This window comes from Haliotis cracherodii, unplaced genomic scaffold (genome assembly GCF_022045235.1).
Source record: "Haliotis cracherodii isolate W230 unplaced genomic scaffold, xgHalCrac1.p SCAF_18, whole genome shotgun sequence".
Lineage (NCBI taxonomy): Eukaryota > Metazoa > Mollusca > Gastropoda > Lepetellida > Haliotidae > Haliotis > Haliotis cracherodii.
Window position 1 is genome coordinate 21,995,834 of NW_027266273.1, and position 60,948 is coordinate 22,056,781.

At 42.4% G+C, this 60,948-nt stretch overlaps 2 protein-coding genes across 4 annotated transcripts; one reads left to right on the forward strand and one right to left on the reverse strand.

Annotated features, from left to right (window-relative positions):
- Positions 1-30,468: 30,468 nt before the first annotated feature.
- Positions 30,469-43,344, forward strand: LOC139465891 (endoplasmic reticulum membrane sensor NFE2L1-like). 3 transcript variants are annotated; one of them, XM_071247871.1, is made up of 9 exons: positions 30,469-30,584; positions 37,262-37,393; positions 37,538-37,637; positions 37,992-38,083; positions 38,406-38,597; positions 39,198-39,618; positions 40,147-40,344; positions 41,219-41,295; positions 41,681-43,344. In XM_071247871.1, exons 1-9 carry the CDS (start codon positions 30,531-30,533, stop codon positions 42,485-42,487), a joined length of 2,073 nt encoding a protein of 690 aa, XP_071103972.1. In that variant the 5' UTR covers positions 30,469-30,530; the 3' UTR covers positions 42,488-43,344. The 3 variants fall into 3 exon arrangements, with proteins under 3 accessions (XP_071103972.1, XP_071103971.1, XP_071103970.1); XM_071247870.1 differs by lacking the exon at positions 30,469-30,584 and adding an exon at positions 30,939-31,905 and having other exon boundaries at positions 39,201-39,618; XM_071247869.1 differs by lacking the exon at positions 30,469-30,584 and adding an exon at positions 30,940-31,905.
- A 10,859-nt stretch (positions 43,345-54,203) lies between these two features.
- Positions 54,204-60,435, reverse strand: LOC139465892 (uncharacterized). The gene is made up of 3 exons (XM_071247873.1): positions 60,351-60,435; positions 58,535-58,876; positions 54,204-56,606 (listed from the first exon to the last, which is right to left on the reverse strand). Exons 2-3 carry the CDS (start codon positions 58,854-58,856, stop codon positions 56,446-56,448), a joined length of 483 nt encoding a protein of 160 aa, XP_071103974.1. The 5' UTR covers positions 58,857-58,876; positions 60,351-60,435; the 3' UTR covers positions 54,204-56,445.
- Between the last annotated feature and the right edge of the window lie 513 nt (positions 60,436-60,948).

The window sequence follows — 60,948 nt, forward strand, 5'->3', positions numbered from 1 at the left end:
CCTGTCAATCATTTCATCACTCCAACGTTCTACCACACATTTCATCACACTTCGGACCTGTCACACATTTCATCACTCCAAGGACCTGAGACATTTTTCATCACTATAAGGACCTATCACAAAATTTCATCACTCACAGGACCTATCACACATTTCATCACACTTAGGACCTGCCACATATTTCTTCACTCTTAGGACCGGCAACACATTTCATCACAATAAGGACCTGCCACACATTTCATCACTATACGGATCTGACACACATTTCATCACTCCAAGGACCTGCCACACATTTCATCACTCAAACGACCTGCCACACATTTCACCACTCCAAGGACCTGCAACATATTTCATCACACTTAGGACCTGCCACATATTTCACTACTCTTAAGACCAGCCACACATTTCATCACTCCAAGGACCTGCCACACATTTCATCACTCCAAGGACCTGTCACACATTTCATCACTCCAAGGACCTGCCACACATTTCATCACTGTAAGGGCCTGCCACACATTTCTTCACTCGATGGACCGGCAACACATTTCATCACTCTTAGGACCGGCAACACATTTCATCACTCTTAGGACCGGCAACACATTTCATCACCCTTAGTACCTGCCACACATTTAATCACTATAAGGTTCAGCCACACATTTGATCAGGACATTCCAATTTATTCGTTACTTAATTAGTCAGTGTGTGTGTGTGTGTGTGTTTGTGCGTGTTCGTGTGCGTCAGTGTTTGTCGGTGTGTGTCGGTGTGTATTCACTGTGCTTCGCAGGATCCGCAGATCCTGGTTTCGAATCCCAGATTTCTCTCGTCATGTTCAATGGTTTGACAGCACCATATACCCTGGTGAACGCCTATTACTTGCGTCAACCCCGGCTTTATTACCACATTTAGCCGGTACGCAACTCTATAACTGAAACACAGCTCAAAGCGCGGCGTTAAACCCAACTCACCCTCTCCACGCACCAGTCCCAAGACCGACCACTAACCATGTCTGAGGACCGGTCACCATATCTCTGAGAACCTATCGACCTTCGGATATCACGTGTTGATGAGTGGACTTAGAAGAATATAATTTGAAATATAAAACGGAATTCCCAATCCGTACCAAATATAGAAGTGGGTAATTTGCAGGAAAACGGTTTAAACACAGGAAATACATGTATGGTGCGACGGACGTCGGGTCTTCATGAAGACAAATACAAGCGTTCTCGGGCAATGAACAGGCCCCTATCGGCACGTGTTGGAAACTCTGCGTTCGGAGAAACCCCTTAACAGGAAGGTTTCAACAAACTGGAAGTGATATTGGTTGTTAACTAGAGCGACATTTTTATGTCACGTGATTCGAGATGTAGAGTCACGTTTTCCTTTTATTTGTGTTTATTTTTAGACATACCAATCTTGCGAGTGACGTCACGGATGGCCGAGCTGATGGTGTGTTGTCCGATACATGCCCAGCACTGCGGAAACAACGCACAAACTGTCCTTCTTCGCCCTCCAATGTACCACGACGCCTCGTGTCATATAGTAGCGTGTTCGTCATAAATCCCATTTTGGGATGATCTTTCCTTGCACTCTATTATCCGTGGCAAGAACTGGTTAGATATTCCCGGGCAATTGAAATGTATCTATATATGTGTAGCCTTGCCATATGACAAAGTGTGGTGATATTCGTGAATAGCTTAAGTGGTCTATATATATATATATAGCTGTGTCTTCCTCTGCTAGAAGCGGATCCTGGTATGGAAGCAATATGTTGGTCTATTTATTCTATCCTAGCTGTGACTTCCTCTGCTAGAAGCGGATCCTTGCATGGAGGAAGTATGTTGGTCTATTTATTCTGTCCTGGCTGTGTCTTCCTCTGATAGAGGCGGATCCTGGCATGGAAGCAATACGTTGGTCTATTTATTCTTTCCTAGCTGGCACTACTTTTGTTAGAAGCGGATCCTGATATTGAAGCAGCATGTTGGTCCATTTATTCTCTCCTAGCTGGGACTTCCTCTGCTAGAAGCGGATCCTGGCATGGAAGCAGCATGTTGGTCCATTTATTCTCTCCTAGCTGGGACTTCCTCTGCTAGAAGCGGATCCTGATATTGAAGCAATATGTTGGTCTATTTATTCTCTACTAGCTGTGTCTTCCTCTGCTAGAAGCGGATCCTGGCATGGAAGCAATATGTTGGTCTATTTATTCTATCCTAGCTGTGACTTCTTTTGTTAGAAGCGGATCCTGGTATGGGGGAAGTATGTTGGTCTATTCATTCTCTCCTGGCTGTGTCTTCCTCTGCTAGAAGCGGATCCTGGCATGGAAGCAATATGTTGGTCTATTTATTCTATCCTAGCTGTGACTTCTTTTGTTAGAAGCGGATCCTGGTATGGAGGAAGTATGTTGGTCTATTTATTCTCTCCTAGCTGGGACTTCCTCTGCTAGAAGCGGATCCTGGTATGGAAGCAATATATTGGTCTATTTATTCTATCCTAGCTGTGACTTTTTTGGTTAGAAGCGGATCCTGGTATGGAGGAAGTATGTTGGTCTATTTATTCTCTCCTAGCTGGGACTTCCTCTGCTAGAAGCGGATCCTGGTATGGAAGCAATAGGTCGGTCTATGTATTCTCTCCTAGATGTGTCTTCCTCTGCTAGAAGCGGATCCTGGTATGGAAGCAAGATGTCGGTCTATTTATTCTCTCCTAGCTGGGAATTCCCCTCCTAGAAGCGGATCCTGGTATGGAAGCAAGATGTCGGTCTATTTATTCTCTCCTAGCTGGGAATTCCTATGCCAGAAACGGATCCTGACAGGAGACAATCTGGTTCCATATAAACTCTCACTTCAGTGTCCTACATAAATATGTCAACGTGAATTATTTTTTCTTCCTTACGGAGAAAGTTTTCTGTCTATGAAACGAATAAAGAAGAACGATGATGCAAGATCACCCTTGCATATTGAATCTTTAAGGCGACCACTCTCTACTCTACCATATTTCACGTGTTCAATCTACAACCTCTCTTTTTTTTCGACCACTCCTCTTACTCAAAGATATATTCTATGAATGCAGTAACTATTGTCCTAAATGTATTGGTTAACATAATGTCCCGATAATCGATTGTCCGGAAAGAGAAAGACGCATTAAAGATAATATTCGACATAATGATGTCAGAGATCGATCATCAATTATGCCTCACATTTTGTACAAATAACCATTCTATTTTCATGGACATAATATATAATCGCTTGAGGCAAAATATAGTCTTCATATTTTCACCAAAACTGTGGGGCAGAGATTGCTCTCACGAATCTGCTTAATTCTGGCGGCAAAAGTTGTTTTTAATGAAGGAACATTTTTATTGTTTACTCATCCTAATGGTTTACTTGGAAAAAAAACGCCGGTCGAAGAAAATCGGGTTGACGTTGTCTGTGCAGGGTGGTATTGTGTCGTTAAAACACGAACCCGGTGCACCTCTTCGTCAAGCGACCCTACACAATACCGGCCCACAATCAACAACACTATAATAATGGAGTTTGTTGGTGTACTCATATTGATATTCAATGGTAGATTGCTCACGTACGTCTCGTCTGCAACTCCCCCGCTCCCTTCCCCAACAACATACCCCCCTATTTTCTTGTGTAGTGTGTATTATCTGTGTGAGATCGGCGTCTGTACCTGTTCTACTGGGGCAGCCATTCATTCGGGTCAGGGTTGCGTCGTATCAGGTGACAGATTCACCTGGTCTTGCGAGTACGATCATCAGACGCTGCGTTTCGGCGATCTGTTCTTACATTCTCCGTGCTCAAGAACCAAGTACATGTTTCAGTATACCGGTTAATACCTTTAGTGGATTGTTACGTTGTAGAAAACATTTCGTCGATATATCTAGCTATTAACATGAAATAAAATAATAACTTCGCTGTGTAGAATTGCGTCCCTTGGGCACGCTAGAACCTATGATTGTGGGTTCGTATCCCGGTTAGCCCCGATTATGTTTCTAGGTTTGTCAGCACCATACCCGTGCTCTTGGGTTTCACCGAAGTGGTAAACGCCTAAGACCCGCATCACTTCGGGCTTTCCTCCCACATCAAGCTGACACGCCGTGATATAACTGAAATACTGTTAAAACGGCGTTAAACCCAACTCACTCACTCTAAGCCAGGAATTCCCATTCTGAACCTGCATGTTAAACAAGTAAAGCTGACGCCACTATAAACTATAGGTCATTATGTAAAAATATGGATAAATTATATATCAACCTTGGTTTAAGTACCATTTTCCTTCACATAAAAATTGAGACATATACAAGAAATCTTTGAGGATGCAAGGAAGTATGAATATTGTGTTCAGAATTAAGGTATTGTTATCTTTATACCCGGTGGTCTACTTTTTATATGATTTGAATTGTATCTTGACCTTAAAGTTAACAGGGAGTGGTATATACATAACACAGTTAGGTCTGTTTACCAATCCCTTCCAACTTAAGTTGAATAAAATATGTTAAACTATACCCAGTGCGACACAATCTGTCATTGTATGGTTGTCACCCCAAAACGCACCCTTGTTCCGTGTAATTATTTTATTTAGCTGCCGAGAAATTAATGTTCTTGTCGAGACGGCCATTATGATCACATCCGTGTGGTGTTTCTGAATCACTGTAAATATGTTTAGGAGCGGAATTTCAATTTTATTACATACCCCCTCAAACTATGTGAATATAATATTTCAAAATATAAAAAAATACCTGAATCTCATTTATGTTAGTCAGGCGTAAGACTATATGTTTTCTTGGTATGGCACAACCCCCGAGACAATGTCAAAGTTGTCGTGTGGTGGAGTGAGTAAGTTGGGTTTAACGCCGCTTTTAACAGTATTCCAGTTATATCGCGGCGTGACAGCTGATGTGGGAGGAAAGCCCGAAGTGATGCGGGTCTCAGATGTTTACCGCTTCGGTGAAACCCACGAGCACGGGTATGGAGCTGACAAACCTAGAAACATAATCGGGGTGAACCGGGATTCGAACCCACAATCATAGGTTACTGGCGTGCCCAAGGTACGCAACTCTGAACAGCGAATTGCGGCGCCTTAGACGACTGGGCCACCCGTACCACCGCCGTCCGATGGAGGGTGTTGTCTGAACAAGTATTTTAACAAATTGGACGCTTTGGTTGAATTCCGTCTGTTTTCAAAGACGAATAGCTGACGTTGGTAAGAGGTGGACGTCTGACAGAGCAGTGACTAAGTGAGAGAGGAAAGGACAAGCACCCTCTATGGAATGTCGGACTCGGTATACAAACGTCGTCAGTTGACAAAGGTCAAGAGGTAATCGGCTACTTTCCGACTTGAGGTATACACTTTTCAACTTGCGGAAAACAAACACCACTTATAGGGCGTGACGACTAACTAAATATACACCACTGGGTCGTTTTGGTTTAAATGTAAAATATGAGAAAAATACACCCTCCTCTTTAACCAACCACCTGCAAATAATTAATTGGGAGTTGATGATGCAGGCAGTCATGATAAACTAAAGTAATATGAGGCAGCAGATGGACCTTAATTTCTTTTGAGTAGTATACTCTATGTTTTATATATACTCAGAAAACATCAGGACAGGTATTACATATTTACTTGATTTTTATGTTTTGTCTTTATCGTCATGTTGTACGTGACACATATATTTAATATTCGTTTATTCCGTCTTATCCAGTTATTACAAACAATAAAAGTAGTTTTTTTTCACAGCGAGCGAGAATCACGTGTTCGGTCGCGTGCGTCATGTCGCGATGAGACGAGCTAGATTGTGAGTCCACGTTGTCCCCGGCGAGTCGTTCACTTCATTGGCGTTCCACTGTCCCAATCAGTTGTGTAAATATATCATACAGTCCCAGTTCAGGTCAATGACGACGCGTGTTTGGGCACACCTGACCAGTGGCTGGCAGAGTAGGTTAACAATAACTGTGTTGTTGTTGTTGTTGTAGGGCGTCACAACCTGGGTACTGTGTGTTGTTGTAGGGCGTCACAACAAGGGTATTGTGTGTTGTTGTAGCGTGTCACAACCTGGGTACTGTGTGTTGTTGTAGCGTGTCACAACCTGGGTACTGTGTGTTGTTGTAACGTGTCACAACCTGGGTACTGTGTGTTGTTGTAGCGTGTCACAACATGGGTATTGTGTGTTGTTGTAGCGTGTTACAACCTGGGTACTGTGTGTTGTTGTAGCGTGTCACAACATGGGTATTGTGTTTTGTTGTAGCGTGTCACAATATGGGTATTGTGAGTTGTTGTAGCGTGTCACAACAAGGGTACTGTGTGTTGTTGTAGCGTGTCACAACATGGGTATTGTGTTTTGTTGTAGCGTGTCACAATATGGGTATTGTGTGTTGTTGTAGCGTGTCACAACAAGGGTACTGTGTGTTGTTGTAGCGTGTCACAACATGGGTACTGTGTGTTGTTGTAGCGTGTCACAACATGGGTATTATGTGTTGTTGTAGCGTGTCATAACATGGGTATTGTGTGTTGTTGTAGCGTGTCACAATATGGGTATTGTGTGTTGTTGTAGCGTGTCATAACATTGGTATTGTGTGTTGTTGTAGCGTGTCACAATATGGGTATTGTGTGTTGTTGTAGCGTGTCACAATATGGGTAATGTGTGTTGTTGTAGCGTGTCACAATATGGGTATTGTGTGTTGTTGTAGCGTGTCACAACCTGGGTACTGTGTGTTGTTGTAGCGTGTCATAACATGGGTATTGTGTGTTGTTGTAGCGCGTCACAATATGGGTATTGTGTGTTGTTGTAGCGTGTCACAACCTGGGTACTGTGTGTTGTTGTAGCGTGTCACAACAAGGGTATTGTGTGTTGTTGTAGCGTGTCATAACATGGGTATTGTGTGTTGTTGTAGCGTGTCACAACCTGGGTATTGTGTGTTGTTGTAGCGTGCCACAACAAGGGCTTGGTGTGTTGTTGTAGCGTGTCATAACATTGGTATTGTGTGTTGTTGTAGCGTGTCATAACATTGGTATTGTGTGTTGTTGTAGCGTGTCATAACATGGGTATTGTGTGTTGTTGTAGCGTGTCATAACATGGGTATTGTGTGTTGTTGTAGCGTGTCACAATATGGGTATTGTGTGTTGTTGTAGCGTGTCACAACCTGGGTATTGTGTGTTGTTGTAGCGTGCCACAACAAGGGTTTTGTGTGTTGTTGTAGCGTGTCATAACAAGGGTATTGTGTGTTGTTGTAGCGTGTCACAACCTGGGTATTGTGTGTTGTTGTAGCGTGCCACAACAAGGGCTTGGTGTGTTGTTGTAGCGTGTCACAACAAGGGTTTTGTGTGTTGTTGTAGCGTGTCATAACAAGGGTATTGTGTGTTGTTGTAGCGTGTCACAATATGGGTATTGTGTGTTGTTGTAGCGTGTCACAACCTGGGTATTGTGTGTTGTTGTAGCGTGCCACAACAAGGGTATTGTGTGTTGTTGTAGCGTGTCATAACAAGGGTATTGTGTGTTGTTGTAGCGTGTCACAACCTGGGTATTGTGTGTTGTTGTAGCGTGCCACAACAAGGGCTTGGTGTGTTGTTGTAGCGTGTCACAACAAGGGTTTTGTGTGTTGTTGTAGCGTGTCATAACATTGGTATTGTGTGTTGTTGTAGCGTGTCATAGCATTGGTATTGTGTGTTGTTGTAGCGTGTCATAATATTGGTATTGTGTGTTGTTGTAGCGTGTCATAACATGGGTATTGTGTGTTGTTGTAGCGTGTCACAATATGGGTATTGTGTGTTGTTGTAGCGTGTCATAACATTGGTATTGTGTGTTGTTGTAGCGTGTCACAATATGGGTATTGTGTGTTGTTGTAGCGTGTCACAATATGGGTAATGTGTGTTGTTGTAGCGTGTCATAACATTGGTATTGTGTGTTGTTGTAGCGTGTCATAACATGGGTATTGTGTGTTGTTGTAGCGTGTCACAATGTGGGTATTGTGTGTTGTTGTAGCGTGTCATAACATTGGTATTGTGTGTTGTTGTAGCGTGTCACAATATGGGTATTGTGTGTTGTTGTAGCGTGTCACAATATGGGTAATGTGTGTTGTTGTAGCGTGTCATAACATTGGTATTGTGTGTTGTTGTAGCGTGTCACAATATGGGTATTGTGTGTTGTTGTAGCGTGTCACAATATGGGTATTGTGTGTTGTTGTAGCGTGTCATAACATTGGTATTGTGTGTTGTTGTAGCGTGTCACAACCTGGGTATTGTGTGTTGTTGTAGCGTGTCACAACAAGGGTAATGTGTGTTGTTGTAGCGTGTCACAATATGGGTATTGTGTGTTATTGTAGCGTGTCACAACCTGGGTACTGTGTGTTGTTGTAGCGTGTCATAACATTGGTATTGTGTGTTGTTGTAGCGTGCCACACATGGGTATTGTGTGTTGTTGTAGCGTGTCACAACAAGGGTATTGTGTGTTGTTGTAGCGTGTCATAACAAGGGTATTGTGTGTTGTTGTAGCGTGTCACAACCTGGGTATTGTGTGTTGTTGTAGCGTGTCATAACATGGGTATTGTGTGTTGTTGTAGCGTGTCATAACATTGGTATTGTGTGTTGTTGTAGCGTGTCACAACCTGGGTATTGTGTGTTGTTGTAGCATGTCACAACAAGGGTATTGTGTGTTGTTGTAGCGTGTCATAACAAGGGTATTGTGTGTTGTTGTAGCGTGTCATAACAAGGGTATTGTGTGTTGTTGTAGCGTGTCATAACATGGGTATTGTGTGTTGTTGTAGCATGTCATAACATGGGTATTGTGTGTTGTTGTAGCGTGTCATAACATTGGTATTGTGTGTTGTTGTAGCGTGTCATAACAATGGTATTGTGTGTTGTTGTAGCGTGTCATAACATGGGTATTGTGTGTTGTTGTAGCATGTCATAACATGGGTATTGTGTGTTGTTGTAGCGTGTCATAACATGGGTATTGTGTGTTGTTATAGCGTGTCATAACATTGGTATTGTGTGTTGTTGTATCTCATAACATAGGAATTATGTGTTGTGCCGTGTCACATAAAAGGTATTGTGTTGTGGCGAGTCACAACATAGGTATTGTGTGTTGTTGGAAATACAGCATCACACGACAAAAACACTTCTTTATCCCGCGGCATGATACTCTTCATACCCGATGAAAGAAGGTACTTCTTACTGGAGATGTGCTATTCAGCAATGCATGGGTCCTATCCACACAGTAGGCAACTGTATTATCAAGATGAGGCCGACTCCGATTACCTCGAGGTACTGCCTTATATCTGTGACGTCGGTGTGTTTAAGTCCACATTGTTGGAGTGTTCACAGGAAGAGACAACTTCCATCAACAAAATCTATGATGACGAACTGTCTGTACTGAGAAAGAATTCCGACATTATCCAAGCCAGTCTCTTCAACATTTCCCTACTTTTGACACCGCGAGATAGCCTGTGTACAAAGAGAGTAAAAAATCTATCTATGCTTCCCTATCCAAATAGAAGGCCAGTGGAAAACAATTGACAACTCATAGCCGATCAAGGAGACAATGACAAACTTCTCGTCTTCACAATAAGATACAAGCTGGAACATCTATGTGAAGCTGATGCTGTATTTGCTGATGGTTCTTTCTAAAGACAGACTCACCAATGGCCACTTGTCTGTCTTGGACTATGCCGGTAGAGTTACCCATCTCCTTGGCGTGTGGCATATCTATACTAGATTAATAGTCAGTGTATGATTGATAGTGCTCTGTTTATAACAGTGTATGAAAGGACAAGATCAGTGTTTCTATTTGTTACAGTGTATGAGAGGACAAGATCGGTGTTTCTGTTTGTTACAGTGTATGAAAGGACAAGATCAGTGTTTCTGTTTGTTACAGTGTATCTTAGGACAAGATCAATGTCTCTGTTTGTCACAGTGTATGAAAGGACAAGATCAGTGTTTCTGTTTGTTACAGTGTATCTTAGGACAAGATCAATGTCTCTGTTTGTTACAGTGTATGAAAGGACAAGATCAGTGTTTCTATTTGTTACAGTGTATCTAAGGACAAGATCAGTGTTTCTGTTTGTTACAGTGTATCTAAGGACAAGATCGGTGTTTCTGTTTGTTACAGTGTATCTAAGGACAAGATCAGTGTTTCTGTTTGTTACAGTGTATCTAAGGACAAGATCAGTGTTTCTGTTTGTTACAGTGTATCTAAGGACAAGATCGGTGTTTCTGTTTGTTACAGTGTATCTAAGGACAAGATCAGTGTTTCTGTTTGTTACAGTGTATCTAAGGACAAGATCGGTGTTTCTGTTTGTTACAGTGTATGAAAGGACAAGATCGGTGTTTCTGTTTGTTACAGTGTATGAAAGGACAAGATCAGTGTTTCTATTTGTTACAGTGTATCTAAGGACAAGATCGGTGTTTCTGTTTGTTACAGTGTATGAAAGGACAAGATCAGTGTTTCTGTTTGTTACAGTGTATCTAAGGACAAGATCGGTGTTTCTGTTTGTTACAGTGTATGAAAGGACAAGATCAGTGTTTCTATTTGTTCCAGTGTATGAAAGGACAAGATCAGTGTTTCTATTTGTTACAGTGTATCTAAGGACAAGATCGGTGTTTCTGTTTGTTACAGTGTATGAAAGGACAAGATCAGTGTTTCTGTTTGTTACAGTGTATCTAAGGACAAGATCAGTGTTTCTGTTTGTTACAGTGTATGAAAGGACAAGATCAGTGTTTCTGTTTGTTACAGTGTATCTAAGGACAAGATCGGTGTTTCTGTTTGTTACAGTGTATCTAAGGACAAGATCGGTGTTTCTGTTTGTTACAGTGTATCTAAGGACAAGATCAGTGTTTCTGTTTGTTACAGTGTATCTAAGGACAAGATCAGTGTTTCTGTTTGTTACAGTGTATGAAAGGACAAGATCAGTGTTTCTGTTTGTTACAGTGTATCTTAGGACAAGATCAGTGTTTCTGTTTGTTACAGTGTATCTAAGGACAAGATCAGTGTTTCTGTTTGTTACAGTGTATCTAAGGACAAGATCAGTGTTTCTGTTTGTTACAGTGTATCTAAGGACAAGATCAGTGTTTCTGTTTGTTACAGTGTATGAAAGGACAAGATCAGTGTTTCTGTTTGTTACAGTGTATCTAAGGACAAGATCAGTGTTTCTGTTTGTTACAGTGTATGAAAGGACAAGATCGGTGTTTCTGTTTGTTACAGTGTATCAAAGGACAAGATCAGTGTTTCTGTTTGTTACAGTGTATCTAAGGACAAGATCAGTGTTTCTGTTTGTTACAGTGTATGAAAGGACAAGATCAGTGTTTCTGTTTGTTACAGTGTATCAAAGGACAAGATCGGTGTTTCTGTTTGTTACAGTGTATCAAAGGACAAGATCAGTGTTTCTGTTTGTTACAGTGTATGAAAGGACAAGATCAGTGTTTCTGTTTGTTACAGTGTATCTAAGGACAAGATCGGTGTTTCTGTTTGTTACAGTGTATGAGAGGACAAGATCAGTGTTTCTATTTGTTACAGTGTATGAAAAGAACATTGTTCATACAAACAAAAGTAAAAGCCATAAAACCATCCTCTATTTATTTGTTAAATATTTTGTGACCCCCTTAAGAATTCAAACGCCGTATGTTCCATACCCAGATCACCTTAATTACTCTTGCTTATCTTTTACCAATAAAAGTGGGTGGACACCGGACCACGTGAGTATAACTGTACTTCAGCGCTTCACAATTACCGTATTCGACGTAATAAGCGCCCAGCTCGAATATATTGGCTATTGAACAATCCCAATTAGCACCCTTTCCGATTGTTCAATGTACACAAGACTTATTTGTTCGTGCATAATACGTGTGTTATATGCATCCTTAATTATAGAAATTAAATTCTGGAAAAATATATCTGTCGTATATAAACATTTCAGGCTGTCAGCATAAACCACGAAATTTACGATTTTTCAACTCTGTTGTTTTTCTACAAAATAATATTCTAATAGGAGACCCTTATTTGAAACACCTTTGAAATACATACGGTGGATCACTTGGTACATGTTGACCATTGAAGGTGGATCACGTGATACATGCTTAACATTGAAGGTGGATCACGGGGTACAAGCTGAAGATTGAAGGTGGTCACGTGATACATGCTGAACATTGAAGGTGGATCACGAGATACATGCTGAACATTGAAGGTCGATCACGTGTTACATACTGAACATTGAAGGTCGATCACGTGATACATGCTGAACATTGAAGGTCGATCACGTGTTACATACTGAACATTGAAGGTCGATCGCGTGTTACATACTGAACATTGGAGGTGGATCACGTGATACATGCTGACCATTGAAGGTGGATCACGTGATACATGCTGAACATTGAAGGTCGATCACGTGATACATGCTGAACATTGAAGGTGGATCACGTGATACATACTTAACATTGAAGGTGGATCACGAGATACATGCTGAACATTGAAGGTCGATCACGTTGTACATGCTGAACATTGAAGGTGGATCACGTGATACATGCTGAACATTGAAGGTCGATCACGTGATACATGCTGAACATTGAAGGTCGATCACGTGATACATGCTGAACATTGAAGGTCGATCACGTGATACATGCTGAACATTGAAGGTCGATCACGTGATACATGCTGAACATTGTAGGTCGATCACGAGATACATGCTGAACATTGAAGGTTGATCACGTGTTACATACTGAACATTGAAGGTCGATCACGTGGTACATACTGAACATTGAAGGTCGATCACGTGATACATGCTGAACATTGTAGGTCGATCACGAGATACATGCTGAACATTGAAGGTCGATCACGTGTTACATACTGAACATTGAAGGTCGATCACGTGTTACATACTGAACATTGTAGGTCGATCACGTGGTACATACTGAACATTGAAGGTCGATCACGTGTTACATGCCGACCATTAAAGACGGATCCGTTACATGTGTACTGAACATGGAAGGTGGGGTTAACGTGCCGTACATTGCTGGACATTGAAGAAAACACCTCCTTAATATGAATAAATTATTTAAAAGGTATACATTCGCGCTAACACAACTGGACAAGTCGGCCATTAAAAACAGATAAAAGGACTCCGAAGTCAGCAACCCAACCTAGATATTATGAAACAGCAAATGTATAGTTTCCCGAAGACCGCTATATTAAACACTGCGTGTCGCGGACGCCACATCTGTGCAACGATTTCACTATCTGCAGGCTGAAGTACCTGCGGTATATACATGTCGAGGGACGGGGTAGATCTAGGCCAGCACCGGCTGGAGGTCAATGTGTGTATATAGGTCATAGATAGATTCAATGTGTGTTAAAGATAGGCTGGTCTTATACCTGCGTTGCGCAAACGATCTACGGTATCGTGTTACAGGTGAAGTCAAGGTGAAAACAACAAGTGACCTACTGGGTGACACACAAGCCACTGGTTGGGACGGGTGGGCAGACGTCATATATATGTTTTCATATATGGGTTTATTTTGTCTTGTTTCAGTTATCGGTTGATTCAAGTTATGGGAAAATGTATTTTTAACTTATTATGAAGTGATTAGTGTAATGTTAAGCAGGTTGTCTCTACAACCGTGAAAGTCGTCCAAATGTATACAGACTTTTGGAATTAAACAAAATGGGAATTGTCTAAAGTGTTTAAGGGCCGTTCCCCGGCCTGTAAAATACGACCCCACACAACCGACCACACCTGCAACTATAGTCCTGCACCATGACTGTGGAATATATTTATTTTATGAACAAAAATAAATTTAGAAACGCATACAAAAGCAAGTCTAGGCAGCAAATCAGCATAGGGAAATATTTTATTTTTATTAGAGTCGAGAAGGATATTGTTTAATATGAGATTTCAGAGACTAAATGTTAGTCTACTGCAACTATTAAGGGCTAGCTATACTTAAAACGTTGTGGACACTAATATTTATCAGATTAATATTTGAAGACAATCAGATTATGATCGGTGGCCAAGACGAATGCAGGTAAATTATTAAAAACGGCGCCATGGAACTTTAGCTCACCTGGGTATGAAGTCAACAATTAAGAATGTCAACAACAGTGATATTCACATATTTTCTGAAATACAGGGTATAAGAAGTTACTTTCAGAGGAGAAGACATTTGCAGAGCCAAATATTTATTTTGAGAATTTAGAGCTTGGACAAAACAAGGTCAAAATTTATAATATTGCGACAAATGGGACATATGAACAAAAAATTGCTGAATGATGGACATAAATAACTTTTCAAATATGGCTGCATATTGCTTTTCAGTCAGGTGAGCTGTTCATATTGTTTGTGTCCTGTATGCATGAGAAACATTCATCAGTGAAGATTCCGAGATTTTCTAACATTTTGTGGACGTGTTCTATATATATCTACTGTATGTGCGAGCACCAAGTCTACATTCGTAAGCGTAGTTGTGTGAATTAACCAGTCTGTGATTACCTAGTCTCTCTACTTGGTCTCACGGCGCTGTAGTCGGTCTTGTCCGCCACTGAGAATAGGGGCGTTATTTCTCAAAAACAGCAGGGGATTTATGTCGACTTTCCTGGTTGAAGTGACGGCGTACCAAGCGGGGTTGTTGCTGAGGCGGGAACGGTTGATGACAAGGTCACAGGGAAGTAGATGAGAGAGGTATTGAGCCAGACGACGCCAGGGCCTTGACGTTACAAGATATACATCATGACACTCAATTTATGCCTGTAAGATGCAACTTCCTCGTAGCTTCCCTTCGAGTGCGTGAGAGAGTGGGTGAGTGAGTGAGTGAGTATGGTTTTACGCCGCTTTTAACAATATTCCAGTTATATCGCGACGTGTCAGCTTAATGTGGGAGGAAAGGCCGAAGTGATGCAGGTCTCAGACGTTTACCACTTCGGTGAAACCCACGAGCACGGGTATGGTGCTGACAAACCTAGAAACACAATCGGGGCGAACCGGGATTCGAACCCACAATCATAGGTTTCTGGCGTGCCCAAGGTACGCAACTCTGCACAGCGAATCGCGGCGCCCTAGACGACTGGGCCACCCGTGCCCGAGAGAGTGGGTGAGATTTCACGTAGATTTTAGAAATATACTAGCCATAATTCGAAAGGGGACACGAAATTGGGTTAACAGTATACTCATTTTGGGTTTCGAACTCTAGACCTACACCGAGCTAAGACTCTAACCACTGGGCTAGCCAACCGCCCATTCTCACCTTAATGAATGGAAAACGAGTTTATAGTACGTAGAATGAACGTACGTCAAGTATGTGTAGCTGGGAATCGACGTGTTTCAAGCGCCCTATCCTTGCTGCGCGTTGCCTCCCTTGTCCGTATCAGGATTCGCTGTCGTGCGTGATCATCGTGCTGGTATACGCATCTTTATCGAAGTGTTTAACGTAAACCTGTGCCACAGTCGGCTTTTTTCCACAATGGCTTTCAGTCAGGTGAGCTACACATTGTTAACGTTTTCATCACCCGATTTTATGAGATTTCGTAACATTCAAAAATAATTTGCTGGGACTGCGTGAGTAACATCTGGCGTCTTCGGAGGTCACGCGCACATGCAACACGTAGTCGACTTCCGGAAATCACGCGAAACCCGAAAAACCGGATGTTTATTTTTCACACGTGATTCCACTCACACAATCTAGTCTACTATATAAACATAAACAACAGATGATCGTATTCTAATTTTATATATATGTAACTATCTGACATCTCGTGATTCGTGGATATTTTGTAGAGTTCTATTAGAGAGCCACAAAACGCTGTAGCTTACCTGGGTACTGCAAACGGGTCACGGAAACGTGCAGCGAGACATTACCGAAGATCATGTGCACCCGGTGAGCTAAGAAACTGATAACGTATATTTCAGTCATTTGTTCAAAGTGAGTCAGTTTAAGTTTGTATCAAGGCGTGTCAGCTAAATCTTTGATTTGATCCAAGGATCAGCAGATCCTGGCAACCAAAGATTTCAGGCAACATTGCACAGCTTAGTGTTCCGGATTTCTTACAATAAATACATTATTCTGAATGTACCTTATCATATCCCGTGGAAGTATTTAAGCGCACTTGCACCAATCGCCTTAAAAATGTCCGTTGTTGGAAGTGAATCAGTGTCGGGATACTTGACACCCGTCGCCGACCTCGCCAAGCGGAAGTGACGTCACATTACATCAATTTCCCACTATGGTATTGCTATTAATATCAAATTTGTAATAGTAATAATTGCTGACATTGTGGTCAGTCTCTTACATTTTCACCGAGAACACAAGGATTGCACATGATAATAATTGTACAATGGAAAATACCATAATAAAACATCTAAAAAACATCAATAACCCAATAAGAAGTGTTTCTAAGACTTGTTTACATGGCATTCCGATTACCGAATCGATTACCGAAGCTGTAGATAGACAGAGTCAAGTCCATCTTCCCGAGGCAAGAGAGTTAACTGACTATGAAAGTCCAGTTTCCACCCTTGTTGAACTACGCTTGATTTCCTGAGCACGATCGTAGCACCACCAGTGGCTATTACGAGTTATGTCGTTTCTATGCTTCTCCTATGGGCCAATCAGATTCCACCCCTCGTATCACTTGCATTGGGTTTAAACAAAATGGCGGCCCCAGTCAAGACTATCTGATCGATGATCAAGATCTACATTGTGATAAAACGGATGGATTCGTTAGTCCAGCCAAACTCTAACTCCATAATACCAGCCTAGTTCGGCAAGGGTGGAAACTGGACTTTTATAGTCAGTCAACGGTATATTAGCAACTCAAGCGATCCAATTTACCGATTTTTTCTCTATTAGACGCCGGATTTCCTACACACACCTCAATTGACGCGGGTGGCCCAGTCGTCCAAGGCGCCGCAGTTCGCAAAGCAGAGTTGCGGCCCTTGGGCATGACAGAAACTAATTATTGTACCCGATTATGTTTCTAGTTTCGTCAGCACCATACCCTTGCTCGTGGGTTTCACTAAAATGGAAAACGTCTGAGACCTGAATCCCACATTAAGCTGACCCGTCATGACTCGTCGTGACTGGATACTGTTCAAAGCGGCGTTAAACCCAAGTCACTTACTCATTCTAATTGACGCCGGGCCATAATCTCTGTCCCCAAATTAGAAGCCGGGCCTCTATCGTATTTTATACTGTGATATATTGGTGAATTATATTGACCGTTTCCTGCAAATGTACATGTTGTATGACTGTGGAATTTGGGATTCCAAAGTAGTGAGTTGCCACTGTGCCGACATTACAATCCCGGCATCAAATAGACGCCGGATCAACGGTTTGCGCTAAACTGATAGACGCCCGCGCGTCTATTTGAGGAAATAGGGTAATTCTGAAACTGAAGATGACGGTTATTCCTAAAACATGTCGTATCGTCCTATCCTATACCCATACAGGGATGTGAGTTCCGCCAGCGTTCGCCGTGCGACACTAGGTGTACCGGTTTTCCAATGCCCGGATATTCTAGTGCGTTCTTAGAACCATGTGTTTATTAGGCTAGTGGGGTTTTCCCTAGTAATTCAACGTGTGTTTATGTTATGGATCTATCGAGGTACATGTAGGTCACATCCTTAGAGGAAACACCGACGCTATAGTGCCCACATACACGAATGTATGGTATAATGTCCCATGTTACGTTCCCATCACGCTAACGGTTCAGTAAATCCAAAATGGCCATCGACTAAAAATGATTTCATTAGAAAAGATAATCTGTAGAATGTCACCGACGCCACGGCGAACTGTAACTAATCGAGTCCATCTTCCCAAGGCAAGGGAGTTAACTGACTGTAACAGTCCAGTTTTCATTGTTGCGGACTTGGCTGGTATTCTGGAGTTACATCTTGGCTGGACTAACGAGTCCATGCATAGTCCAGTCAATATCGCGCAACGAACTAGACATCCGAATTGTAAACAACATGGATTTCAACATGCAGATTTCGATCGACTGCAGGAATTGCAAAGCATGTGTACCGTCAACTGGGCATCGATATTTTCCCAGTCATGTTCTTAATGAAGGTGCTCAAATGATGTAATTCACTTCGCGAAGTAAGACCCGTTTTATAACAATGTATAGAAAATGACTTGACTGGGCGTCGCCATTTTCTTTGAAACAAATGCAAGTGATGTGATAGGTGGAATCTGATTGGTCAATAGAAGGGGCATAGGAGGGACATAAAAGGGACGTAACTCGTAATGACCACTGGTGGCGCTACGATCGAGCCACGAAATTCGAGCGTAGTTCGGCAGGGTTGGGAAAAATGACTTTTGTAGTTAGCACTCTTGCCTCGGGAAGATGATTCAAGTCTGGACTAGGCACACCAGTGGTTGTCGGCGTTGAAACATAGCTAGTCCGGCCACGTACTAACCATGGGATCCTCTTTTAACAGATCTTATGACAAGAAAGGGACACTACTCTTTCTCGGGTCCCCAAAGGGTCTGTAATGGAACATGTTGAAAGTCGATAGGGCACGGTAGTGTCACTGTCGGGTATATATTGTCTTCATTAAGAGGTGAAAACCTTAGATTAACACTGGAGACAAATGGCATAACGACAATTTCATGATTTTATCTTCCGTTTTTTAGGACATTGCTCTATGTCAATACCAACTCCAAATACCAAATCATCTTCAGGACATTTCGGATGACAATCAGTCAAGGGTAAACTGACATGAAACCATGATGGTGTATTTTATCTCGTTACTCATGCCTTTGGAACAGCGTTTAGTTTTCAAGCAATCAATCAAGTTTATTTCGTAATTCAGGCCACATGACCCATAGAACAGTTGTAAGATAAATCATATTTAGGTCACATGTCAAGGGTGTAACATCTTTATCAATTTCATTTTAAATAATTTACATAAATATAAAGCTATCAAGTGCAGTACGTTAATATCACAGGAGATAAATAGATTTACAAATGTAAGTCTACCTTTATAATATTTCTGTAATGAGGTAAGAAAACTATTTCTCAAGTGAATATATTTCTTACATGGTATTCGTCTTCTATTACTTGAAGGTCACAGGCTTTGTATGCAGATAAGACCCGTTAAGATCCGGGTTCAGAATCGGTCTTCAGCAACTCATGCTTGATGTAAAAGGCGACTATGCTTGTCGTAAGAGGCGACTAACGGGATCGGGTGGTCAGGCTCGCTGACATCGTATTCCAATTCCATAGATCGACGCCTATGATGTCAATCATTGGATTGTCTGGTCCAGACACGATAATTTACAAACCACCGTCATATAGCTTGAATATTGAGTGCGGCGTTAAACAACAAACAAACATACATTATCTGTTTGAGGTATATTTAACATTGACTTTTCATGAATAATGTCGATTCGAAAGATGTTACTCATGATTGAACAATATATCTCCGATTATGTGGGTTTATGGTGAGAGTTGTTTAACCACGGCGACTTGTGTCAATACGCACGTATTGGTGTGTCCATGACGACTTATGGATAAACTACATCCTCGGTGATGCTGGTTCACAGGGCGCGTTGGGTCGTTGCGGTTGCCCCCGCTGGTGTTCAAACTCAAATAGAGTACCCAGGATGATGCAGGCAAAAATCCATGTCAATGACAGACACATAATAAATGTACGGGCGGGGAACGATTGGGAGAGTAGGGGGTGGTTGGTGGACAGACAGATGAATGGATGGGAGGGAGCGGGATGACACAGACAGTAACTGGATGGGCGTGGATGGACGGACACTGTAACTGGGTGGACGTGGATGGACGGACACTGTAACTGGGTGGACGTGGATGGACGGACACTGTAACTGGATGGACGTGGATGGACGGACACTGTAACTGGTTGGGCGTGGATGGACGGACACTGTAACTGGGTGGACGTGGATGGACGGACACTGTAACTGGGTGGACGTGGATGAACGGACACTGTAACTGGGTGGACGTGGATGAACGGACACTGTAACTGGGTGGACGTGGATGAACGGACACTGTTACTGGATGGACGTGGATGGACGGACACTGTAACTGGGTGGACGTGGATGTCCAGATACTGTAACTGGATGGGCGTGGATGGACGGACACTGTAACTGGATGGACGTGGATGGACGGACACTGTAACTGGGTGGACGTGGATGGACGGACACTGTAACTGGGTGGACGTGGATGTCCAGATACTGTAACTGGATGGGCGTGGATGGACGGACACTGTAACTGGATGGGCGTGGATGGACGGACACTGTAACTGGGTGGACGTGGATGGACGGACACTGTAACTGGGTGGACGTGGATGTCCAGACACAGTAACTGGTTGGGCGTGGATGTCCAGACACTGTAACTGGATGGGCGTGGATGTCCAGACACAGTAACTGGATGGGCGTGGATGTCCAGACACTGTAACTGGATTGTCGTGGATGTCCAGATACTGTAACTGGATGGGCGTGGATGTCCAGACACTCTTACTGGATGGGCGTGGATGGACGGACACTGTAACTGTATGGGCTTGGATGTCCAGACACAGTAACTGGATGGGCGTGGATGTCCAGATACTGTAACTGGATGGGCGTGGATGTCCAGACACAGTAACTGGATGGGCGTGGATGTCCAGATACTGTAACTGGATGGGCGTGGATGTCCAGATACTGTAACTGGATGGGCGTGGATGTCCAGACACTGTAACTGAATGGGCTTGGATGGGCGGACACTGTAACTGGATGGGCGTGGGTGTCCAGACACTGTAACTGGGTGGGCGTGGATGTCCAGACACAGTAACTGGATGGGCGTGGATGTCCAGGCACAGTAACTGGATGAGTGTGGATGTCCAGACACTGTAACTGGATGGGCGTGGATGTCCAGACACTGTAACTGGGTGGACGTGGATGTCCAGACACTGTAACTGGATGGGCGTGGATGTCCAGACACTGTAACTGGGTGGACGTGGATGTCCAGACACTGTAACTGGGTGGACGTGGATGTCCAGACACTGTAACTGGATGGGCGTGGATGTCCAGACACTGTAACTGGGTGGACGTGGATGTCCAGACACTGTAACTGGGTGGACGTGGATGTCCAGACACAGTAACTGGATGGGCGTGGATGGGCGGACACTGTAACTGGGTGGACGTGGATGGACGGACACTGTAACTGGGTGGACGTGGATGTCCAGACACAGTAACTGGTTGGGCGTGGATGTCCAGACACTGTAACTGGATGGGCGTGGATGTCCAGACACAGTAACTGGATGGGCGTGGATGTCCAGACACTGTAACTGGATTGTCGTGGATGTCCAGATACTGTAACTGGATGGGCGTGGATGTCCAGACACTCTTACTGGATGGGCGTGGATGGACGGACACTGTAACTGTATGGGCTTGGATGTCCAGACACAGTAACTGGATGGGCGTGGATGTCCAGATACTGTAACTGGATGGGCGTGGATGTCCAGACACAGTAACTGGATGGGCGTGGATGTCCAGATACTGTAACTGGATGGGCGTGGATGTCCAGATACTGTAACTGGATGGGCGTGGATGTCCAGACACTGTAACTGAATGGGCTTGGATGGGCGGACACTGTAACTGGATGGGCGTGGGTGTCCAGACACTGTAACTGGGTGGGCGTGGATGTCCAGACACAGTAACTGGATGGGCGTGGATGTCCAGGCACAGTAACTGGATGAGTGTGGATGTCCAGACACTGTAACTGGATGGGCGTGGATGTCCAGACACTGTAACTGGGTGGACGTGGATGTCCAGACACTGTAACTGGATGGGCGTGGATGTCCAGACACTGTAACTGGGTGGACGTGGATGTCCAGACACTGTAACTGGGTGGACGTGGATGTCCAGACACTGTAACTGGATGGGCGTGGATGTCCAGACACTGTAACTGGGTGGACGTGGATGTCCAGACACTGTAACTGGGTGGACGTGGATGTCCAGACACTGTAACTGGATGGGCGTGGATGTCCAGACACTGTAACTGGGTGGACGTGGATGTCCAGACACAGTAACTGGATGGGCGTGGATGGGCGGACACTGTAACTGGATGGGCGTGGATGTCCAGACACTCTTACTGGATGGGCTTGGATGGGCGGACACTGTAACTGGATGGGCGTGGATGTCCAGACACTGTAACTGGTTTGGCTTGGATGGACGACAGAACACTGTACAGTGTGGGCGTGGTTTGACAGATTTAGACACAGTAACTGGATGGGCGTGGATGTCCAGACACTCTTACTGGATGGGCGTGGATGGATGGGCGCTGTAACTGGATGGGCGTGGATTAACGGACACTCTTACTGGATGGGCGTGGACGGACGGGCGCTGTAACTGGATGGGCTTGGATGTCCAGACACTGTAATTGGATTGGCGTGGATGTCCAGACACTGTAACTGGATGGGCTTGGATGGACGACCGAACAATGTACAATGTGGGCGTGGATGTCCAGACACAGTAACTGGATGGGCGTGGATGTCCAGACACTGTAACTGGATTGGCGTGGTGGTCCAGACACTCTTACTGGATGGGCGTGGATGGACGGGCGCTGTGACTAGATGGGCGTGGATGTCCAGACACTGTAACTGGATTGGCGTGGATTGACGGACACTCTTACTGGATGGGCGTGGACGGACGGGCGCTGTAACTGGATGGGCGTGGATGTCCAGACACTGTAATTGGATTGGCGTGGATGGACGGACACTGTAACTGGATGGGCGTGGGTGTCCAGACACTGTAACTGGATGGGCGTGGATGTCCAGACACAGTAACTGGATGGGCGTGGGTGGGTGGACAGACAGTAACTAGATGGGTGGGAATGGACACACAGATACATGAGAAGAGTTGAAAGGCGAAATAATGAAAGACCTTCCTTCAGATAAGTCTTACGAGTCTATAAGTTTTTGAATGAAAGGGTATCCGCGCACTGATTTACAAGGCTTAATATGTATGTGAAAATGTTTGTATGCCTCACATTGTGACTCTCCAGGGCCAGTGAGTTGAGTTGCACTGAGCTTATCCGCGTTGACTCAGAGCGAGCACCGCAGTCATTACGTCGTGTAAATCTAAACACGTCCAGTCAAGCGTGATACTATTCCTATAACCAACCTGCTCGATCTTATTTCATAACTGATATTTTATACAATTACAAGCTATAGACACTGTGATTCGAGTTATTTCACCAGAAGCCATTGAAACGACACACGATTGTTCGTATAAAAGTCAGTTTACCTGGCGCCATTGATAAGACACAACGTCTATATGTATATACACCAGTTTACCCAAACACAATTCGTGCAGCTCATGCATACGAGGCGTCTCTATAATGGGGTCCCCTGGTTGGGTAAAAAGTATACATCGCCTGTTCATCGTGTATGACGGAGAATGTTATTTAATCAGTTCACATTATACTTAGCTATGTTCGGTTCTATAGCGTTTGGTTTGATTCCCATGAAACTCATGTACAATATATTCATCCGTTTAACGTTGTGGATGAGGACCCTTTTATGTCCTGAGCTATGGTTCGCCTGGGCGTCAAGTGCTCTTGTTGCCACAGCAACCGGGGTAGTCCTAGTTACCTCGTTACCATAGCTACCTTTATTACCAGAGTTACTCGTCTTAGCTTGTTGTCGAAACGTTGCTATACCTACCGCCATAAATGTAACAACTGTACAGCTCAGATACCTGTACTTCCATTACCAGTTACCCACGGGACCACCACTGTTGCTGTCATAGTTACCACCTAGACTAACATATAGTCTCTGAAATGAACATATCGTACAGAAAAAACAGTTGTTCAGTTATCTTAATAAAAATATAATAAAAAGGGAGCCCAGTGATTCTCTTCTTTTTCAGATACTGCAGTAATCTAGACTTGCCAAACATTATAGACTTGCATGGGCTGTAGTTGATATATTTGTATCAGGGTCTGTAAGACAGCCTAAGTTACCACCATCAGCGGCTTCGTAACAAATGTCGCCATTTCTTGCCGTCTGGGTGAACACGAACTATTAGAGCTCACATCGTTCCTCGGAAAACGCGTACGCCTATTTCAAATATTTACTTTTTGCTGTTGCCTCAACATGAGAGCTTGTCTCGTACAACAGCTGCCCCCAATACTATTGTCAGCAGTAACACACAATTCTCATATTGCTGAAGGTTAACAGAGAGTCGGTTGTTATCCCATAGTTCTGTGTTTCGCCTGAATGAACACCTGTTTGTTCAGGGAACAGGTGAATGCTGCATTGCATCAACGCAAGAGAGTCGTAAATTTCCATCTTTTCTTTACTTTTCTAATCTCCGAGTTGTATTTTTGCGCTCGTCATATGAGACGAGTGTTTGACCATACAACGACAGAAACATGTTTACGGTTTATATATATACTGCACGGCCTCACAGTAAAGTGGCATCACAATAAAGTGGCATTTCCCCAACAATGACATGCCACTGATGCCATGACAATCCCACGAGCGTCAAGTCATTCATACCACCATGTTACCCTGCACTGTCAAATCAACAAAGGTCATTGTGCTGACGTACATCTACGAGATTATCCGAGATTCTTGACCGGGATGCTGTCAGCCATGGTCGTATGTCAAATCCTAAATAAAAACCCAGAGACGGAATTGCGTTTAATCATTTGGCCAGAGTTGACATGGTGAGAAGATTTACTGAAAATACACCTTTTACGAAGCTCATTTCGTCTTATAGCATGGACAGTTGATTTTTAACAGCCCCGTGAACATGATGAAACAGGACTGTTTTAAAGTTTTGTTGAAATTATTTTTTCGAAAGTCTAATGCACACAGATTATTGACATTAGAGATTATTTCATATTTTTTTTTTACAAATGGGCTTGTGGAAATCTCTTGGCACAAGTAATGAAAGGCTAATGTCACGAGACAAAACCTCCCCACCAGTTTGGTATGTCTTATGGATAGAGACAATTCTGAAACGGTTTGGGTCAAAATAAATCAAAGGGTCAGCGTCCAGATGTTTTGTCAAACAAAGTTATTTCATTGTAAGTTGTTCGGGCATAGTTACCTCTACAGACATGAAACTTTATAGTTGCAAATATCTTAACAAATCCTGCCATATGAAATATTCGTGCCACGTCTATCAAAGGTTAAGGTCATCTTTGAGGTTATTATGAAGCATGGTAGTATCGTGCATTGACAGTTACTGATGTAACATTTACTTGTTCAATTGGGGTTATTGTTGAATCGTAAGAAGTTGTCTTTATCACGGACCTGAATAATTATTTTTAATAGGTTATTTAGGTCCGTATCTTTATAAAGGTCAAGGTCTGGAAGTAATATTTTTGGATTTGAAGGTCCTGGTAGTAATTTAAGATTTTAGCAGCTTTAAGGAAATGGCCGTCACGTGACTCCTGTTTAGTACTTGCAAACACATCTAGCTCTCTTTGATATAAAACTTGATAACTATCCATATCACAGAACCTCAATCGGTAACCTCAATTTGATCATAATTGTATGGTGGCCGAGAGGGGAAATCGCTTTCTCGCCTTCAATTACAACCACAAGAAAGCGATAACACGAGACGAGAAAACGATAGCACGAGACGAGAAAGCGGTGACACGAGACGAGAAAACGATAACACGAGACGAGAAATCGATAACACGAGACGAGAAAGCGATAACACCAAACGAGAAAACGATAACACGAAACGAGAAAGCGATAACACCAGACGAGAAAACGATATGCTTTCTCGGCTCGTGTAATCGCTCTCTCGCGGCCATAATTGAAGGCGAAAAGGCGATGTCCCCTCTCGGCCACCATATATCAACAGATACACAATACAATGACGTCACTCGTTCATTCACATGGAACACTGCTGCGCCACAGTTCACTGTTACAGAATTCACAAACCACCTCCTTGGTGTGGTGGATGGAGCGTCTGCCCTGAGAGCGAAAGATCGGTGGTTCGATCCCCGGCCAGGTCATACAAATAGACGTTAAAAGATGGTAGTTGTTACCCTACCTGGGGCTCGGCACTAAGGGGATAATGCAAGGACTGGGATATTCATGTTAAACTGTGACGTGGTATCTCAGTTGGCTAGCACAATAAAACCGACATTAGTCCGGACTAGTAGATCAAGATAAAAAAAATTGGCCCACTTGCACAAAGCGATCTTAGCGCTAAGACTATCGTAAGCCAATGTTTAGGTATGAGAGTTACGGTCAAGAGCAAGAGCATGACCACATTGCAGGTCCGTCTGTACGATTGGTATCATCACTTGTATATCACATAATCCGGGTAACAACATCCGGGTAACACTTGATCTTCAGGGACCATGCTTGTCGAAAGAGGCGACTAACGGGATCGGGTGGTCAGACTCGCTGACTTGGTTCATGCATGTCATCGTATCCCTATTGCGCAGATCGATGCTCATGAAGTTAATCACTGGATTGTCTGGACCAGATTCCATTACTACAGACCGTGATATAGCTGGAATATTGCTGAATGCGGCACTAACCAACAAACAAACACATAATCCGCTGTTGGTGATAACGTAGAACAGGTAGAAAAACCGTTTGAACACTCTGTTAATCTGTGCAGTTGCATATTGTATTTTGAGGTTTGTGGTGAAGTGTGTATTTCCCAGTTGATGTGCGTCTCCACTTTCTGTATGTGTGTGTATGCGCGTGTGTGCGTGTGCGCAGGCCGAGGTCGGACCGGGCCCAGTGCATATCCACCCGGTGGTCTGTCATACAGACCCTGAAACAAATATATCCACTGCAGCCCATGCAAGTCTATATTGTTTAGTAAGTCTAGATTACTACAGTGTCTGAAAATGAATATAGTCTCTGGGCTCCTGTTTATTATATGTTATAACTATTATTAAACAACTGGGTTTTTTCAGTAAAATATGTTCATTTGAGAGACTAGATGTTAGTCTTGTCTCCCGGTCAGGGAGCTGCTCTCAGGGAGGACTCTGTCTACGTAGCTTGTGCAACTGTTGGGGGCTCTCTCCCGTGGCTGGGTCGGGCTGACATTGGATTGTATCTGTGCATTGTTCGGAACACACTGCGGGACTTTCAGCATGCATAAAGCCCCCTGCTGCTGAAGGACTGGCAGACAGCATCCAGTTGTCAAGCCGGTTTGAGAGTCGCAGTGAAACTTGTAGTGGCATTGTAGTAAGTTAGTAACCCTGCTATGACGTGTGAAGGTGATTTGATGGAGAGTAAATACACAGGAGTGTTTCAAGCCGAGCTCCTTTATGACTAGTTTATAAATTCCCTTTTACACAATATCTTCGTATGTTGCCCTATAACTTTCCAAACATTCGATGTAAACTGACGGTCAAAATTTAATGAATTTATACACTTGAAAACTGGATTTGACCAAAAAGTTACAAACGTTACCAGGCATGAAAACAATCGACGAAACACTGCAATATTATTTCCAAAACACAACTATGAAACCCGTATCAAATACATCACCATCGAATAACCATGTCTTGTTTGTTTCATATTTAGCCACCGTCAAACATGGGGGCATACGTTCTTTTGCCTTCAATTATTTGATGTATTTTATAGTGAGTTGCATGACTTGTTATAATTGGGTAACACGGCAGTTGAGAAGCTAAAATAGAGAAGAGATGGCTTAAAGGGAGACTCAACTATACATACATAATTCTAATTATACAAAAGGATAGGAAATCTCCACCAGGCATAGAGCACGGTCCCGTTAATCTCGACAAATGACAATATGTTTGGGATAAATTAGGACTGGTATGACCCTTGTGAACGTGCACTACTGTGACGTCCTTCATTTTCCCCAGGCAAGGGAGTTAACTGGAAACTGAACTTTTATAGTCAGTTAACTCCCTTGCCTCGGGAAGATGGCGTCCTTTAGCCGACGCCTTTACTTTCAGCCCAGGTGTCTGTATGTCTGTCTGTGTGTGTTTGTCAGTCTGTGTGTCTCCGCGTGTGTATGTCTGTCTGTACGTGCGTGCGTGTGTGTGCCTGTCTCCGTGTGTGTATGTGTCTGTGTGTCTGTGTCTGTGTGTGTTTTTGCGTGCGTGTGTCTCTGTGTGTCTCTTTGTCTGTGCGTGTCTGTGTGTGTGTGTGTATCTGTGTGTCTGTGCGTGCGTGTGTATGAGTAAGTCTGTCTGTCTGTGTGTCTGTATTGTTACAAAGGGGGTGTGGGTGATGCAATATGAATGTTACATGTAATAAACTAAGAGATAAAAGGTATACCAAGTTTGCTTTTATGTAATTAACAATTGAAATAACAGTTGTTAAATTTGAATCTCTTTCTTACCGTCACACATTCCTATGACAGTTTAAAAAGATATATATGTGGCTGGGTAATTTTGCGTAAAAAGAAATTGGTTCAATGCAGACTTGGGTAAGAAATGAATTTGCAACCACATGACCCCTGCCTTGTTTGAAATGTTGTCAATTTGTGCCGAAAAAGGCACATTTATTGATTTTCAAACAAAAGATGTCTTTTTAAAATACCTATCAACAGTTTTGTAGTATACGAAAAGGTTAAATTTTATATCAAATTATATTTTCTAAAACAAAACCATGTAGAAGTATTCTTTGTGTGCCGACTAAACGCCAGTGCAGTTAATTTTGTGGATATAATATCGCTGACAACGAAAAAAAGATTGATGTTTTTAAATCCACCATAAACTCAACAACAAAGGTTCCTGTGACACAAATATTTTAGTGTATTTTTCAAACAAGTGAAGTTTGGTTTCAATGTGGGAAGTCACAAAAACGCTACAGAAAAGCATGCATTCCATGCAAAAGTTGACTTTTATGCAAGCCCCATGCATTTCACTACCCAAGACCGCCTCTGTGGTCTAGTGGTAGAGCGTCCGTCCGGAGAGCGGAAGGTCCGGGGTTCGATCGCCGGCCGCGTCATACCAAAAGACGTTAAAAATGGTACTTGTTGTTACCCTGTCTGGCGCTCGGCATTAAGGGGCTAAAACAAGGACTGGTCGGCTTGGAGTCAGTATACTGTGTCTGAGTGGGAAATTCATGTTAAACTGCGGCATGGTATCTCAGTGAGCTAGCACTATAAATCGGCATCAGTCCGGACTAGTACAAGCAGCCACACAAACACACACACGTACATGCACGTCGCTATATAAGTGCAATAATCTTGGACGCGACGTTAAACCCCATTTCACCTCACCTTCCCTACCCAAGAATGGGTATAAAACATGTGCGTTAACGGGATTCCATATGCATTGTTTAGCATCGTGCTGCGATGGACGAATTCGAGTGTACCGACGTCGAGGTGAACGTTACGTCAATCATTGTGTCATGGAAGAAGATCGGTTCGGGGGCGGCAGCGTTATGGTATGGGGTGGGATAACAGCAAGACAGAGGTCCCGTTTGATAGTGGTAGATGGAAATCTCAATCAGCGCTACCGCGACGAGATCATCGGCCCTATTTTTCTACCGTTTTTGCGTCGTCATGGCATTTACACATGACAACGCCCGGCCTCATATTGCTCGACTTGTTCAGGAATCTCTTCAACAAAACAACGTGTATGTCATCCCCTAGCCGGCTCGCTTCCCCTGATCTCTCACCAATCGAGCACATGTGGGATGGGATGGATCGGCGCCTTCGACGTCAACCACGGACACTCTAGGAACTGACAGATATGGACAGATATCCCACAGGAATTTGTGCGACTCCTGGTCCTTTCCATGAGACGAAGATGTGTTGCTTGCATCGCAACCAGAGTTGGTCACACACGCTAGTGATTTGTAAATTGACATTTTGGCATGTTCATGGGTTTTTTGTTTTAATGAAATCACGCATTTTCTGAAGTCAGTATGGCAAATTCACCATTTGGACACTTACAGGGAGTCGTTTATCTGTTGCAAACCGAAATTGTTTCAGATTTGGTAAAAAACATAACTTTACATTAAATCTAATTCAATGTCACAGGAACTTTTGTTGTTCAGTATATGATAAAATCAACTGAGAGGCATATATTTTCTTTTGCAAATCACTTCATGGCGATTCACATTTGAGTGTGAGGAAAGACGTGGCTTAGTGTTATCACCCAGCTATCATCCCACTGTCTCCAGGGCCTGCAATAATTGACAGTGATAACAAAAGTGCAGTGATGCAAACACGTTTGTTCAAACATACATGTATATATATGTCTCTCCATAGCCTGACAGAGACTCCACACGTGACTGTCTGCTTGCCCAATAGCGATATACTGACCTGGATTCTCCAGGAATAGAAACAAGAACTAGAACAACGTGTTATTCAAGCGGTAGCATAGGTTGTAACGTATGCTTGCAAAAGTGAGACCAGTGCGTCAACATAACGATTTTAAATAATCATGACATGCTTAGATTGAATATATATCATATAAAACAAGCAAGATAAACCAAGAAATACTTTTACAGAACATAAACATTTCAACCAATCGGAAACTCGTATACTTAGGGTCAGAGGTCGTATATTCATACCAGGACAGAACCCAGTCGAGGTTGTCAATATACAGGATTGTGGTATTGAAAACCTCGAAAATGTTGCAAATACAGTCCGTGATGCCACATACGGGTGGCCAGGAACGTTCACAGGTAATGTGGTGTATACTATTATGTTTCATTCGTTGTTTATTTGTGGTTATAAACGAAACGAACACTCCTAAACGTTGACGATGCCTGGGGCACGATCGAGGAGAGCTTCGCCATGGTTTGTGATCAGCTGGGTTAGGCAAGTTATGGATCGATAATTTGCGATCGGACGCAAGTATATGTTCTTGTTTATGGCAGTATTGTTTATTTGTGACTATGTGGATAAGGGTCATTTTGTATTATTTATTTCTTTCGTGTGTATGTCGATTTGTAGGGTCAAAGTGTACTCAATGATCTTGTGATAGGCCCGGAAGTAGGTCAGAAGAAGAGTGTACATGTGTTGTACGTCACTTCCCGTACATGCGCAGTGGTTGTGTGATGTCATAACAAACGTGCTGATTCATTTGTCTGGAGCTGTGAAATAGAATTTTCGAGAACGGGAGTTTTATGCACTAATTTGCTGTCTGAAGATTATGAGAAGTGAAGATGTCACCCCCAAGGGAATGATGAGATGATGGAAGTGTCGTTTGTTCAATCTGGATAGCATTTATGATGAATGTTATACGGTGCTTCGCCACAATGGCAGGGATATGCTTGTGACTATTTTTAGCACTGGTTGAAAGAAGCAACAGATAGACAAAAACAAAGAAAAAACTCAAAATATTTTCGAAGAACATTTGACATACAGGCCTACTTTCCTTGCACTTTTGGAGATACAGTCAAACAGTAACAGGATACAGCCATTATGATCAAGCAGTACTTCACGGATGGACTTATCCAAATAGCGATAATACTCAGCCTTTTGAGAACTGATCTCAATAATTGGCATTTACATAACAACTACATAAACTACCCAGAAGTTCAAGACATCATTCTTGGACAATCATTTGCCTACACAACAACAAACTTTCATAACCAGTACAACACCCAGAACAGTCCAGGTGGAAGTGTACATCCCAAAAATGTAGACAATGACTTTTTCTCTTCAATTTTTAGAGATTTACGAAGTTTATCAAGATTTCGACGTTTTGATGGAATCGCTACTGAAGTTAATGCTTTTTTAGTTAGTGAAACCACTTTTGGGCTACCTGCTACTGCAGCCAGTGGCCCTCCTCAGTCACATTCCAGTGAAGATTCCAATAACAATAACCATGCTCATCCTGCCATACCAAATGCAGAGACATCTGCATCATTGGTCCAAGAAAATGTTGACAATCAAGCCTCTACATCAGAAGGTGTATGTTCTGTGACTGATGGTGATGATAGTGTAGGTGCAGTTGGGGTTCCACCACCCTCTGAACCAGGAAGTGAACCTACAGATGAGGTACAAACATCTTTATGTTCATATGAGTAGATTTGTTAGATTGTGTGTTCACTAACAGTGTTAGTCTTGATGATCGGATTATAGTTCAACTATCCTTCAGATATATTTTGTACTGCAGCCAAAGTGATTTTACTCTTCTAGCATGCGGCCGAAGTGATTTTACTCTTCTAGCACTAGGCCTGTATCTGGTCTACCGATAGGCTAACATGTTCCTGGTTGTGGCATATTACAAATTAACATCAACAGCAACCATTTGTCCGGGTCCCCAATCTGGAAAAAAATCGTTTGATTTAGTAACGTAAGGTCAATTATAGCTCACTCACTAGCACTAATATCTGCTATAAATGATGCCAAGAGACAAATTTCCTTTTGTCTGTCTTGAGGATGTGAATGAGACTATCCACTAAAGCAGTGATAGAAATTACATTAATGGGGGTCCTTAAGATTTTTAATAATGATAATAATAGGCTATTTATATTCCACACCATTCAGCGGCATGCTCAAAGCGCTATTATTACCCCAGTTACTGGATCATTGTGCACTCTAAAATCATTCTCAGCTCCCTGGGGAATATACAACCCAAGCTGCCTGTTAGGCACCAGAAGGTTAACACCCACAATGCCATCTCATCCTACCGGGTACCCATTCACTTCTGGGTGAACAGAGGCACATTTCGAACAAAGTCACTTGCCCAAGGAGATGCCACGTGTGTTACATGTGCTTCAGCGTGGGACAGGAACGAAGCCTTAGAAACGCGGTCACCCATCCGAAGACTCTCCGCGGCCGATGTTGCTTAACTTCACCTGAATTGTGACCTGTGCGCTGTACACAGGACCATGTGTCACCATGTACTGGCTAGTGACCGAGTAATAATGATCTCTACGACCCTCTTATAGTGCACACATGATCGCGACTTGTTTTACTTTTGCTTGTTTTCATTAGAAAGAAGGGAGATATATTTAATCATGTTCAACAAAATTGATTAGCAAAAATGACTAGTTTGGAAATATTTAAAGTACTCCAGATAAACTCCCTGCTAGAATATACCTTAAGTAATGAAGTGAAGGCGTCATGTGGCTACAACAAATGTTATATTAGGGATAACACTTTCTTTGTAAAGTACAGATTCTCGTATTTTTGGGGTTGAGTCCCGTTCGGGATTCGAACCCATGTGCCAGAGTGAGGCATCTAATCGGCAGCACACAAAGTCAGCGATCTAACCCACTCAACCACCGAGGCTTCCACAAGAATGAAAGTCCGACAACTGGTAGTCTAGATCATGTACTTTGTGTACCCCTCTGACAAGTGTAAATTTGCACGTCTCCCATGCCCGAAAACTATGAACACATTCATTCAACATTCAACACACAATGCTATTTAGAAAAATGTTAACAGAAATTCAACAAGGTTATGCACATTTAGTTTAGTCATGGCTTACAGTCTGTCATTTCTCCCTGAAATGCGATTTTGGAACATAATTCAGCACGTTTTTAAAATATGCATAACCTGAATATATCGTGAAATCCGTTATAAATAGTAGCAGTAGTTATTTAAAAGCATGCCTTACATCAAATGAGGGGAATATTAGTTTTCAGCCTTTGGCAGATGACTCATATTAAAATATTTCTTTTCAAATGTTCATTATGATGAGTATGAATACTATATGAATGTAATGGTAATAATGTCAAAGGCCTTTGTGTGTAACCATAGCAACCACGATCAAAATGTAACAGCTTACCTTAAGAATTCATCACCAGAAAAATCGCAGACACATGATATTACCCTATAAGCATGATAAGGAATTAGAAAAATTAAGAATAGTTAAAGAAAATGTTCTTTTACAAATAAACAAGAAAGTGCCATGTTTTCAGACTTTGTCATGTGCATCATGTACATCACTCTATGATCCTTATGTTAACAAACAAAGGCAGTCAGGTTAATGTTTTCCAACATTACAATAGAAATTAAGAATACAGTATTATTGCAGCTGTTCAGCATGTTAATTCTTTTGCCACCTGTGGACTCCTTTCTTGGATACACCCAAAAGCAATACCCCTCTTAATCCTTGAGTGCAAAGCCAACTTTGATGATGACCTCCAAATGAACCAATGCTTAATTCTCTTTGTTTTATGTCCATGTTTTCACACAGATAGACATGAAACTCTCCACATCTTTGCTGCTGAAGCTATTTTATTGCATGATCATTAATGCATGGACAGAATTTTGAGACGTTGCTATGATTCAAATTTCCTTTGTTTGCAATTTTAAGTTAGCAATCACTCTGATAATTGTGGGTGTGAGGCTTACTACTCTTTGATGATACATTAGTCATGTCAAATGATGCATCACCAGCGTTAGAAATTGGCACTAGTCCTAGTCCTTGCCAAACTGCCCAATGGTAAAGGTATAATAAGGACTAGTAGAAATTTGCCCTTTTTTTAGGGTTTTGTTATATGTTATCATTATAAGGACTAGTGGAGGAATACTGTTAGTTTCTAACCATGATCATGATGTTGTGATACAGTAACCTGATAATCATGATAATAAAAGGCACTGCTAGTTGACATTTTGCTCATGTCTTAACTTATCACAATTGATGGTGCTTTAGGGTGTTTAGGGGAAAATTACTTGTAACTTTCGACTTTACAACTGACTAGTGATATCTAGAACCTGACAGTTGACAGTCTGATTTCAGCCACTTGTCCAAAACCACTATTGTCCTGTAAATGTGGGTGTGAGGCTGTCTCTGGTGATCATGGTGATACATTAATCAAATTAAATGATACGTCATGATGTTGTGATATTGCTCTCATACAACCAGCAGCATACATGACTACAGTACAGTCATACTAATTTGTCGTGTTGTACATGTGACATTGAGCAAGGGGATGTGGCTAAACATGGTCTTAGAAGTGTAACCAAGAGTACAAAACAAACTCTGGACTAGTTCTACCCCCTATGTTTCTGATCATGCTCTTAACAATGCATATGGGTTTCAGGCGCATGTAATGTTGATTGTAACTATTTGCATATTCCTATGAGCAAAGTGATTGATGTATGGTTGGTTCTCAGACGGAATTGACAAGAAAATGCCTGTGGAACGCATCTTCCCGAGGCAAGAGAGTTAACTGACTTTAAAAGTCCAGTTTCCACCCTTGCCGAACTAGGCTGGAATTCCTGGGCTCGATCGTAGCGCCACCAGTGGCTATTACGGTGGCGCCCAGTCAAGACGATCTGATCGATAATCAAGATCTATATTGTGATAAAACGAGTCTTACATCGCGAATATCATCAAATCACGTGAGCACCTTGATTAAAAACATGAAAAGATTTAGAAAATATCTGTTGACAACGAGTTGGCGGTGCACATGTTTTGCAAATCCTGCAGTCGATCGAAATCTGCATGACACTTTACGAACCGGATTTCGAGCTCGGTGCGCAATTTTGATTGGACTATGCAGAGACTCGTTAGTCCAGCCAAAATGTAACTCCATAATACCAGCCTAGTTCGGCAAGGTTGGTAACTGGACTTTTATAGTCAGTTAACTCACTTGCCTTGAGAAGATGGTGGATTGGGGTGTATACAATGTTGCTTTATTATGCAAGTCTATACAAGTAGTACTATTTACCTAGTCAGCACATGGTGCATGGCTCAAAATTACTAGTGCTGTGCTCACAGCACACACAGCGTAGGAAATGGCACGCTGGAATTACAGTGCCTCATCTTTGATTTCTGTTGACGGTTTCCGAGATGTTTGAAATTGCACAAAATATATATTTGAAAGTACTCGCTTCTCTCTATATTTTTACAGAATAACATGAATATTACATAGGTCATGCTTTTCAAGAGGAAGTAACTCATGTTGACTATTGTGAAAAACCTAGCAGACAATCGCTATTTGTCAAAATGGAAGTCTAAAAGGAAAAACTCTACTATTATTTATTTCTTCAAGCCTACTTCTATAACTTTTTATAAAGTTACTGCAGACAACAAACAAGAAAAGAGCCTTTATTGCTGAGTGCTAGTGCTAACATTGAAAAATCTCTGAGAAGCGACTGACAAGTGATAGTACTGAAGTACCAAAGCCACAATTATTTAAACATAAATCAGTATGATGCATTCCCAGTAACTGGTCTGGGTTATTATGTGATGGGGAAGTGATGGGGCTCAGCCAGTTGTAAAAGATGGAAATTGAATAAAAACTTGTCTATGGTTCTAGGAATTTCAGAGCCAGCAACCTTGAAACACATTTATGTCAATTAAAAGTTTGATGGAATGGATTGGCTGCCTTTTTCACAAATAATTATTGGGTTATATATACATGATGTATAGACATGGCACACCTGACAAACCAGTGCCCCAGCACACCTGATTTTATTTTTTAATTTTGAGCCCTGTAGTGGTAGTGGCTGTGGTATTGGTGCCTCAAAGCACCAAGCCTATCCGGAGGTAGGGTAAGGATGAGACCTTTCTCCGTTTCATCACTGGACTAAGGCTTACAAAGCTGAAGTCACCTGACACAGATTAAGTCATAAATATAAACAATGGTAATTAATTACGAGTTAATAAAAATTTATTCAGATTTATTAGGCATGTTAAACTAAGAACAATAAAAACAATTTGGAAATATTGGTGTTAGTTCAATATTTGTCAGTAGTTATGAGATTGCAGTTGTGTTATTGTTTTGATAACTGTTAACATTCTGAATCTGTTTTTGTTTTGAAATAGAATGTCGCTTAATATTGAAATGACAGTAAATTCACGGACATAAATATCCAACACATGTGACTATCATGAGCCTAGTATTGTGAAGCACTTGACCTGGGCAGAGTGGTAGGCGGAGCTACTCTCGTCTAATATTGCGGCTATGACTTGTCTGCTAATTATATGCAAGGAGAAAGTGTGAGAAGGATGTATTCTGCCTCAGCTCTTCGCAGTTTTCACAATTACAGTGGTTGTGGGATGCCATTGGCAAGTTATTCATTGTTTTGTTATGATTATCAAATATTTAGCTATAGTTGAAGCGTGACAAAAATTTATATGACATGTCCTTTTTAAACAAAGTATTCACTGTGCTTATGTATCTTTCTTCCTGTTTCTAAATTTGACAGTAGTCATGAAAATCGTATTTGTTCGCATATTCTAAATGGACGACTATTCCACGGTATACTCCATCGGGACAATCCGACTACAGCAACTGCTAATGTGATGTTTGTCTGAAGCAGTACAGAGAGGGAATGCTGTAGTAAACAGTTTGTGATCTGCAGTCTTTGTTTTCCATGATACTGCAATAAATTAGTAGACTGCCCCTTTATCATGAAGTCAACTATATCATGCATCTTTGTTGTGTTGCAGGACTTGGATCTAATTGAGGTATTATGGCGACAAGACATAGACCTGGGTGTTGGGAAGGAGGTTTTTGACATCAATCTCCGACGAGAACTTGAGCGGGACAGAGAGATAGAACTACAGAAAAAGAGAGAAAAGGTTTGTTAGTTTCTTCTTTTGACTGTAAATATCATTCCACTCTGTAACTATCTGAACATGATATTTTGAAGAACTTTAGGCACACAAGTTGGTATTCATGCTATTGCAACTTTCTGTAAGGGAATAATGCTTGTGTGTTTATAGCAAAAGGAACTTGAGCTACTCAGACTAAAGGCAGATGAAGAGAAGCGACAGCAGCAGCAGCAATGGCTAAGCCAGAATTTCATGCAGGATGGAGAAACTGGTTAGTAACATCTGAGTACCATCTGAGTACAGTCTGATGTGATACCTTTCAACCAGCTCCAGAGCTTGATAAGATTGATGCATGTAATAACTGTCAACTAGTGTCTCGTGAAACCCATGGATGTAACTTTGTAAACACTGCCAACCACGTTTGAGTCTCATGTTTAGTACTTGAATGCGTGGCATAAATTGTTTTTTTGCATTCTTCCAACCACTAGTTTCCTTTTGTTTTGTCGTATCTGTAATTGTTGTACATGGAGACATTTTCAGTCTGTTCTTCATGGTAAGAGACTGATCAATGTCAGTGCTATGCAATGTTGAAAGTTGTTGATAATGTGCATGACTTTTCTTCAAGGCGAATGGGTTCCCCTGAATGGCTCGGTGTCTCTCCAGTCCTCGCCCCCACAGATGCCTCCAGATGTCCTCACCAACTCCCAGCTGCTAAACGTAAGTAGGGTGTAACTTTTTGTTGTTTTCAAGCAAACTGATTTGTAGACATGTCATAAGATCACAATTATTGTGTCATCGAACTTGTTGGTATCTGTGTATGCATTCAGTCAGCAGGCAGAAAAGCTGCTTCCCATATATATGTGGAAGGTACAATATGTGAAGCTTATTCATGGAGTGTCTCATAGCTATAGGGCTACTGCTGTAGGAGAGAATACCCTTGGTAACTCTGTGCATTATTCTAAGCATGCTAAGTATTTAATATTAATATTTTCAAAAGTTTTGATTTTTTTGCTTCTACTATATTCTGTCTGTCTCTCAGAGTGCCTTATCCTTGGAGGAGGCACTGGACATCTTGCATGCCGAGACCGGCACATTTGTTGACCCCGGCTACACTGTGCCCGACGACAACACACAACTGCCAATGCCACCCCAGTCACACATCAGCCCCACAGTGCCAGCTGTGGAGAATTTTCTGCTGGAAACAGAGAACTACCCCACACAGGCTGTGCAGGTATGCCCACCTCACCTCTGAAATATTAAACATGTCTTATTTGCAGGGTGCGCTTCAACATCAAACTAGGTGTCCATTGCTTTGTTGTTTAATCAGGAACTAAACTCATCTGTGTATTGAGGCGCAGCCCGCAACAATAATATTCCTCTACGTTCATGAAACTCTGTCAATGTCATCCATGTTGCCCCCCCCCCAAATTAGTAGGCAACAGTTTCATATGGTTAGCACATGATATGAGTGAGAATCTCCCAAGCATGTTTGTTTTCATAACAAGTATTAACTGAGAAGTGTTGATGTATTAGATATCAAAGACAATGGTTGGATTTCATTTATTGTCCAATATCATTAATTATTATTAATAGTAGCAGTCCTGTTCCCCCTTTTTGACAGTAATAAGTTTCCAGAGAAAATTTCATGAACTGCTCAGAGCAAAGGGGACATATACCATCGTTTTTAAGAACTCATTTTTTCAAAAGTTGTCATGTCTGATAACCAAATGATATATTTGTCTCGTTATGCCTGAGTTTTATTTGTGTTTGTTAGGAAGTGACAATGCTTGCAACATTCACAATACAACCAATGAACGTTAATCTTCTCCAGCAGCCTCCACAACACCTCTCAGCAAATCTGAACCGACAGGAGAGTCTGGACCAGCACTGGGATGACCTCGTCAGCCTGCTGGATCTGGCTGGAGTGAACAGTTCCCAGCTGAACATGACCAACATGAACCCCACACAGCTGAATATGAGCCAGTTGAATACCGCCAGTACTGGGCCACAGATGAATGTCACAAACATAAACACTCCATCAATGAATATCACCACATTGAACAGCATGGCGTTGAACATGAGCAACGAGGCAAACACAACAAGCGTTATGACTTCTCAGTCGGTACAGAGCCCCTGCATCAACAACAATGTGCTGCTGCAGAATGCCACAATGCCAGCTCCAGTGGCCGATGTCACAATGCCTGTTCCAGTCACCAACACAACTCAAAGCATGTCGCCCATCAATAGCACAGGTACGTGATAGGAAGCAACATCAGGCCTTTTACTTTGTACATTGATCTCAGTGATGATTTTCAGGCCATTCCACATGTCATGAATGTAATGTATGCCTGTTATCACTCTAATTTACACTTTTCCATAACTGCAGATGACAATAACTTCTTTTTTAAGCTCATGCCCTTAAGATGATATATGAAGCAGATAGTCACAATGAATCATTTCCAATGCCCGAAGTATAGGGCAGATTGGTTCGGGTTAGTTGACAAGTTCCAGATATGAAGGGGCGGTCTTGTAGCCTAGTGGTTAAAGGGTTCGCTTGTCCCGACGAAGACCCAGGTTCGATTCCCGACATTGGTACAATCATCAATGTGTGAAGCCCATTTCTGGTGTCCCCCGCCGTGATATTGCTGGAATATTGCTAAAAGCAGCAGTAAACCTCACTCACTCACTCACTCACTCAGTTAACTGTCATTTCACAGCCTCTGCTTCCATATTTTTCCACCAAGAGAAACATGCTAACAATGACTGGTGTCTGTCTACAGGATTCCTGCCCCCAAGCCAGGAGTTTAACTCCTCTGTGCCCAACACAGACACCATCGGTGGCCTGGACTGGGATACCAGCGAAATGCTCTTCTCTAATGTCACTGGCACAGTCAATCAGACCGAGGGTCTCGAAGACATTGACGGCATCCTGCCCAACTTCCTGCCAGAAGATGAGCTTGATCTGGCCATCAATGAAGGTAAGCTCATTGCAATCTTCATGTAATAGAGATACATAATAGGAAATTCATGAAAACTATGCTTTAAAGTTTGCAGAAATGTGTGCAGAATTATCAAAAACTGGTTGCAGACTTTGGACTGCAGAATTCTGCACTTTCGGTATGCAGAAATACAAAAGTCAACATCACTTCAAGTCCCCATATTTTACTAAACCATTTCTCAAAACTTAAAATGTTAAAACAATTCTTTTCTTTTCTTTTTTTCTCATATCAAACAACACCTCAAATAATTATCTGGAATGATTAAATTAATACAATGCACAAGTCAAATAACGACTGTTGATTTCAGTAATCATATGCAACTTTTACATGTTTATAACCAGCTTCGTCTATCATGTTAAAATTCTGCACTGTATTTGACAAATCCTGAAGCACAAAATTGCAAATTTTGTGTTCTGTGCAGAATGATTTTCTGCAAAATAGGTACATTTCTGCCCTGAGAGGGCATTTCTGCAAAATATTCCATGGAGTATTACGATGCTCATGATGTCAATCACTGGATTGTCTGGTCCAGACTCGATTATTTATAAACTGCTGTCTTGTAGTTGGAATATTGCTGAGTGCTGCGTTAACCATCAAACATTCTGAAATGAGTGTGAGCTAGTTACATGTTTATTGAGTCTGTTTGGCTTGTTGATGGAGATGGTGAGTGGATGATGACATCTCAGTTCAGACTCACTCCCCCACGTTTGTCTTGTAGTATGACTCGGCATGTACTTTCATTTTCACATGTGATGTTAGTCATGTGTCGTCTGTGTTCTTGAGGAGGGGGGGGGGGACATGACAGGAAATGACTGGAGATAATAATGACTATTTTGTGATGTTGTGTTGTCAGGACTACAGACCATGCAGATGTTGGATGAAGCCAGTAGCGATTCTGCTGTGTCGATGGGCAGTGCTTCTCCAATGCAGGTTAGTCAACTCAGACTACTCTTCAGAAATTGCAAATTAGTCAACTTCTTGATGAATCAAAGCTGGTGTTGCATGCTGCTATGAATTTGCACAAGACAGTCAGTTCTAAACCCTATTCTGTTATGAGCGGTGTTCCTTTTCATTTGCATGCCATGTTTCCTGATCTTTTTAATATACAGAACCAAAACAGATTTTTTCTTGTACCGAAGACTGAGGACACAATTTCAAAAGAAAGATAAATAAACTCATGAGCCCTAACTTTTTGTGTGCAGTAAACTTGTTTATAACTTTGACATGGTGAACTGTCTGAGAAGACCTCATGAAGGTAATCACTCTGTGGGTAATAAAAAGCTTACTAATTCCGGTTTGTGTCTTGTATTTGCAGGAGTTAAGTGAGTCTCCATATGATGGTCTGGAGGGTGCAACTGGCGGCAGTGACTACGGCAGCCCTACCTACTCCAAGACTTCCAAGTATGAGCCTGATGAATACCATTACAGCTACTCCTGCAGCTTCGGCCACAGCGACTCCTCCCAGACAAACTATTCCACATCCTCCAATGATACCGATGTCAACAAGCCTCTTGGTGGCAACAACCACATCAATCACAATCATACATATCCTCTTAAGCCCGGTGCATCTCCCAAGGAAATAAAGACAAGCATGAGGACAGACAAGCCAAAGACAAAGGGTCCCCATGCTCGAGATCAAAAGCGTGCCCACGAGCTGAATGTCCCCTTCACGGTTGACCAAATCATTGAGTCTCCAGTGGAGGAATTTAACGAGATGATCACGAAGTACAAACTCACAGAGCCACAAATACAACTCATCCGAGATATCAGGAGAAGAGGGAAAAATAAAGTTGCTGCTCAGAATTGTCGGAAAAGAAAATTAGATGTTGTGGTAACCCTGGAGGATGAGATGGACAACCTGAAGGAGATGAAGGAACAGCTGATGAGGGAGCGGCAGCAGATCGACAAGCAGACACGCGAGATGAAAGAGAAGTTCAGCCACATGTACCAGGAGATCTTCCATTCACTGCGGGATGAACATGGCCGCCCATATGATCCAAATGAGTACTCTCTCCAGCAGTCCAGTGATGGCAATGTATTTCTCGTTCCCAGGAATTACAGCTCTGAAGACCAACTTGCCAATGGGAACAAGAAAAGGAAAAATATCAAGAAAGATGATTGAAGAAACAGAATATATCATCATTGATCATATTGAGTGCTATTGAAAGGTAACCCCTTGAGGTCTACTGTGGAGTTGAATTTTGGATTCCCATTTGTTTTTCGGGGCTTTTAGATTCAGGGATGATCTTGAAAGTAACTTGGAACACGCAAATACTGAACTTGTGGACTGGGTCTTGACTAAGCCAGTGTTTACTTGTTGCATATGCCCAGTGATGAAAAAAGCCAGTCATGGTAAGTGTGTTAGGTGGATCATTTAATGGTAACTGAGGTTGTGATAGCTATTTTTACGGTTCCTTTCTATTGCTGTTTCATTATGGATAGTATTGGGGATTGAGACCCAAGGGGTTAACTGATGTGTTAATACCACAATTAATAGTGACCATCTGGCATGGGATTCATTGTACATCTGACAACTCTCGGAAGGAAATTGAGTAGACAGACACCCAAAAAAATCATGCTGGAAGTTTTACCTAAAAAGAACATCCATTTTGTTTCTTTGTGAAGGAAGCTGGTATGATTTTGAAATCCCTTCCTGATAATACTAACAGCTGGAGCTAGTGGAGTGAGATATGGTGGTACTCAGCTCCCGGTATATTTTTGGAACAGTTCAGAAACTGAGAGTAGCGTTGACTTTGTGTATTGACTTGCATATATTGTATGGGCTTGGAGTTCTGGTGAAGGGTAATTCACATCAACCACACCCTATCATAGCATCATAGCATGGCCATCATAGGTTACCATTTGTAGCAGCTTACATAGGAGCACATGTGACAAATGCTTGCCTTGTAATTATCCCAAACCATTTGAATTAACATTCATGACATTCATTAACTACAATGTACTTTCCCCCCCCCCCCCCCCCCCCCCCCCCCCTTGTCTCCTACGTAGCTTTACTGCTTGAGATAATGGAAATAAGGAGGCAGGCACAGAATAGTAGTCCAGTCAGGAGCTATGCCCAGATGGGCTGTATTGTTCCATATCTAGCAAACTGCTCCCAAGAATTAAGCAAGATAAGCACTTGAGAGAGGTACTAGGCAGAGTAGTTGGTTCTTGGCTTATCTAGACATCATTAAATAATTACAGGGGTGAAAATGAGCAGTTGAGTAACCAGATGTTAAATGAACAGAAACCTATGTCAAATTGAATTATTTGATTCCTAATTGCTAGAACTGTCGATATCTCTGTGCCTAGTTACCTCTTTGACAAGTGTTGCGCTGCTTTTAGGTGACATTTCTAGATGTTGAGCTTTCGTAGGGATTTCGCTCGCTTCACGAGGTCTAGATTGCTTCCTAATGGGAGGGTTTGCTTTGTTCCATTTTCATCCAACACAACATAACAATGTGAGAAGAATATCCTGGTGAGGCTGGAATAATGCAAGACTATCTTTTAATCTACTTACCATGCTTGTGTGAGAAATACAGATGTAGACCCTATTTGGCAAATCCTGAGTACATATTGGTGATATGTACTCTTATAAATGTGATGTTCAGTTCTGCTTCCAAACATGATGAAATCAAAAACCCACCTGTCTTGTAGAATACACTTTAATCTGAAACAGTATATATACATGTGTGATATTATCTTTATTAAGCCTCATACATTGTTTGTTTTTGAATCGTTTAGTAAACAAGTCTTATGGAAATGGATTTGTTACGCACACTTGATAAGTTGCAACATGTTACTAATATTTTTGATCAATTATTGAACTCCATTATCTGATTATTTTTTGTAATATATTCAACATATTTGTTATCCTGAGTGAAAGAACCATTCATGCTGTTGTTGATTGTACATATTCACATGTCATCTGTATATAACTTGATTAACATGTTATCGTTGTGAGAGGAGTTGCACCGGTTCACATTGTCCTCATTGGCCATGTTAAAGTCCATTGACTAAGATGTGGCTTCAGCAAGGTTAAGGAAAACTAAATTATTTTTGAGAACTGTTTAGTTTCACATTCGGAAATGGTTGGATTTTGATCGGCATCCTTCCCAGTCACCATCAGTGCTCCTCGTGTATCGTATTGTGCTATTTCATCTTGAATGTCAAACGGTTTTACTGATGTTTATCTTGTGTTCAACATTATTTGTTACAATGTGCATGGATATAACGTTTGCCTGGAATGAAGAGACACATTGAAATTGATTTCTGACAATTGTTCGACATGTTAAACACAAGATTTACGACATGTTTGGTCATGAACATGAATCAAGATATTACAACTTTTCTTGTAATTATCATTACTCTTATGTTAAGGTGTTTTGAGGCAATGTTTTGAAGAAAGGCTGGTGTTTTGTTACTATGGTTACCATGCAGAGTTGGTTCTCAACCTGTTGATTGAGAGAGTGTCAGACTGAGCTTGAATGTAGTATTTACCTTCTTCAAAAGAAATAAAGGTGAAGATTTTTTTATATACACAAGTCTTATTTTTTATTAGCCCCAGAAGTAGGGGAATATCGATTGATATCAATACTGCAATAACATTTCTTTCTTTTCACCTGTGGGGCTGTCGGGTAGCCTATTGGTTAAAGCGTTCGCTCGTCACACTGAAGACCTGGGTTCGATTCCCAACATGGGCACAATATGTGAAGCCCATTTCTGGTATCCCCGCCGTGATATTGCTGGAATATTGCTAAAAGCGGCGTAAAACCATACTCACTCACTTTTCACCTGTGCAGAATTGCATTAGAAGGTGCCATGTTTCTAAGCTTGAGTTTGAGTCTGGGATTTGCCCTCATGATGTAACTAATATTCTATACCAACAAACGTGCAGTCAGCGAGTTTGTTAGTATAGAATATTAGTTACATGGTCCTGTGGTTTATCTGTTCTCATTGGTTTCACCTAAGTGGTAAACATCTTTAAGACATGCAATACTGTTCAAAGCAGTGTAAAACAACTCATTAGCTGTTCACCTGGGAAATTGTCAGTTGTGACACTCCTCCACATCTGTATGCTTGGATGCTCAGATTTGACCTTGTGTCTGCATGGAAGGCCAGATACAAAGATTGTCAAGGAGTGTAGCACAAAGGAGAAAACCTACTTCCACTGGCACTTAGAACCCGGCACTGACCATGTCTTACCCTCAACACTGGCACTTGGAACCCGGCACTGACCATGTCTTACCCTAAACACTGGCACTTGGAGCCTGGCACTGACCATGTCTTACCCACAACACTGGCACTTGGAACCCGGCACTGACCATGTCTTACCCTAAACACTGGCACTTGGAGCCTGGCACTGACCATGTCTTACCCTAAACACTGGCACTTGGAACCCGGCACTGACCATGTCTTACCCACAACACTGGCACTTGGAACCCGGCACTGACCATGTCTTACCCTAAACACTGGCACTTGGAACCCGGCACTGACCATGTCTTACCCACAACACTGGCACTTGGAGCCTGGCACTGACCATGTCTTACCCTAAACACTGGCACTTGGAGCCCGGCACTGACCATGTCTTACCCTAAAACCTGGCACTTGGAGCCTGGCACTGACCATGTCTTACCCTAAAACCTGGCACTTGGAACCCGGCACTGACCATGTCTTACCCTAAACACTGGCACTTGGAGCCTGGCACTGACAATGTCTTACCCACAACACTGGCACTTGGAACGGAGGCTGACCATGTCTTACCCACAACACTGGCACTTAGAACCCGGCACTGACCATGTCTTACCCTAAACACTGGCACTTGGAGCCCGGCACTGACCATGTCTTGCCCTAAACACTGGCACTTGGAGCCCGGCACTGACCATGTCTTACCCACAACACTGGCACTTGGAACGGAGGCTGACCATGTCTTACCCACAACACTGGCACTTGGAACCCGGCACTGACCATGTCTTACCCTAAACACTGGCACTTGGAGCCTTGCACTGACCATGTCTTACCCTAAACACTGGCACTTGGAGCCCGGCACTGACCATGTCTTACCCTAAACACTGGCACTTGGAGCGGGATTGAGTGGTCAGGCCCGCTGACTTGGTTGATGCATGTCATCGTATCCCAACTGCGTGGAACGATGCTCATGACATCAATCACTGGATTGTCTGGTCCAGACTCGATTATTTACAGAGTGCGGCGTTAAACAACAAACAAACATACACAATCTGAACCCGGGGCAAAAGAAAGTATGTGCAAATTGATGCAAATGAAACAAACAAGAAATAGGTATTCGATAGTGATGTATTTCATACCGGTATCAGGGCTGTGTTTTGGACCTTAAGTTTGCAATGTTCCGGCGACTGTTTTCAGCATGGTAACGTGTTGATAATGTTTCTACGAGGGCTGTCCAAAACGTTCTAAGCCTAACAAACAAAACCAACAATTGTGAAAGTGTTTTGTAATTTTATTTTTCAACATAATATCTCTGCTTTTCAATACACTTTTCATATCCATAGTGAAGTTTTTAAATTCCAATTTCAGGTCATCGTTGTTATAGCACTTTCCATGAATGTGTTCTTTCAGTTCAGGAAACAGGTGGAAATCGCTTTGTGACAGGTCTAGGAAGGAAGCTCTTCGTACCAACAGTGTCGCACAGCAGCCTTTGCAAGTCGAGAGGTGTGAGAAGAGGCATTGTCATAAAGTAGTAGAACTCCAGCATTCAGCATTCATCGTCGCTTTTCTATGATAGAATCTCTCAGGCGATGAAGCAAATCAGCATAGTAGGCACCGGTAATCGTCTTTTGAATTTCTAAGTAATCAACAAGGATCACACCCTTTGCATCCCAGAATACAGTGGCCATAACTTTCTTCACTGATCTTGAAGACTGGAATCTTTTTGGTGTCGGCGAAGTGGAATTAGCTGTAAATTTTCTCTGGCAATATCAGTTCCTTTTTCCTTAAGATCAGAATTTAGAAACTTTGGCACCCAACAAGCAGATATTTTATTCATCTGTAAATGTTCATGAATAATCTCTAAATAATCTGTCTGGACCAGCGAAACCAGGAATGATAGTATGAGCAACGTCCCACGCCGTCAGGAAACGATAACATCCTTTCAATCAAGGCCAACCATGGCCACACATCCATGTAGTCGCCTCTTACGACAAGCATTGTTAACTGAGGACCTACTGTAGCCCTGAGTCTCCAAGAGGCTATTGTTAAGTAATTGTCTACAATACATTAAAATAACCTGGTGCATATGTACCACCAAATCTGTTTATTCCGGATAAGACACGCGTTTCCGCTCGTACCGGAAGTGTGTGGGATAGTGTGACTTCAGCTGTCAACTTACGCCCTGCCACCCCCACACGTCACATCCGGTTTATATGTCGCGCCACAAAGTTGCGCAACTGCTCGGGAAACAAAGTGTATGGTATGCCAGCTATGTGGTCTAGAAAGTAGAAACCGGGCGTTGTGCTTTGGAAGCTGCGTTAAACGTATCTCTGTGTTCCACCATTAAAAGAATTTGGTTTGACTTGGTACTAAACGGAGTTACAGCTATCCCATAGTGTTTTCCTAATAGATCCCCGATTCAAATTTGCATTTCGTGCTTGACAAACGATGAAGGCGTGGGCGTACGATAGCGTCTCCCGCCACTACTAATCTCTACATCCTTTAGTAAAATGACCGGTGGATGTCTCCATAACAAGAAACAGTTTGATGTCGAGCATTACACTCTGATCAAAATCCTTCCTGTACCGAATCGGAAGAAGACGAAGCTTCATTTTCTGTCTTAAGTCTGCGTTAACGTATGGGAGTTACGATCACGTTATCGCTAAGATCGAATAATGTGGAGAAAATACATCCTAGGTATTTTAGCAATTCCGTGTGTTTCAATCAGTTAATTGCAAATATTTTCGACATCGTCTGTTCCTTTTGTTGTTCGTTTGTTGTTTAACTCTGCACTCAGCAATATTCCAGCTAAATGACAGTGGCCTGTAAATAATCGTGTCTGAGCCAGACCGTCCAGTGATTGATATTGTGGGCAGTGTCCCAGTGTCATGCTATCAACCAAGTCACCCGATCCATTAAGTCGCCTTTTGCGATCAGCAGCGGTTGTTGGGGACCAGTGGGCCATTGTACAAAGGTTGCTTAGGTGACCGTACCTCCTATACCTCAACATAGAGTTTCGACAGGCGATAGGCTAAGGTTGTCTTCTACAAAGGCGCCTTTTCTAACTTGGATTCATCCACGTTGCTCGACTTATTAATAAAGGGGTTCATCAAAAGGGTGTTAGCGCAGCGGTTGTCGTTACATCAACACCGTTAATGGCTACGGCGTCGACCCCATGGGGGTCTCGAGGGATAACATGTCCCCATTAAACCCTATACCTGTCGTTAGAGTTAATCCACAGTAGAGCTGTGGTTACCATTTATGTCTGATCATACGTCATCGAGTCCCGACGGCGAGTCCCCAACCGGTTCTCTGTGATGCTCGGGGCGGTCGGGTAGCCAAGTGGTTAAAGTGTTCGCTCGTCATGCCGAAGACCCGGGTTCGATTCCCGACATGGGTACAATGTGTGAAGCCCATTTCTGGTGTCCACCGCTGTGATATTGCTGGAATATTGCTAAAGGCGACATAAAACCATACTTACTCTGTGATGCTCCCTTTTAACGATTTTGACTTTATAGTTAAAACACGACTGCGATGTTTTGGTTTAAATACAAAACCGTGGGCGATGGAAAATCACGAGTGCCGACAGCTGGAGGGCTTTTCCAGATCACGATGTTTTACATTTTCAACCAAAACAGGGAGGAGTATTTCACTAACCCATGAACCGTCTAAATGTAAGAAATACCATAAGGAATAAGAAGCACAGAGATACCTTATTGTGAAACAATACAATAGTCAACGAATTACATGACAGCGAGAAAATAACACTTGCAGCATGCAGACAACTGAAGTCAGTGACGTCTAAGATTGAACACCCATTTATCACCCTGGTGGCTCAGTGGGAAAACAGTGGGGGTTGCATGATATGTGAGGTTGCAAGTTCGACTCACTTCATGGAATTTTCATGCGAAAAATCGTGACATCTAACAGTTAAGAATCAACATTAGATGCTTAATTAAACGGATGTTTATAAATCTTTTGTGGTGTAACACTCGTGGACGAAGTTGGAAAGTCAAGGGCTTTCTCTTGGAATGCCGTGGACATGGATACTAGCAACTGAGTTTGTGGGCTTTCCACTATTTGATTATTCAAAAAAATAAGATGATGGCATTATAGGTTAATAAAATGACGTGTCACTACACCGAGCTACGGTCTATTCCATAGTGTTTTCCTAAAAGATTCCGGATTCGGAACATTCAGCAACCTTCCCATTATCCATTAATCGTAAAGCCACGAAAACTGCACCGCGATTCGCCTATAAAATGTGTAATTATATTTTGGATCATGCCACATTTCTATGTCTCGAATCATCGAGAGGGTACGGGTGTTTGGCCACATGACAGTGCAAAGGCGGATAAAAAATCTTTACTGATCCGGTTTACAACTTGATAAGTAAACATATTGTCGCACGATCTAAAATATATGTACTCGTATTTGGCAGGTGTGTTAAGGAGTTAATCATGTTGCATTGGTAGTTAGATCACGACGCATGCACTTTATGAAGCATAGAGTGCAGATTTGAATCGGGTATTATAGGAAAAAACTAAAACAGCTCGTATCTCTGTGTAGTGACAAGACATTGTCAAATTCGTTTATAAGGAGCAGCGCATAGATAAGGTTACCGAAGCTACGTGGATGGTTGCTCGTGTTATAAATTTGTGATTGAATTTCGATTAAAGGAATATTATTTTACACCATAGTAGCAATATTCCAGATGTCATGGCGGCATGTAAGACTCGAATCGACACTGAGCCAGGCAAACCAGCTGTTAACTGCTTGACCGACAATCCAGGCTGTCGGGGCACGGTGACACATCGACAACCAGATCATGTGAAGATCCGGGAGGAATAGGTCTTCTCCAATACATGCTTGCCTAAAAGGCAACTATGCTTGATGTACGAGGCGGGACCGCCTCCGTGGTCTAATGGTAGAGCGTCCGCCCGGAGAGCGGAAGGTCCGGGGTTCGATCCCCACCCGCGTCATACCAAAAGACGTTAAAAGATGGTACTTGTTGTTACCCTGTCTGGCGCTCGGCATTAAGGGGCTAAAACAAGGACTGGTCGGCTCGGAGTCAGTATACTGTGTCTGAGTGGGGTATGTTAAACTGCGGCAAGGTATCTCAGTGTGCTAGCACTATAAATCGGCATCAGCCCGGACTAGTACAAGCAGCCACACACACACATACACGTCGCTATATAAGTGCAATAATCTTGGCCGCGACGTTAAACCCCATTTCACCTCACCTCACGTAAGGCGACTAACGGGATCGGGTGATCTGGCTCACTGACTTGGTTGATGCATGTCATCGTATCCCAATTGCTTGGATCGATGCTCATGATGTCAATCACTGGATTGTCTGGTCAAGACTCGGTTATTTACAGACCGATGTCATATGGATAGAATATTGCCTAGTGCGGCGTTAAACAACAAACAAACAATCAAAAGATCATGCCGTGACCGCCTATTTTAGTCGGCTCCTGCGTAGGACATTCCAAGGCCGAGTAAATAGGTCGTGACACACAATACAACCATAGGGAGTGACGACAAAGCTGACTGATACTTCTCCGAACAGGATATTCCTCTTTGCCTTCACTGTGATTCCACAGTAGGACAAACACTCAATAACAGTTTCCTACGGATGACGGTTTGAAGAATGACTAAGTGTAGAATATGCATGCATATCTTTCTTCAATTTTGCGGCATCATACCAGAGTCTTAACCTTAGACTAATATAAAGTCTTTCAATTGAACATATTTTACAGAAAAAAAACAGTTGTTAAATTCTATTAAAATATAATAAAAAGGAACCCAGAGACTTTCTTCATTTTCAGATACTGCAGTAATCTAGACTTGCCAAACATTATAGACTTGCATGGGCTGTATTGGGTATATTTGTTTCAGGGTCTGTATGACAAACTATGTTAACCTGTTAACAGCCTCGTAGTGAAAACAGAGAAGTGTTTATTTCTGTACATGTATCAACAAGGACGGAAAAGGTGTAGTGGTGCAGCATAACAGTGTTCATTTCCTTGAATGTTGAGAAGTAATTATTCAAAATTAACATATTTAACAAGAGGAGAAGGATATTATTTGAAAACTGTGATTGCTCGAGACCCCAACAACATCCAAACAACCGTCTACGGGACACATACCCTGCATTTGGCGTCATCCAATAATCTGTATGCTACTTGTTATCTATTACCTGTTGTTGTCAACGTTAACCTGCTGATTATCACAACATGTCATGGGGCACGCCAGAAACCTATGATTGGGGGTTCGAATCCCGGTTCGCCCCGATTATGTTTCTAGGTTTGTCAGCACCATACCCGTGCTCGTGGGTCTCACCGAAGTGGTAAACGTCCGAGACCTGCATCACTTCGGGCTTTCCTCCCACATTAAGCTGACACGCCGCGATATAATTGGAATACTGTTAAAAGCGGCGTTAAACCCAACTCACTCACTCACTCACAATATGTCATGCATATATACCTCTCATCACTTAATTGGTTGTAGTCACTCCAGCTTGATAACGGTGTAAGAATCTACATCGAAACTGTAAGTGATGATGTGTGAAAGAGTGAGGACCCGCCTTGTGTATGACTGAACGAGTACCAGTGTGTGTGTGTGTGTGTGTGTGTGTGTGTGTGTGTGTGTGTGTGTGTGTGTGTGTGTGTACCTATAGCTGACTGGAATACAAGATGACATGCATGGCAATCGTGTGTTTCTGTTCACAGACAATTAGCGTCTGTCACCATTCTAGTTGTGTGCATGAGTCGCATCCTATTGCTGTCGCGCGGCCTCCCTGGGAAGGCGGGATGTCCTCCTTAGAACTATGGTGCGAGGACACCAACATCTGACGTACACGAGAGAGACATCCGTCGAGTCACCAAGGAGGAAATACTGCGACCGACATTCATCTTGGCGATGGTACGAATACCCCTCTTGTCACGTCCTCACCCAGACTGTCATGTCCGATTCCTCGAGTAGAAAATGTAGTTTTATGAAACAGTTTACAAGATTTATCTCCCTTGTCTTCCAAAACATTTAAATTTTGAAGCCGCTCATATCATACTCATTTCACACCCTTACGTTTGATCCATGTCATCAAATTTCACTCTGCCAAAAACACTTAGCAGAGAGCGGGGAGAGTATATAGACCGCTTCCGAGGGGTGTCGCTAATCTGCCGTTCGAATGAAACGGTTTATTTCCCGACTAAATAGCTCACACAATCAGAAAAACATTTTTGAAAAACATTTATTCACAAGAAATGTGATTTCGACAAATCTGCTGAAAAAAGGGAATAGAGTGATGCTGATTGTTCAGGTTCAAGATCTCTTCATGCTGAAATAGTGTGTATAGCAGTATTCTAATGAAGAAACATGTCATTGACATGATAATGCGCTAGCTTTTTACACAAGGTATATAATTGTGTGTTTTTCAGTCCAAAATTAACCACAGTAAACTAATTTGATTAAAAAACACGCGCCTCATAAATATGTCCTTTTTATTAACTGAATTGAAATTGAAATCATCCTTCACTGCTTGACCCCCGTCAAGATCCGGGTTAGAACTGGTCTTCAGCAACCCATTCTTGTTGCGAGAGGCGACAACATATAACAGGATCAGGTGGTCAGGTTCACCGACTTGCTTGATGCATGTCATCATGTCCCAGTTGCGTAGTCTGTCGATTATTTATAGACCGCCAACATATATCTGGAATATTGTTGAGTGTGGCTTCGAACAACAAACACTATGACAGGACTGGAGACGACGATTGGCAACATATTTTGTTCCAGGATACTCAACTGGCACTAATATGTGTGCACTATCTTTCATACGAAGATCTGCAATGTGTGTATGTGCTCTTTCTGTGCGTCCTCACCACCTCTAAAGCATAATCAATATGTACACAACTGGATCGTTTACATATGACCAGGTGTAACAATTGTAAACGTATATTAACATATTGTTAGACCCGGGTAAGACTAGGTCGTCAGCAACCCATGCTTGCTGTAAAAACGACCATGCTCTAGTAGAGGCGACTAACGTGATCGGGTGGTCAGGCACACTGACATTGTGGATGCATGTCATCGATCCCAGTAGCGTGGATCGATGCTCACGATGTCTGTCACTGGATTGCCTGGTCCGATTATTTACAGGCCGCCAACATGTACGAGTAGCTGGAATTTTGTTGAGTGCGGCGTTAAACAACAAACAACACATTAAAATTGTGACCGCAAACTGCATCCCTCCTTTTCCATGAGCACCCCCCCCCCCCCCCCCCCCCCCCCACCCCACCCCCACCCCCCCCCGACCCACGGCAATATTCCAGCTATGTGATGGCGGCCTGTATATAATCTAGTTTGGACCAAACAATCCAGTGATTGACATCATGAGCATCGATCTACACAACCGGGATACGATGACATGCATCATCCAAGTCAGCGAGCCTGACCAACGGATCCTGTTAGTCGCCTCTTACGACAAGCGATGTCGCCTTTTACGGCAAGCATGGGTTGCTGAAAACCTATTCTATCACAGAAACTTCACAGACTTCTGGCCAATGCCCAGTGACAGTGACCCAGATAACTGGCAATGCATGTCCATCGCTCATTTACAAACGACAAACGCACAACTTATAAATCTATGTTTATTTATAGTCATATAAAATAGTATATAAATGAAACTTATGATTGATATTTATAAAATGATCAATATCCCAATACAGTGGATGATAATGAATATACACAATGTATAATAAAAAGATTTCAATTACTGCTTTTGTATCGACCAACAGGCCATAGTGTCCAATACCTTCTTTCCCTACACCCAATGAGATTATACACTTCCCATTATGTGAAGGGCTAAGTTCTTCATACAGTGCTTTATTCACTGTTCTACCTCCTCCTTTATCCAGTGCAGTTAATCTCCATTCTATTATGATCATAACAGAATGTAGAAACACTGGATAAAAGTGACCTGCTTCTGATGTGTGGTCAGTGACTACAGCCAGGGATGGGTTGTCTCCCTTCCCCATAATTATCAGTTGTAAAATGGTCACTATAAGATCACATGAACATAATAGCACAGTTGTACATGCATCAATTGCTATAAAATCTTGAATAAAACTTTGTGTAATAATGAAAATGAAGGTTTTTATGTTACCTGTTGACAAAATAACGAACCTTTCCTTGTTAAGTGTATTGTTTGTTTGTTTGTTTAACGCAGCACTCAGCAATATTCCAGCTGCATGAAGACAGTCTGTAACTAATCGAGTCTGGACGAGACAATCCAGTGTTTGATATCATGAGCATCAATCCACATAATTGGGATATGATGCCATGCAACAACCAGGTCAGCGAGCCTGACCAACTGATCCCATGTTTTGCCACTTAGAATGAGCAAAGTCACCTTTAATAGCAATTGCTAATAGTAAATCTATCCTTAATGAAGGCAGGACATATTCAGTCTCATGTGGCCCTCAGCATCAGATACTGAGAGGATCATTCTTCTCATCACAATACAGGGATGGTACTAGCAATACCGTATTTAGTGTAATTAGAACCATGAACAATTTGTTGGGAAACTTTGCAAATGCATATAATATGAAAGTAAACTGCATGGTCAACATATTGTATCCTTCTGTCCCAAATGCTAACGCTCCTACATGGAATGTCAATGATGTTGTGGTCATCTTTCAAATCTTCAATGTATAGGTTAGTCTTTGTAGCTGTAGTGTCATACGAATCACATTTGGACATGGGCCAAAATGCCCTAAATGAAGTATTTTATTTCGGCTCAGCACAAGGACACTCTAACCAGATGGCTATGCGAAACACAAAATCAAAAGATGTTTTCCCAAACTATCTACTACTGCTATGCATGATGGGACTATATAATATATGGTTGGAATGTACAGGTGACAAGTCTTGAGAGGAATAATTATACATAAGAATCATCTTCACTATGTACAGGAAATAACTTTTATCAAAATTTGAAATTCCATTATGGTAAGATTGGCATTCTTAAACATCTTGGTTACAAAATTTCTTTCAGATCAAAAGAACAAATAGAATTGCCCCATATAAATGAAAACATCATTGTCTGTGACAGGTATTCTAATGTAGATAAGAAGTGTTTTAGCGTACTATGTAGTTAGTTCCACACATAAAGCATGGCAGTAACCATAGTAACATAAACTCTTCTATGTTTCTTGAAAATTATTTATTGTTCGTTTTGTTTTCCTACATCTTCCTGACGCAAGTGAGTTAACTGACTATAAAAGTCCAGTTTCCACCCTTGCCGAACAAGGCTGGAATTCCTGGGCTCGATTGTAGCGCCAGCAGTGGCTATTACGAATTATGTCCTTTATATGCCTCTCCTATTGACCAATCAGATTCAACCTCTCGTATCACTTGCATTTGTTTCGAACAAAACGGTGGTGCCCAGTCAAGACGATATGATCGATAATCAAGATCTATTTTGTGATAAAATGAGTCTTACATCGCGAATATCATCAAATCATGTGAGCACCTTGATTAAAAACATGAAAAGATTTAGAAAATATCTGTTGACAATGAGTTAGCGGTGCACATGCTTTGCAAATCCTGCAGTCAACCGACATCTGCATGACACTTTACGAACCGGATTTTGATTTCAGTGCGCAATTTTGATTGGGCTATGCATAGACTCGTTAGTCCAGTCAAAATGTAACTCCATAATACCAGCCTAGTTCGGCAAGGGTGGAAACTGGACTTATATAGTCAGTTAACTCGCTTGCCTCGGGAAGATGGTTTTCCTATTGCTCTAAGCAGATATTGAGGCACAGGCAGCCTTAGAGGCTGGTTCCTGATTGGTCTATTTTCTCAGGTGCGGACATGTTGGGAAGTTGGTCAGTATCTGTACTTATAGTATTCGTTGAGGACAATGGCCAGTATTAGAATCAACAGCACAAACATGGACACAATCCCTGCAGCTGCAACACCCTTGGCATACGACCCATACTTTGATGCCTTCACGTAGTCCAGGCGACTGAAGTAGATTTTCGACTGTTCTGAAAGTAGAAGGATGAAGACATAAAATAACTGCCATGTTATACATGTTATACATACCTAGTAGGAATCTGTTATACCATCTGTAGCCATGGTATTATGTCTCAGGCCTACAATCTGCTCTGTAACCATGGTATTATGTCTCAGGCCTACAATCTGCTCTGTAACCATGGTATTATGTCTCAGGCCTACAATCTGCTCTGTAACCATGGTATTATGTCTCAGGCCTACAATCAGCTCTGTAGCCATGGTATTATGTCTTAGGTCAACAATCAGCTCTGTAGCCATGGTATTATGTCTCAGGGCTACAATCAGCTCTGTAACCATGGTATTATGTCTCAGGCCTACAATCAGCTCTGTTGCCATGGTATTAGACCTCTGCCTACAATCAGCTCTGTTGCCATGGTATTAGGCCTCGTGTCTACAATCAGCTCTGTTGCTATGGTATTAGGCCTCTGCCTACAATCAGCTCTGTTGCCATGGTATTAGGTCTCTACCTACAATCAGCTCTGTTGCCATGGTATTAGGCCTCTACCTACAATCAGCTCTGTTGCCATGGTATTAGGTCTCTGCCTACAATCAGCTCTGTTGACATGGTATTAGGCCTCTGCCTACAATCAGCTCTGTAGCTATGGTATTAAGACTCTGCCTGCAATCAGCTGTTGCCATGGTATTAGGCCCCGTGTCTACTATCAGCTCTGTAGCCATGGCATTATGCCTCAGGCCTACGTTCAGCTCTGTAGCCATGGTATTAGGCCTCAGCCTACAATCAGCTCTGGAGCCATGGTATTAGGCCTCTGCCTACAATCAGCTCTGGAGCCATGGTATTAGGCCTCAGCCTACAATCAGCTCTGTAGCCATGGTATTAAGACTCCGCCTGCAATCAGCTGTAGCCATGGTATTCAGCCTCTTGTCTACAATCAGCTCTGTAGCCATGGTATTAGGCCTCTGCCTACAATCAGCTCTGGAGCCATGGTATTAGGCCTCAGCCTACAATCAGCTCTGTAGCCATGGTATTAAGACTCCGCCTGCAATCAGCTGTAGCCATGGTATTCAGCCTCTTGTCTACAATCAGCTCTGGAGCCATGGTATTAGGCCTCTTGTCTACAATCAGCTCTGTAGCCATGGTATTAGGCCTCTGCCTACAATCAGCTCTGGAGCCATGGTATTAGGCCTCAGCCTACAATCAGCTCTGTAGCCATGGTAATAGGCCTCGGCCTACAATCAGCTCTGTAGCCATGGTATTAGGCCTCAGCCTACAATCAGCTCTGGAGCCATGGTATTAGGCCTCTTGTCTACAATCAGCTCTGTAGCCATGGTATTAGGCCTCTGCCTACAATCAGCTCTGTTGCCATGGTATAAGGCCTCGTGTCTACAATCAGCTCTGTAGCCATTGTATTAAGCCTCGGCCCACAATCAGCTCTGTAGCCATGGTATTAAGACTTGGCCTGCAATCAGCTGTTGCCATAGTATTAAGCCTCGGCCCACAATAAGCTCTATAGCTATGGTATTAAGACTCCGCCTGCAATCAGCTGTTGCCATGGTATTAGGCCTTGTGTCTACAATCAGCTCTGTAGCCATGGTATTATGCCTCAGGCCTACGTTCAGCTCTGGAGCCATGGTATTAGGCCTCGGCCTACAATCAGCTCTGTAGCCATGGTATTAAGCCTCGGCCCACAATCAGCTCTGTAGCCATGGTATTAAGACTTTGGCCTGCAATCAGCTGTTGCCATGGTATTAGGCCTCGGCCTACAATCAGCTGTTGCCATGGTATTATGCCTTGGCCTACAATCAGCTCTGTAGCCATTGTATAACACCTCCGCCTATGATCAGCTGTTTATAATGGTATAATGAAGTAGCCTGCCATCAGCCTGGTAGCCACAGTATCTAGCCTTGCCTGATGCTCCTCCACGCATGTCCTGTAGCTTACCTGCAAGGAGGATGGCGAAGAGCCCGAACAAGGGGTTGATGAAGAGAGAGCAGAACGCGAAGCCCCAGTGGTCAGCAGGCTTCTTGTCTGGGTTGGGTTGCTTGGTGACGATGGGCAGCATGTAGGAGATTTGGGAAGGGGCATAACTGGTGTAGGTGGAGTACAGACTCTTCCTGCTACCAGACACGTAGGAGTAGCTGGAGGGCCCGTAGCTGGCCATGCTGTGTTGTGATGGGTAGCGGTTCATCTCCATCTCGCTGCCCGCTTCCGACCAGCTGTCGCCGCGGGAATTGAGGTACCCGGCAGGGTACCCATGCGACATGATGATGATTCAAACAGTTTCTATTACAAAAGGAATGAAACATATATGACAAAATTATTTATCTTACACATGTTAACTGAAGATAACTATGGAACATCTGTATATCACATGGCACACTTTTCACCATTGTAATTGACCCATGAAGATTCTAGGGTAGAATAGGTCTTCAGCAACCCATACTTGCCGTAAAAGGCGACTATGCTTGTCATAAAAGGCAACTAACGGGATCGGGCGGTCAGGCTCGCTGACTTGGTTGATACATGTCATCGATCTCAATTGCGTGGATCGATGCTCATGATATTAATCACTGGATTGTCTGGTCCAGACTCGATTATTTACAGACCGCCGTCATATAGCTGGAATATTGCTGAGTGCGGCGTTAAACAACAAACCAACCGACCATTGTCATTAATAGTGCTGTAACGTTGCGGAGCACTGCGATACCATGTACCACTAGAAGTATAAGACCAACAGATACATACACATAGATATGTTATTTGATATGAAAATTCTGAACAACTCAACTTTACTTCAGTATATATATATATATATATATATATATATATATATATATATAAAAACATGTATGTGGTGATTTATCTCTACAAAGGAATATGGCTGCTTCAGATGGCAAGTGGCAAATTTGCGTGTCTGCTTGTTATAGCCCAGACTAATGCTGGTTATGCAGGTAGCTGAGATACCATGGCCCGTCTTAACACAGTGTACTGACTCTGAGCAGACCAGTCCTTGCCCCTTTTCTGATGCTGAATGCAGGGTCACAAGTACTATCTTTCAACATGTCTTGGTACGAGACCGTATTCAAGTTTGACACTGTTGTCACTAATGACATCGTCTTAACCTACGCTGGAAATTAGCACATGATCAAATTGCTTGGTCTGCCTTTAAGCACTTTTATGTAAGGGATTGACACTCTGATTACATCAAAAAAAGAAGTGTCCGGTTAATGCAAGAAGATGCATATATCACAAACCAGTGTTACATGATTTTTGGTTAATACATGGGTAAGACACCACACCCCCCCCCTCCCCCCCCCACACACACAAAGATATATAGTTAACGTATATATAAATAACTTTTGGAGGGGGGTACGGGTGGATGTCTTTCTAATTCTTGATGACTACTGAACCATTTAACAAAGGTATGTTGCTGCTATTAGACCTATCAAAATTTGGGACTTCCGGTGTTATATCAGACCAACATTGACTCACGAACAAAAAGCTCATGGATCAATCGTCTTGGTATCTTTGTAACACCGAAAAATGTCCCTAATTGCGGGTATTGGCGATACAAATAACATATTTTGAAAATCTTTCCACCCAAAGTAATAACTGACGATCACAAACAGAGACATTTCCGGTATTCTATTTCGCCAACACAGAAATACTGCACAGGTGCTTGTTTATATATCAACCAGCATGCATCTATCTACACAGAAATACATCGTTATATTCATATTTAAAAGTAGTTTTATACCTGTGTAATAGACCAAAATGCAGATTCGATATCCAAATACCGGAGATAATTTACCTGTAATATACAGGTAGAAGCGGAAATTGGTTTTGAAGAAGCAAGTATAGTAATATGTGTCGTACGACATATCAAACAATTACTTCAGAAGCGTATTCAGTTATGTACAACTTTGATTCATATCCAATAAAATTAAATTTTATAACCTCAATTGCTATATATTGGATATCCGCTACTTGTAATGATATATTTGTATCAATTAACAGTAATAATCAGTTTCATTTGAAAGCATTGTCAAATATCTTAAAGAGAGTAGTACACACCTTTGGCGCATGCGCAGAAAGGGCATACCTGGTAGGTGAGTAACGAGCCATGACATTCCGCACTAGACTTGCTCGGGCTCTACAACGACGCAATAAAGTCGTGTGACACAGACAAGACAAATCGAACGTCACAGTTTGCAGCAGCATGTGTTGCATTATTTACATGTTGATTACTAGTAAGACTATAATAGGACACGTGTGTGTTGTTTGTTAGATACAGGCACTGCAGGTCAGCCGGAGTATTTTTGTCATAATGGTGATGACTTGTACCAACATATACT

Excerpts from the sequence above, each read along its gene's own strand:
- LOC139465891 (XM_071247869.1), top strand. The coding sequence starts at position 31,327 with ATGATCAAGCAGTACTTCACGGATGGACTTATCCAAATAGCGATAATA. Across the intron at positions 31,906-37,261 it reads GAAGTGAACCTACAGATGAG|GACTTGGATCTAATTGAGGT; the intron begins GTACAAACATCT and ends GTTGTGTTGCAG. Across the intron at positions 39,619-40,146 it reads GTCGCCCATCAATAGCACAG|GATTCCTGCCCCCAAGCCAG; the intron begins GTACGTGATAGG and ends GTCTGTCTACAG.
- LOC139465892 (XM_071247873.1), bottom strand. The coding sequence starts at position 58,856 with ATGTCGCATGGGTACCCTGCCGGGTACCTCAATTCCCGCGGCGACAGC. Across the intron at positions 56,607-58,534 it reads CTTCGCCATCCTCCTTGCAG|AACAGTCGAAAATCTACTTC; the intron begins GTAAGCTACAGG and ends TTCTACTTTCAG.